General features: G+C 32.8%; 1 protein-coding gene across 1 annotated transcript; it reads left to right on the top strand.

The window, feature by feature from the left end:
• The first annotated feature begins 14,980 nt into the window (after window positions 1-14,980).
• LOC140443980 (UMP-CMP kinase 2, mitochondrial-like) lies at window positions 14,981-43,896 on the top strand. The gene is made up of 6 exons (XM_072535530.1): window positions 14,981-15,169; window positions 20,425-20,498; window positions 29,199-29,331; window positions 32,917-33,115; window positions 40,041-40,298; window positions 43,456-43,896. The coding sequence occupies exons 1-6, from the start codon at window positions 15,052-15,054 to the stop codon at window positions 43,583-43,585; spliced, it is 912 nt and encodes a 303-aa protein (XP_072391631.1). The 5' UTR covers window positions 14,981-15,051; the 3' UTR covers window positions 43,586-43,896.
• The last annotated feature ends 28,193 nt before the right edge of the window (window positions 43,897-72,089 follow it).

Below are 72,089 nucleotides of genomic sequence, written 5' to 3' on the forward strand. Positions count from 1 at the left end.
GTTAGATGTATTTTTATGTCATTTTCATAAATAAATAGTTTTAATCCAAAAAAACCCAAAATAATTGAATTTATTTTGAAATTTTACATTAGGATACCGAATGCCCCTAATATAGGGTAGAAAATCTTTTTTTTTAAATACTGCCTATTTCCTTTTGTATTTTGTTAAGCTGTGTCTTTTTACTAAACGCTTAAAAAGTGTCCAAAAAATCGAAAATTTAAAAATAGTTCCTAAAATTAATTATATTATTTTTTAATAGTATTTTTAAGAAAAGTACCCCATATTAGGTGACTTTGCTCTATGCATAAATTTTTTTCGCATAAATTATAATTAATACATCATATAAAATATAACTATTACGCCGCTATATTGCGCTAGTATATTTTTTAGATTACATATCGATAGCCTAATGCTGACAGATCGTAACCCACAAAAAATTGAAAATTCATATTTTTGTGTCAAAGGCAACCAACTGTGCATCCCTCTATGCTGTTAAATTTTCGTAACCTAAATAAAATAGTAAGGTGGCCATTCCCGCGATTTCTAACAAGTCCTAACCCGCTCGCGTTGTTTGTTTACTTCCAACTCATCTTATCCCACAGTGTAGCTTGAATGGCAAAGCGTGTTGGTAGTAATTCGTTTGACGTTTTGGGATAAAAACAAGACAAAACAGTCAAGAATGTTAGGAAGGGAATATACTGGTTATAGAAGGCTACAAAACATTGTGAAACATGATATTCTACGCCCTGAACGTAAAATGAAGCCAGCCTGTGTCTCGAAGTTTTGCGCTACCGCGCCGACTCGCTTTTGCCAAACAATATCAGAAAATTTAAGAAAATAAATATTTTTAAAATTTTGGGAAATTTCCTGGGAACAAAAAAGGATTTTCTTCGCTCATATGGTTACATACAAGGAGAAAAAAAGATGTTATGTAGATGGACTGTATGGATGGATGGATGGATGGATGTACCTACGAATACTTTCTGACAGTAAAAGGCGATAAATTACAAGTCTGCAAATTGATGTTTCTTAACACACTAGGAGTAGGAGAAAAGATTGTACAGAACTGGGTAAGTGCGGCACAAAAAGATGGATTTCTAGAAAGTTGTGACATGATGCAAACAAGGATCAAAGAAAAAAGAGAGTCTACACCAAAAGCAAAACAGGACATTTTGCGAGTACAGAATTTACAAGAGTTTCTGAACAGCCTGCCTAAAATAGAGAGCCACCATTGCCGCAGGTCTACTGGAAAGTTATACCTGGAACATAATTTTAAATCGAAAACTGAAGTATATAATCTTTATAAAGAACAATGTAAAGACAGGGAGGTACCATTATCAAATTGTAAATGCTCTACAGAATTTGACGAAATGAATTTAGCCTTGTTCAAACCACGCAAGGACCAATGTGATATATGTTCATCTTACAAGATGAAACAGGTTACAGATGAACAATACGCATCCCACATTAGAGCAAAAGACCTAGCACGCGTCGAAAAAGAAACCGATAAAACCAGAGCCATCCATAAAGAAATTTACTGTTTTGTCGTTGACGTGCAGGCAGTCAAATTGTGTCCAGTGTTACAGGCTAGTTCTTTGTACTATAAAACAAAGCTACAAGTAAATAACTTTACAGTATATAACTTGTAAAACCATCGCAGCATGAATTTCGTTTGGAATGAGACTGAGGCAGACCTTGATTCATCTGTATTCACTACGTGTTTAATAAAACATCTAGAACAATATTTGACCTTTGAAAAGAAAAATGTTATAATATTCTCGGACGGCTGTGGTTATCAGAATAGGAATGTCGTCCTTGCGAATGGTTTATCTAGAATTTCTAGAAAGAGGCCACACTCAGATGGAGTGTGACTCTACCCACAGTCTAATTGAACGAAGACTAAAAAATTGGCAAATATTCCTACCCTCAGACTATATTTCGGTAATATCAGAAGCCAGGAAGAATCCTGCACCTTTGGAAGTATCCTATCTCACCCACACTTTTTTTTTAAACTACAATGACTCTAAAAACTTTCGCTACAGCTCAATTCGTCCAGGTAAATCAAAAGGAGATTTGAAGGTAACAGATCTTAGAGGCTTAAAATACCTACCAAATGGGGATATATTATACAAAGTGGCCCATGATCAAAAATATGAACTCCTTCCTCAGAGAAAGAACACCGTCAATCACGATTTGGTTTACGATCAACTTTATTCGAATAGATTAAAAATAACCACAAAAAAATGGAAGGACCTTCAAGATCTAAAGTCTGTATTACCTGCTGATGTGCACTACTTCTATGATACGCTGCCTCACGAAGACTTAATCACCAAAGACAATAACAAAAATCAAAAAAAGAAAGCCAAGATTTAAACTTATTATTTAGTTATTTTATTTTAATTATTCCTAAAAATGTTAACTGTAACCTTGTTTAAATGGTATTCGCTTAGTTTGCTACATTTTATTTAAAGTTGAGAGTTCGATAAGATACTCTAAGAGTTCGATATACTCGTAAGCCGCCATGACGTTGGTTACAATATGTCGTATCCCTTAGTACCCTGATCAAAATTAAACAAATTTATATTTTTACAATAAACTCACTTAGTAGCCATTACATAATTATTTATTTAAGAAAACATTACACAAGCAATCTTTTATAATTATGCTATACAGTTTTTTGTGCCTCTTGTAAAATTTTCTAAAATTGGGTTACGACCTATCAGCATTAGGGTATCGATATATTGGATTTAAACAATCGAATTACCTGTTATTTCTAAAGCATTTCATTTTCAACTTAGAAATATTTCACCCAGTCTACTAGTTTATTTGTTTATTCTGTTTATGCATCATAATGCCAATGTCTTGAAACTTTAATAAAATATAGACATTTTCCATTTCCAAACTGCCAACAAACTAAAACTAAAAGTTTGTTTGCGACTGTCCAAATTCCTAATCTAGTTTTACATGAAGTCATCCCATAAACCTTTAATCCACGTCATTTATTATATACAATTTGGAAAGCACACCGCTTGAAATATGTTCCCAAAGTTTTGCCGCCCTCACACATTGCGAATTATATCTCCTCTAATTTATCAAATAAATTGAAAAATTTTTCTCTAGGATTTGGCGGCCGAAAAGCGGCTGACGAGGAGAGCACGATCCTATGAAAAAATGGTCATTAGTTCGATTCTGCACGAGGGATTTATGTGACACTTCTATCTTTAGATTTGATCAAGCGATATTATCGGGAAATTATACAAGGCCTGCACAAGAAGTTAAATAAAATATTCAGGTTCAAACCGTATTAATCACGTAGATCAGTCAGATTTAGTATTTCCTAAAAGTTTAATTATTAGTTTAAGTTAATTTAAATTAATAACAAACAATAATAAAAAATGTTGTTAGTAATAAAAGAGCGCAAAAACATGGATTTATATACCGTATACAAACTCATACCATTAACAGTAAAATATAATTTAAAATTGATAATAGTAAAATGTTAGGCATATAACAGTGTATTCCAGTTTATGGAGTAACTAACGTCTATTAAAAAGAAAATAACACCATAGTATTTGCGGACAACTTAGAAGACCTACAAGTTCTTATGAACAATATCACGTATTACAGTCACCAATATGGACTCAATATAAACGTTAAGAAGACAAAGCTTATGATAATTAGCAAGAAAAGGATAACAGAAGCTCACCTTTACGTCAACCAATCCCCTGTAAAAAGAGTGATGCACTACAACTACCTCGGCACCATAATAAATGAAGAATGAACCATGAACCAGGAGATTAGAGCACGCATCGGAAAAGCTAGATCCACCTTTAATCAGATGGGGGCCTTCTTCAAGAGTCACAACCTCTGTCTTGATACAAAAGTAAGAATGCTGCGATGCTACGTCTTCTCTGTCATTTTTATGGTGTTGAATTGTGGACCTTAAACGAAGATTTCTGCAGAAAACTGGAAGCATTTGAGATATGGCTATATCGGAGAATGCTTAAGATCCCGTAGACTGACCGAGTCACAAATGAGGAGGTCCTCAGAAGAATGAATAAGAACCGTGATGTACTGATCACCATCAAATCTCGAAAGTTACAGTTCTTCGGACATATTATGTGAAATGAATCCAGATATGCTCTGCTTCAAGCCATCCTGCAAGGAAAAATATTTGGAAAAGGACGTCCAGGAAGAAGAAGATTCTATCACAAGAAGATATGTTAGATTTTCATAACCAAACACATAATTTTGGCAGATATCAACTCATATACATGTCAAGTGTACCAATATATCATTTTCTCGTCCATATCATTTTTTGTTCTTTGTCTAATATTTATTTATATAAATTATAATATAAAGATCAGATCTTTACTCTAAGACAGCTGCTTGAAAAAGGATGGTAATTCAATAGAAATATCCATAATCTCTTTATAGATTTCCGGCAAGCGTACAATAGCATAGAAAAAAATCTAGTCCGTAAATTTTTTTGCAACGAAAAATAAAAAAGTATGCAATGTAGGATTAATATAATTGGCTTGTAAATAATAATAAATAATAATAAAGAATAATAAATAATGTGGTTCTTCCAGTCTTATTTTACCTCGGAATTAATTTTTATGCCTACGCCATTGAATTTATATAAAATTCTTGGTGGTTTATGTCCAACAATACCGTGGTCCCGAGAGGTGACGTTTAGATACGAAACAAGCATGAAATTGCTAATGAAATTCGCGAGAATTTTTGATGGCATGCATCCATCCGTCACATCTCTGCCTCCTGTTATAACTCTAACTCTAACTTGAACCAAAATATTCAAATTTAATGAAACCCTCGCTAGTAATTTGGTAACCTTCGCCAACCCTCATTATTCATCAAAGTTTGTTATAGTTTTGATTAACCGGTTAAGTACGCGGAACGGGGAAAGAGGAAAGACGAGAGCGTTACTTTGAAAATTACTTTCTACATATCATTCCGCTTTAGTAAACACTTTTTTCACAATTTTTTTAAACGGATGTTTTTAAAAATATTATTATTTATTTTAAAATAAAAAAGTAGTATTCTTCTAAGAACGTTAAAGGTATTACGACTGCAAAATAGGGAATAGATGAAACAGAATAAAATATATAATTAAAAACATATTATGTGTAATATGAAGATGAAAATGAAATAATCCTGAAGATATAAAAAATATTGCAAAAGATGGAATAGAAAGGTAAACAATGAAATTAACACGTTCGCGGACACCTAGTTTTTATAGGGGGTCGCAAAAAACACACTTGTAAAAATCTTAAAATTTGTTATTTTTCTGTCATAAAAAAGTAGTTTCATAATATTTTAGAATGTTTATGTTGTTTTTTTATAAAAAAAACAAGGTGCGGTAAATGCCGCTATGTCCATATATGTCACAAAAGTTGTGCAACTGGACAAAGCGGTACATGCCGCTCTCGGTTAGTAAATGCAACTAAATCTTTATTTCTGTAAAAAATAATAAAGAAATATCCTTATAACGAAAATATAATACAGAGATACGCTTATATTAAAAAATTTAATTTTTTTGGTCAGTTCAAAACCACGGTACAATGCAAAGTGCTGGTTTATCGGCACACGTTTTACACAAGTATCTGGTTTCCTTGCGTTTTTTGTTTCGTAAACACCACTTGCACCTCACATGGTGAGTTTTGCGGGGGTCTGTAGGGTGTGGAATTATATCTGGAAAGTGTTGTTCATTGTTAGGGTTGACAACTATATTCGCTTCCATTCGAGGTCGTTTTCCACCGTGCAAAGCTCCCTTATGCATCAGTTTTCTCCCATCATTCATATCTTCTGGAATGTTCAATAATTCTCTTACCAAATTTTCTCTGTATTCCAAAAGGGTCAGTTTTACATTTTTGTGCTTCTTCATTGCATAGTAGGAATTCCATATAGCTACATCCAGTAAGTGAAACATCATTTTTTGTACCACCTGATAGTTTTCCGTGGAGAAGAATAATAACTCACCATTTGATCGCTCCTATCTATTCCTGACATGCACTCATTGTAACTGGCAACTTCTTCAGGTTTTATTACTGTCTTTCCAAACCTGTTCTGTACATTTATAAGTTTTGGGTGATATTTGGTTGTTACGCAGAGTACTTCCCTTTTATCTTTTCACTTTGAAATATAGATGCTACCGTCTCTTCGCCATTTGTGTTCTCCTTTCTTTAGATTTGTGTTTACAAGAGCTTTTGGATTTCCTTTTCTGTTTCGTCTAAGAGTTCCTGTAGAATGAGTTTTTCTTTCCAAAAGGGATTTTGACAGCAAAATGCTGTTGTAGAAGTTATCAAGAAATAAATGATGGCCTTTATCCAAATAAGGTACCATAAGTTGCAGTACTATCGACTAAATTTTAGATAATCCTTCTACATCTTCGGATTTTCCTTTATAAATTTTTATATTCAATACGTATCCGTCTGCTGTACATAGCTCGTAGAACTTAATGCCATATTTCGCTTTTTTTCCTTTGATATACACACGAAAACTCAGACGGCCACGAAAGAGACGCAATGATTCATCTAGTGACATTTCTTCTGCAGGGTAATAACCTTTTTGAAAATTGAGTAATAGTTTATCGAGCAGAGGATTGACTTTTTTCAGTGGATCAGTTCCTGTTGTTTCCTCTGTACAAGCACAGCTAAAACACCACAGCATTTCTTCAAATCTTCTACCAGATAGGGTGTAATAAAAAACTGGTGCATAATAAAGTGGATTTATTGAAAACAACTTCCTTACAGAGGGGTATTTTATTTGACCCTGTAATATGCATATAGCTAAAAATGATTGAAGTTCCTCCATAGTAAATGCTTAATGGATGCTTGTCTGCTGTATTTTTGCTTGGGCCTATTTACATTAGTCAATATTTCAATGTATTTGTTCATTGAATCAAGAATTAGCTGCATAATTTGTTGATCCCAAAATTTAAAAAAAATAGTCTGTAGCTTTAGGAGTATCTGTGTCAAAATTAAGATGAAGGCCACTTTGGGAATCGTCAACCAAAAAATCTGGAATATCTGCGGCAATATCATCCCACTCGTTATCAGTTCCAATATCGCCCACCTCTAGCAAATTTTGTATATCATTACCGGTTTCGTCATTTTATGGCTCAACTCTGTCTTCGTGATTTTCGTTTGAAAACAGATTCTCGTTTGCCAACGAATCTTCATCACTACTGGGTTGATATGATGGATCTTGTAAATCATCATCAGAGCTATAAGGTTCTGATTCAAAACTTTAAAATTCATCTGTGCTCACTTCATCCATAAGTACAAAAAGCTTTGCTTCTTCTCTAGAATCCATTTTCTGTAAAAACAAAAAATAGTATATTTACTAAACTGACCGACACGGACAGTTCACAATATTTTATGTTATTTGCTGGGACACCTAAGGTGCTTGAATAGTATTTCATGTACAAAAATGTGCGTGGTAAGCCGCTTTGCGTTTTGGCCGTTCTCAACATTAGATGGGATATCGCGCTTTGTCCCAGAAAGTAGAGCGGCATATGCCGCTTTGTCCGCGAACGTGTTAAAATACGACAAAGTTTAGTATACCTAGAAACTAAATGAAAAAGATTAATGAGCAAATGAGAATTTTATTAAGAAAGATACTGCGGAACCATCGATAAATCTGAATCCTTTGAGCCCACCAACAAAAGTTAGATTAACCAATAACTTCAACAATCGATATCTTCTAGCAAGATTAAGGGAACCGGATATTTTAAAAGCCTTTAAGCGACATCTTGCTTTTCTACCCGATCAACCTGCTTCAGTATGTGACGAAGGATTTACCAACACAACCGTTAAACTCTTTTTGGCTTTCGAAGGGTTTCCCACTAAGACTGAAAATCTACGAAAAATCCTTCTACAATTTAACGATGCCTATGGAACTGATTCAACTGAGGTGGATGCTGATCTTGCTGCTTTTAAGTCCTTTCTCACTTCGGAAAGGATTATGCACCTGCAAAAATCAAGGAAGTGTCACCGAAATTCCTATTTCGTTGTCTATTTAAAACGAAATTTTTAAACAATACGGCGTGTTCTGTGTGAATGTAAATCTCAATGATTTCTCTCCGGTAACAAAATATGACTTTCTGTTAAATAAAGCCTTCTTTGAATTTTCCTAAGTTTATAATCTTAATCTATACATGCTTTGCATTTATAGATTACCTGATTCTTCCACGAAACTATTTTTTCAGAACCTTCTAAATTTGTTATGTCCTGCCCAATAAAAGCAGAAAAATTTTATGCGGTGACTTATATATTATTAATTATGCTACTGTTTGTGCTAACCAACTGTCCTTGGTCAATATAATCGAATCGTATGGTCTCACAATGCACGTTAATATTCCTACAAGAATTACGAAAACAACATCTACCATAATCGATTACATCCTGTCTAATTTTTCACCCCTTAACGTATGCTCTACAATTATTAGTGCAGGACTATCTAACCAGGAAGCAGTAGATACCAAGTTTAATGTATGTATGTATGTACAGCGTTAACAGGCCTTTTAGGCCCATTGCTGGATGGATCTGACATCTGACATCTTCTATCACTACATCTTTCCATTTCTTTCTTGGTCTTCCTCTCTTTTTTTTTTGTCCTCAGGTACTCTCTAAGCAATATTCTTGACTAGTCTATTACCTTGCATTCTTTCTAGATGACCGAGCCATTCTAGTCTACGTTTTTTCACCACTTTTGTTATTGTAGGGTTAGCATACAAATTGTCTTTTTCTGCATTAGTTCGTCTTCTTCTTCTCCCTCTACTACTTTTCCACCAAACATTCTGCGAAGTATCTTTCTTTCCCATGCTTCCAATGTGTTCTGTATGGTTTTGTTCATAGTCCATGTCTCGGCAGCGTATAGCATTGTGGGTCTAATTATAGTATTGTATACTTTGATTTTTGTTTTACGAGATACATCTTTGGCCTTAATTATTTTGCTCATGGCTCCAGCTCACCTGTTGCTCTTGGTCAGTCTTAGGTTGATTTCAGTTTCTTCCTTACATGGCTGATCAATAAGAGTACTTAAGTACATATATTCATCCACCTTCTCGAATTCTACAACTGATTCATCCTCCACCTTCAATTTAAAGGATCCCCTGGTGTTTATTCCTTTTTTCCGAATCAGTCTTTTTGTTATATTTGATAGTTCTTTTTCATTTCGTGCAATGAGAACCACATCATCAGCGTATGCTAAGTATTGGTGCTCCTTATATAAAATAGTTCCAGACCTATCTATCCCACTAAACCTTACAATTTTTTCTACAACTATATTGAACAGCAATGTACACAACGGGTCTCCTTGGCGAACACCTTTTTTTACTTCGAATTCTTCTGAGACTGTACCGTTGCATCTCACAGCACAAATGGTTTGTCTAATTGTCATTTTTACCAATCTGATTATTTTTTCTGGCACTTGGAATTCTTTTAGTGTTTCTATTAATTTGTTTTTGTCTATTGTATCGTAAGCGTCTTTGTAATCAGTGAAAAGTACTTGTGCTAAAATGTTGTATTCATAGCAATTGATCAGGATTTGTTTTAGCATAAAAATTTGATCGGTTGTTGATCTTCCTTTCCGAAATCCTCCCTGGTATTCTCCTAGGTTCTTCTCTATATATATTTCGAATCGTTTTTTAATTAGTATGGCGAGTACTTTATTATATAATATTACCTCTAATAAGGATATTCTTCTATAGTTTGCGCATTCAGTTCTATCTCCCTTTTTGTGTATAGGCATTATAATCGACTTACTTAATTCTTGAGGCATTTCTTCGGCATCCCATACTTCTAGTATTAGCTCACCAAGTTGGTTTATTAAGGCCTCTCCTTCATATTTTAAGTTCTCTGCCACAATGCCGCTCTCCCCGGGGCTTTTTTGATTTTTCATATCTTTTATTATTTCTTCAATTTCTTCTCTTGTGGGCTTTGGTATTTCTTCTTTTACTATTGAAGGTTTAGGAACATTATAATTTTCTTCAGTAGTCACTTTTTTTTTTTACATTTAGTATCTCTTCGAAATATTCTTTCCACCTTTCACATATTTGGTCTTCGTCCACTATCAGGTTTCCTTGCTTATCTTTTACATTCATCGTTATTCCTTGGTACCCAGTTTTAATGTATTTTACCTCTTTGTAAAAAATTTTTATTTCATTTTTCTTGTAATTTTCTTCAATGCGCTTTATTTTATCATTCTTTCTTCTGTCATCCACTGTTTTTTAGCGTCTGACCTCTGTTGTATCAAACTTTTTTGAGCTGGTTTCAGTAATGTGTTTTTTATATTATACAACTTTTTATTTACGTCCATAATTTGTTTGTTGTCAATTAGTGTTTTTTGCATATTAAAATTCACACATTTTTTAATTCGTTTTTTATTTCTTCGTTTTTTAGAAGTCTTACATTAATTTTTGGTTGTTGTTTTCTGAGTTCAATTCTTTTTAATTTTATTTTCACGTCAGCAACTAACGGATTGTGGTCTGAGTTAACATCTGCTTCAGGATAAGTTTAAGCTGAGGTTATAGAGTAGTTATATCTGCTATTTATATGAGTATAAAGTCTATCTGGTTTCTGTTTTCTGTATGTGAAGGAGACGTCCATGTATGTAGTCTTCTCTTAGGAAGCTGAAACCAAGTATTGGCAATTACCATTACCATCCGAAGTCCCAATAAAGTTTAAAAGAGCAAAAATAAGTAACACGAGAAATACTAATAGGATATACAGAATATCCTCTGTGACAGTGTGTACAGACCTTGAGAATATCAAGTTGCAAGGTCAAGGCACCATTGAAAGCTATGAAACGTCCAATGGATGTTCGAGATTGTCGTGGTCACAGTGGAGGTCATAATAAAATTAACGAACATTTTATTCAACAAGTAATTAAGCACATAATGAAATTCCCTGAGTACAAGTCACATTACAGAAAAGATAACACAGAAAGAGAATACCTAACAGAAGACACAACAGGAAGTAAAATGTGTGAGATGTATATTGAAGAAGCACAGAATGATCCTGTCAAATTTTCATTACAAAATAATATTTTCACCATGATTTAATCTTCAAAGAAAAAAGTTGAAAAAAGATATCTGTAATAGATGTGATTGTTTAGAATTAGAAATTAAATCTAGAAGAAAGCTAGGCATAAAGATGAGCAACGTTAAACCAGAAGTGGAAACCGTTTGTTTTGATTTAGCAAAAACTCTTCCCATTCCGAGAATCCCAGAAAATATCGTATATTATAAGCGTTAATAATGTATTTACATCCTTCGTATCCATAGCGGCAAGGATAACAAAGGTCATTGTTATGTTTGGATAGAAGAAGACGCTGGTCGGGAAGCCCAGGAAGTTAGCAGTTGTCTTAAGAAACATATTCTTGTGGCGGCCAAAACCGCAACACCAAAATAGTTTTATTTCTGAAAACGATTTTAGAAACTCATCCCACCATTGAAAAAATTACATCAAGTTATCTCTTCCTTGGTCATAGCTTTTTATCCAATGATAGTGATTTTGGAGATATTGAAAGTTCCCATAAAATTTCAACAACGTTTATATATGGTTGATGATGACCTAAACGTGATGAAGAAGTCCCGCAAGAAAAACCCATTAAAAGTTCGCAAAATCAAAAAATGAGAATTCGTTAAAACAAAGCAGTTGAAAACTATGATTACAAACCGTAAGTCAGACGTAGAAAACAGTAAGGTAAGCTTAAAGGGCTTAAAACAAGACAAATTGAAATAAGAAATGATAAACTACTGAGTATTTTTATGAAAACCGATTTTAATACTAGTGAAGTTCAAAACAACGACTTTTATTGTCATACCCAAAAACAAAAAATAGCTTGTGGTCTACTGATCATTCACTAAAAGTGATATTTTTGTTACGCATCACTAGACCAAACGACTTCCATATCGCTTGGTCTACTGATGTATAACGCAATGACAGAATGTACCGAAAATCGTCGACCAAAAGCCTTTTTATTTTTTTTTTCCTTTTTCTTAAACATTACCAATATTGCGCAATTGGAAAAAACATAAAAAACTGTTTTCGAAAACAAAACATTACGACAATTGTAACATATACTGAATTTTAATAGAGTGAAAACTTTGAGGTCAAATATCTAAAAATCAAGTTTTGGCGCTTGGTCTAGTGTGACGCATAACGCCGTCCACGTTATAAATCATCTTTACTTTAAGAGAGTAGTATTGCTTTGTCTACATCATCATCATCATCAGTGGCATTACAACTCGTTATGAGCCAAAGCCTTCTTCAGAACAATCTTCCATTCGCCCCTGTCTCTAGCAACTCTTCTCCATGCTTTAACTCCGATAGATTTTAGATCATCCTCTATGTTATTTTGATACCTAAGTTTTGGTCTTCCTCTGGCTCGTCTTCCCACTGGTCCTCTTCGGTCGAAAATTTTTCTGATCATTGCATCTTCATCTAGCCTAATTACATGTCCTACACATCAAAGGCGTAATAATTTAATATATTTTACAACGTCAGGTTTCCCAAAACATCTATATAACTCAAAGTTGTAGCGCCTACGCCACAAACCCTGTTCTTGGATTCCTCCATATATTTTTCTTAGAATTTTTCTCTCGAAAAGTTTAAGCAATTCTTGGTCGTTCTGTGTAAGTGACCACGTTTTAGACCCGTATATTAACACTGGTCTTATTAGTGTTTTATATATGGTAACTTTAATTTTTCTGGGTAGTTTTGGGCCATATGTTTCCTCAAGCCACTTGAGCCACAGTCATAATAGCACTTATTGGCAAGCACTATTCTTCTTTTAATTTCTTCGCTGACATTGTTTTCTTTGGTCAGCAGCGAGCCCAGGTAGACAAAGGTCTCCACACCTTCCAGTTCCAGATCATCTGGTTGCCTGATCTAGTACAATACATATACTCGGTTTTCTGTGCGTTTATTTTTAATCCCATTCTAAGTGCAGACGCCCTTAGTGATCGAAATGCTTCGATGAGAGATTCTGTGGACCTAGCAATAATGTCTATGTCATCTGCATATCCGACCACTTGTACAGATTTATTAAAGATGGTGCCATTCTCATTAATATGACACTCTCGAATTACTTTTTCTAGTGCAAGGTTAAATAAGAGACACGACAGTCCATCTCCCTGTCTCAGTCTGGAAGGGTCTGGAAAAGTCGTTTTGGATTCTGACTACACTCTCTACGCCTGTGAGTGTAAGTTCCGTTAGTTGAACAAGATGAAGCGGCATTTGAAATTCCACCATAGCCTGTAGAAGTTTTTGTCTGTTGACCAAGTTGTATGCGGCTTTGAAATCCACGAATATGTGGTGGGTGTTAACTCCGACCTTAAGCGTTTTCTCAAGAATCTACCTGACTGTGACAATTTGATCCGTTGTTGATTTATTGGGTCGGAAATCGCACTGGTAGTTCCCAACTATTTGTTCAGCATATGGGATCAATATTCTGTACAATACGATGAACAATACTTTATATGCCACGTTAAGTAGGGTGATGCCCCTATAATTATCACACACCATCATATCTCCCTTTTTGTATTACATTGAAAGAGGTGAAGAGGGTGCATTACACCAAATTTCCAGTCCGCGGACGTTTCCTTCCGTTGCCAGATTTTGGTTACTAATTTATACATGTGTTTAAAAAGGGTGTCACCACCATTCTTAAAGAGTTCGGCAGGAAGATTGTCCAAACCAGGAGCTTTGTTATTTTTCAGTTTCAAAACGGCTTCTCTAATTTTTCTTCGGTGGGGGGCGGCTCTTGAGTGTTTTCATCCATTTCAGGCAAAGTAATTTCTATTTGGTCTTCTTCACGACTATCGCTAAGCAGTTTTTTAAAATGATTCGCCCATCTGTTTAGTATCTGTTCTTTGTCACTAATTATGGAACCATCTCTGTCTTTACATGCTGTTATTCTGGGTTTGAATTTTTTTCTGCAGCTGTTTATCTTCTGGTAGAATTTTCGCGAGTCTTTTCTATTGTGGCGGTTAACAATCTCGTTTAGAGCATTTTCGTATGACTTTTTCTTTTTCCTTCTAAACGTCCTTTTTTTTTTCTCGTCTAAGATTTTCATAGTCTTCCAGGTTTGATCTCGTTCTGCGCTGCTGAAGTCTCTTATATGCTTCATTTTTCTGTTGGTTAATGTATCTACATTCTTCGTCAAACCAATCTACGTTTATTTTAGGCTAGTTAGGTTTTAAAACGCCTTTAGCCGCTGTATGAATAGCTTCCTTGCATTTGATCCAGTGTTCTTCTATACTTAAATTTTCGTCAATTCTTGTCAGCTCTTCATTTAAAATTTTCCTGTAGTTATCCCTAGCATCTTCAGATTTTAGCACATCAGTATTATATTTAGTAGATTTTGTGCTCTGGCCCTTCTTAGCGTTTGATATACGAGCCCTGAGTTTTGTTCTTACAAGGTAGTGATCGGAGTCTATATTAGCACCTCTACATGCTCTTACATCTAATACGTTCGAGAAATGTCAATTATCAATTAGTACATGGTCAATTTGGTTTTTTGTTTGACCATTTGGTGATTGCCGTGTGTATATGTATATGTAACATATACTGAATTTTAATAGAGTGAAAACTTTGAAGTCAAATATCTAAAAATCAATTTTTGGCGCTTGGTCTAGTGACGCATAACGTGCACGTTGTAAATCATCTTTACTTTGATAGAGTCGTATTGCGTCGTCTGCATAGCAGATTACTTTAAGTTGTCTTTCTCCCATTCATAATAAAATGAACTTTTCTATTACTTATATGATATAAGACAACGGAAGTATTCGTTATTAATACAATATACTCGAGGATGTTATTATTGCTAAATTAATAACCATTAAAACATAATTCATTAAATCGATTGTAAACATAATCGATAATAACTTTTTGGGAAATATATCTCGTATAAATATTACAAAACTTTTTTGACCTCATTAACAGTCTCGCTATCTTCGATGCCTCAATATTTCACAGTAGCCTATATAAAAGCAATTAGTATAAACATTTAGTTATTTCTAAAATGTTGAAGTGTACGGTTCTTGTGGCGTTTCTTGTGTTGTTAGAACACACGTGTAGTGGTCGGTATTTGCAAACGTGCGGGCCGAATGACAACGAAAAAATTATTTTTAATCAAACTGGTAAGTGTATTTGCTTTGATGTTTTTAATAACTTAACACCTGAGGAAACTCTTCCAATGTCAAATTTGCTCTTTCAATATCAGTTTAAAATGATTCAGGATTGTGAATGATTCAGATGATCCTTGTCAGGATTGTGAAAAGATTCTCTAAATGTAACATAATTTATATTTTAACATTTAAAGGAACCATTTTCCTTGGTACAAAATCTATGTAATATCGCAAAAAAACCTTTTTAAATATTTTGTCAGATTTAATTTTCGACATCCCTTTAATGCCAGGCACAGAAACTAAACTAAAAGATTCTCTATGGATTTCTTATTACTTCAACAATACATTACTTCAAATTTATTTGTCAGTTTAAGTACTTATGTGATGGTTCAATGCCTTAAACGAAAATAGAGCATTAGTTTTTTATGCTTATTTGAAACAAGATTTTCGTTTGACTTTTGAAATTAATTTCTACTAATATTTTAAAATTTTGTGATATTTTTGTATAACAAGTAAAAAAGTCACACAGTTTTTTTATTACAAGTTTTTATTGGTCTTTGATATAGTTAATAATAATTCCTCTGTAAAAAATTTCTTTTTTACTTTGATTAGATTAATTTAAAAGTGATTACTAATTATCAGATTAAGGTAAAAATGCACAGAGAGTATTTTGCATATTTGTGTATATCACTATCAAAATTTTTGCAAATTATTATAGAAATCGAAATAAAATGCGAAAAACGCTAAAGTAATGCTTGTAGTTGGATACAATTTATTTAATTGTTCTTGGTATTTTCCAATAGATAAAAATCGCTTTATTAATAGACAGAAAAACCCATTATTAGTAATATAAATGGAAATAACGATTTTTTCCGCTCAGAACTTTTGTAAATTCCAAAATTTGTGCTTGACTTCTGGGTGGCACTTTCCTTCTGTAGCTGTGGACCATCATTTCGGTGATTTTTTAGATAGGCTTGTCTGTATTTTCAATAAGGCAATATTTTTAATTACAATTAAGTCAAAACATCACAAACCCTGGATTACCAAAGCTATCCGCATATCAGCCAAGAATATGCGTTCACTACTGTACACCAAGAAATTTAATACCAACGTCTTTGTCACTGAATATATCTCCAAGTACAGAGAAACCTATCTATAACTTGTCAAAACAGCTTAAAAAAATGTACTAACAAAATCATTTGGGAAGCTCTAAAAATATTGCAAAAGAAACTTGGTCCTACAATAAACGATCTTCGAAATATAACTAACACAGCTCAAAAATTTTCTCTTCCAAACCCTGAAAATCTATATGAGTAGTTCGTTAATGTGAGTAAAAATATAACATCAACTATTTTGCTACAACAAGATCCTATTTCCTATCTCCTAAATTTAAAAAAGGTCTCGAATTCATTCTTTAATTGATAAATTTTATAATAGTTAATATATTTAATAATCAATAAATTTGAACTGATCCAAACAATAAGTAATATCAAAAGCAAATTTTCCTGTAGTACTGATGAACTTTCCATAAAAAATCATGAATGTGTTGCTTGTGTGAATCCATTTCAGAAGATAAAAGAAATAATAAATTTGACTTAGTCACAATCAATTTAATTTAACTATCCAGACGACCGGTTTCTCTTTCTACAATATGCAAAGCATCTTCAGGTCTCGATACAAAGTTAAATAAATGCTGAAATAATAAACCCATATTAGGGTGTTGTCTAATAAAGATAAACAAAGATAGATGATATAAATTACAGTAATTATGCCAATATTACATGTCTGTGGTTTTTCAAAATGAATAAAATGTTTAAGCAGACAAGGTAAGACCCACAAATTGCTAAAATAGTCTATTAAATTGTAATAAATTAATAAATGAACAAATAAATAAAACATTACTTACATGTCGGTACTCTATTAATTGATGGTTGAAAGAACATGGTTCAAACTATCCTGTATTGTTAAATGGAGAACTTAAGTCTGCTATTGTAATTGTTTGACAGTAAACGGGGAAGTTCTTGAGGAGACAGTTTTTGTCCAATGAAGTAGAGATAGGTGTAATGTGATTGTTTGTTAGATGAAAGTAATGTTCCATACCATTGAGTTATTTAAAAGTTATTTATATTTATTCTAGAGATATATTTATGAAATGTGTGTTATTTATTGAGATTTTATTTTATGAAGGTGACAGTTGTAAGACAATGAATGAGATTAGATGTACAAATTGTGTGGGTGTGCAATTCTTTCAACTTTCTAATTATCAAATTTCTTTGATAAAGTTCTATTGAAATATATGGCAAATGATTGCAAAGTCAAGTATTTAAAGTTAAAAATTAAGGACAATTTAAGACACACAGAAGACACTTAAAAGGGGAACGAAACAAACATTAAATTTAAAAAAGGGGGAAGGACTTGAATGCACTACATCTCTTACTTGGAGACAATGAGTTTTTATGTTATCTATTAGATTTTAGAGGTAAATTTCCATAAAAAATTTTCTTAAATTTACCCAAATGTATATTTCCAGAGTACCTAAAGACAGCCATTATAAGGGTGTGAAAATTGCCTTTATAAGTGTGGTAAAAAATTGAATGTCTGCAACTATAGACTTATTGCCTTACTACCGGTCCTATTCAAAATTATTAAGAGACTTATAAAAGCCCGACTTATGGCCTTTCTCGTTGAAAACAACATTTATCACAGTTAGTTCGGCTTTTTATCTAATAAATGTAATAGCGATGCTATGTTTTTGTAAATCGGAACATTTTGATAAAAAAACTAAATTTCTATGGAATTTGAGTTATTTCTTTGAATTGGTTTCAATCTTACTTAAGAAATAGGAAACAGCTAGTTAAAGCAGATGATACTGAGTCCAAAAGCATCGCTTGTGGAGTACCACAAGGTTCAGTATTGGGTCTCCTACTTTTCCTTATCTTTATAAATGACATCACTAACTTAAAAATCGATGGAATTTTTTTTCTTTTTGCTGATGATACCAGTATCACCTAGAGGAACTCTACTATTGCAACTCTTCATGCAACTATAACTTGTGATCTACCTAAAATAAAAACCTGGTCCGACTCTAATTTACTCTCTTTTAATGTGGATAAGACAGTAGCATTATCCTACAAAAGAGCTCTTCAACCCTTGCTTCTTAATAACAGCCAGATCAGATTCATCAATTCTGTAAAATTTCTTGGTATTTTTATAGACAGCAACCTTAAATGGCCCTTTATATCGCTTTGATAAGTAAGAAACTAGCCTCAGCCTGCTATGCAATAAGATCTGTTTCGAAGAAATCAAGTTAGTATCTTCCAAAATAACATATTTTATCTTTGTTCGAGTCTAATCTTCGATATGGTCTTCTTTTTTGGGGTTCTAGTACAGCTGCCCAATCTGGTGCTTTTTTTAAATAAAAAAAAAGAACAATACGTTATCTTTTTGGCCTCAGTAGAATAACATATTGCAGAAGCTACTTAAAAAATCACGGGATTTTAACTCTTAACTTTTTTGTATATTTTAGAAATTGTTTGCTTAATTGGTAGACATCTACATGTTTTTCCAGCAAGACCTAATCATGGCTACTCCACCAGAAATTCAACCTTTGATGTGTATTTACCGATCCCGTCCGCTGAGTTAGTAAAGAAATCTATATTATATTCGGCAAAAAAATTAAACAACCATCTCTCTTTGCAACTTAAATCTGCAACTTCTTTCCTTCGTTTCCGTGAAATGACAAAAGCCTATCTATCTGAAAGAACAAATTATTCAGTGGAAGATTTTCTTAACGAATAACTAAGAAATTACAGTACGTTTAGATACAAGCAACTAAAGCATTTATATATCATATATATATATATATATATATATATATATATATATATATATATATATATATATATATATATATATATATGTTTGTTTTGAGGTTTCCGCGGGAGCTATATGTGCTGTCACTATTTTTCCGGGTTTGACTCCGCGTTGTAAAATGCTGGTTTTCTTGAAAACCATTGTTTTGGCGACGTTTCGGCAAGGTCTCACTTGCCATTCTCAAGCCTGGTGGAACTACTTCTCGTCGTTACTCGATTAGTACAGTACTAATCGAGTAACGACGAGAAGTAGTTCCACCAGGCTTGAGAATGGCAAGTGAGACCTTGCCGAAACGTCGCCAAAACAATGGTTTTCAAGAAAACCAGCATTTTACAACGCGGAGTCAAACCCGGAAAAATAGTGACAGCATATATATATATATATATATATATATATATATATATATATATATATATATATATATATATATATATATATTGGATATCACATGCATTAGTTCGTAAGGTTTTATTATGCAATTTGCAATTTATTTAAATTTTGCAATGGGTCGTATATTTCATTATCTTTTATTTTGTGATCTTGACGATTTATGTAATTTTAGAAAATTTTAAATTGTTATTGTTATTTTTTTGATCCTTTGTAAGCTTTGTCCATAAAATTGTACAATTTTCAGTGACAACGAAGCACATTTCTATTTTATTCTATTCTATATTATTCGTCTTGTCGTCGTTACTGCCCAAACAACCTCGTCGTCCTTGTCCCAACAGCCTCGTCGTCACTGTTTCAAGACAGCTTCCATTAGAGTTATAACTTCCATTAGCCAGATTTTTAAAGTTAATAGCTTATTTTTTTTTAAAATCTCTTATCTATCTAAGCAAATTACCAATTTTTTAGTGAAATTTTTATAACTTTTTTTATTAACAAAGGTAAAGTAATGTTAATGTATATGTAAAATAAAGTTTTTTAAAGCTGACTTGTTTTTCACAAAATTTGTTATAACACCGGTTCTAATAATCGCCAAAGTTAACCAAACGCCATTTTGTTCACTTTCAAAAAGGAACAATTTTTAATTTGGTAAAATTAAATATCTTTAATAGTTTAGAAGATTCAATTATTTAAACAATAAAATTGTTGATAACAAATCATCTGACGAGATTTTAACCTGGTACCCTTGAAAACTGGAATCTAGGCACCAAAAAAACATAAAAACTTCAAGGTACCGAGGACACATAAAAGTACATACTCAACCCCTCTGACTCCTAGAATACTAAGAAATGTAGTTTAATTAATGTATTTAATACTAATTGGTATTTGTGATAACTAGAGGAACAATTTAAAAATCTTATACATTATTCTAACCATTATTAAAACTACATATTGATCAAAAATATTGCAGTTCATAAAATAATAATGTTATTTACAACTTTTTGCAGATTACAATGTGATCGGTCCTCCCCTTTTATATCATGATGTGGAATCTGTCCTTGAACTTCTAAGAAAACCTGAGGTAAATATTTTTCTTTATTACTAGCTACAGTACGATCAGCGAGAAGTTAACTGCGTTAACTGGTTAACTGCGCGTAAATAGAAAAGGGTGTCTTCATGAGAGAGATATAATAGCCCTGTAGTAATCCCTATTCATGTTCATGCTCATTCAATATTCACTTGTGGTGTTAATTTTAAATTTAAACTTATTATTTTAAAAGGAATAAAAAATTAAAACTTTTATACCGAGAAATTGTTATTCTTGGTTGCTACATAATCCATCCGAGCTATAAATGTCATATTCAGAATCACTGTTTGCTATGTCATCACTCAAGTCAATTATAGTTTCATAGAAAACTGACATCTCCAATTGAAGCCACTTTATCACAATTTTGACGTGACAACGTCTTAAATTAGGTTGTGGCTCGGAGTCACTCATGAAAAACTGTAACGCCCGCTTACGTCTGTTACGATGAGTCACCGAACGAGAGAGAGGCCCGCCGGACCGGCGAATGCCTTGCGTCTCTCTCCCACTCAAACATGATCGGTCCGCTGGTGCGATGCTATTTCTTCTATCATCGTCCTATCCTCAACAAAATCACTCAAATAGAAATTAGTTAAGTTTAAGTTTACATGTACAATGTTTTAGTAAACAAAATATATTTCTATAGTTAAAATTTGTGCAATTCTTATTTTCATTCAATTCCTTGTTCCTATTGTGCAATTTAATAATATTCATATCAATAAATATTCTACCGAGAAAAAGACGTTGTCACGTAAAATCTTCGCCCGTAAAACCGACTTTACAGGCAACCGATTTTTTTTTTTCTGTCTTCAACAGCAAATATATCAAAGAACTTATCAGATAATTTCATAATATCAACTTATTTGAAGCTGACATTTATTGCGCCAACGAAATTTTTAAGTGCAGCCCAAAATATCTCATGTTTAAAACTTCTTATAATACATCACCAAAGTAGAAATGCGAAGATTTTTATCGACGAAACCAAATTTAAGATTTTGGCTTTAATCTGTACCTTCTATGAATTGCAATGCAAAACAGACAATGCTAAAGGTATAAGAGAGATATGGAGAATCTATAGTGTCAATATTAAAGCCATTTTGTTGTTGTTTTTTTTGACGGAAAATATTTGATTTTACGATAATCTGCAATGCAGATGACGCAACACTACTCTCTCAAAGTGAAGATGAGTTACAGCGTATGCTGCACCAATTTAATATAACCGCCAGAAAATTTAACATGTTAATTTCACCAAAAAAGCCAAATGCATGGTTACAACAGCAAATTTACTAAGATCTAAATTGAAGCTGGAAGGTCAATTAATAGAACAAGTGCTGGAGTTTAAATATCTAGGCATCACATTATCTAGCTACGAAAATCTCGAAACTAAAGTGGAAGATCAAGTGAATAGAGCAAACAGAGCCGCAGGCTGCCTGAATGAAAAAAAAAAATAAAATATCGGGAAAGAAACGAAAGGCAGAATTTACAAAACAGTCATTAGACCAATAATGAGATACGCGACAGGAAAAAAACCTGACACAGAGAGGACAAAAAGGATGTTAGGAACTGCAGAGATGAAAACACTTAGAAAAATTGATGGTAAGACACTATGGGACAGAGCTAGAAGTACAGATATACGACGTAGATGCGTAGATCAAGGTGGAGAAGATCAAGAACTTGGTAAGAAATAGAAGAATAAAATGAACCAATCATATAAGCATATATACAACAAATAGAGTAGTAAAGACAGCAAGAGACGGATCCCCAATAGGAAGACAATCAGTAGGAAGACCACGAAAACGATGGAACGATAACTTACCAGAGGCACATTAAAAAACAGACATAGTTATGTCTATATAAAAAGAAGAAGAAGACGTTTAGAGCTTCTGTACTAGTCGCTCTGATGATTCCTGGTAAAAAAAATACTTATAAGCGAATATACAGAGGCACTATACGTAAAATTAAATCTTAACTGTCTTTTCTTCTAATAATACGGTCAATTGAATACTTAACAGATTGAAGCTTAAGTACTTTAATCAAGTTATATATATTTGAACGAAGCATTTTATCATTGTGTGCTATTTCTTTCCTTAAACCATAGTTGTATATTTGCTTTATTAGATATTGGAGTTTGGTATCAATCCACTTGTTTATTGAGGTATGGTGCATTGTTTATTCCTATCATGCCGTTTGGAGGTAAATTTATTAGAAGTTTCTCCCTAAACCACTTCTAGTAATTTTTAATGTTTGTATCATCGTGATATTCACCTGATTTTAATTGGGATTTTTGCTTCAAATACGAATCCATTCTTACTACCAGCAGCAACAATAATTAACCTTTTCCATTTCTAAGCTGGTATTCTCAGACCGCTACAACTGTTATCACTCCAATTTTATTCCTTTACGCCATCCGAATGCAAGTCTCATCTTTGAAAACAGTTGTTCGGATTTTGTGTGTCTATTAGTTTTGGTTTTATCCCAACGAAATACTATATTATGAATCAGTTCTCATAGAGTTTCTCTTTTTTAGGGTAACCTGTTTCTTGTACAGACTTTGTATATCATCGGTTAACTATCGGAAACATATTTTCTTTAAGATTGATGACAGATCGAGGTAGCAAACCTTCGATCTATTTTTAGTTTGGATACTCTTTAATTCTTTTTTTTTTAAACGGAGAACAGAACTTAATATTAATTGGGCTACCATTTTCTATTTTTTAGCCATACTTAATTATTCTTTAACCTGATTTTAAGCTCTTCATCATTATACTGCCTTTACAACCCTGCGTCGGTCCTAGCCTCCACAAGCACTTCTCTCCAGTCGTTCCTAGTCGCAAGTTTTGTGGTTGCGTGCTTATTTTTATATACTTCGTTTTGTTGGTGTTCAATATTTAACCCATTTTTGTAGCTGATTTTTTTAATGCTACATACGCTTCTCGTAGAACGTTTTCCGTTCTCCCAACAATCTTAATATCATTAGCATAGACCAGGATTTGCAGTGATTTATTATATAATACACCAGTGGTTATGATTTGTGACATACGTATTACTTTTTTTAAAACCAGATTGAACAGTATACAGGAGAGAGGGTCTCCCTGGTTCAGTCCGTTATTTGTTTTAAAAGGTTCAGACAGTTCCCCCGAATTGGTACTCTATATTCAACTTTTTCAAGAGTTAGTTTTGTTTAATTTACCAACTGATTTGGTACTTATAGCTCTTTTATTGCTTGGAACATTTCTCTTCTATTCACAGTCGTAGGCTCCTTTGTAGTCTATAAATATGTGATGAGTATCAATCCCATATTCCAGTGTTTTTTCTAAAATTTGTTTTAGGGTTGCAATCTGATAAATTGTCGATTTACCATCTCTAAAATCAGCATGGTATTTTCCTACTATCCGTTCTGCATATGGTGCCATACGGTGACATAGTACTTTGGAAAATATTTTATACACTGCATTTAAAAGCGTAATTCCTCTGTGTTTAGAGCATTCAAAGATATCTCCTTTTTTGTGTATGGTGTAAAGTATTCTAATATTCCAATCATTAGGGAGGTATTTCTGTATCTATATTTCTTTTAAAAACTGCTGTAATGCCATTATGGTATCATGTCCACCTTCTTGATATAGTTCAGCTGGGAGATTACCTATTTCAAGCGATTTGTTCCTGGCTAGTTTTTAGCTGAATCTTTAACTTCAAGAATCGTTGATGGTTCCTCTTCCCTCTCGTCTGTTCTCCTTACCTCATCTTTTTCGTTTTCCAGGTTTTCTTCTTCTTCCTCTATATTAAGTGCTTGGTTAAAGTATTCCACACATCTAATCAATACATCTTTACTTGTTGCCATTATGTCTTCCGCATTGTCTTGTGGTTGCCTCGAATTCTTTTCTATTGATGTTAACTTTCTTATAGATGAATTCTTTCTTTCTGTTAAGGTTTTCTTAAAGTTTCTTATTTAGGTGGTTTCGTTTTTTTTTCTTTTTTATGTCATTTGTTCTTTTCTTTTATTTGTCTGGTAATTATCTCCAGTAGTTGTTCTAGTTAGTCTAGTAAGCATCTTTTTGTAGGCTTCATCTTGTCATTTGTTGACAACCAACCAATCAAACCAATAATTTTTACGGCTACAAATTTCTGTTTCTATTTCATCTTTCGCTGCTGCTTCAATTTCTTTCTTTATTCTGGTCCAGTAGCAGTCTATATCTGCTTGGCCTTCGTCATTTTACATTTTAAGCTCACGACGGTAAATATTGTGTAAATTTTGATTCTATTAAGTTGGAAAATAATTTTTTATTTGTTTAAATATTTAAAATCTGTTTTATATTTATGTTTAAATTATCATTAAATTAGTTACTTGTTACATTAGCTTTACGCTTTTGTAGTTTATTTGGTTCTTATAAAAGTCTACCTCAATTAACTTTTTCTGTAGTAAACTTGAAACATATTAAAAATAATTGCTTGGCCCTGAGATCCTAAATATTAGTTTTGACCTTTTAATTTTGAATTCCAAAATGTATCCTTTCAGAGAAATATTTAAATACTTGACAACACTGCAATGGATTTAATGTTAGGAGCTCAATGTCTTCCGCTTCAAGATCAGAGAACAAATAAATTATGCGATAATATAAAATTTGGTCAACACTCAACAAGCCACTTCTTGTTTGATAAACTGTATTTAACAAATGTATTTACTCCTGTTTATTTTTTTAATTGAGCTTTTAAACAAAAAGAAAAATATGGTGGTGAACTGGTTTGAACTATACTGTAATCTATTTTAATAAAATATAATGATCTTAATATCTATCACAGACAAAAGCGCAAACAATAGAAAAAGTTTCATCTCCTTTTGTTTTTTTTTAATATTGTTCTGCTAATAAAACCACTAAATGAAACTTTTATAAAATTAAACACTACATCTGGTAAAAGTCTGTGGTAAATGGATTAAGTGGAAGCCCTTCCGCTTTATCTCGCGATACACACAGTATGGGGTGGCAGTATGAAATTAAAAATAAAATCGTTCCATGTCAGATATTGCATCGTAACATAATCTTACTTATTTCTTTTCTAAAAACAAATTAAACGGTATTCTCAAGGGAGAAAGAGTGATAATATATATAAGAGAGTATAATATATTTTAATATTGTTCCCAGTTTTTTAAATATTTTTTAAATTAGCCCAATTACTTTTATATTATGCGTATGTCAACCACAAAATAACATTGTTTCTTCTTCTTATTGGTTTTCATTGTGACATTTTCTTTATTATTTTTATGTCTTTCTTGTGCCATTAAAGATCTTCGATGGTATCGGCCTTTATCGCTATGTTATCGGTGTATTTCTTAGACAACGAAAGAGACGGGGTGCGTAATCGTATGGAATTAAGTGAAGCCAAAACCGGCACCAGAAAGGTTGCCAGGTCATATTTTATTTCTTTAGTAGATTGATAATAATGGATATATAGCAATAAATAATTTTTTTTAAAAGTTATAATTGAACACTGATATAATGATCACTTTTTGAATATGATTTTATCATTACATAGTTTTTAGTAGATCGATGTGTTTCAGTAAATCAGTCAATTGAAGTTGAAATCGGTAAACCTGCGAGAGATAGTAATGGGGCAACGTACAGGCACCAAAACATGGCGGTCACCTCGAAACTGGAAACTTTGCGTAGTTTTATTAAATCAGCGTTACCTGTCCTCTCTCTTTCCTTGTCTAAGGTATACTTAATGTAGTTAATAATTATACCGATTACTTTATTACCCTTTTTAGAATCTGTCACTGCATCTGCGAATATAGCAGTGATAGGAAAATTGGACCAGTTTGACAATTGGCATGAGTATATGAAATACATTTTAAAACAAGAATGATCTAGAGATCATATTTAAACCATTTAAATTACAAAGGGTAAGCAAGGAAAAATAAATTACCGGAAAAGAATAAAAATAACTTAAGGTGAAAGTTATACCAAACAGAAGATACCTACGGTAATAAAAATATTAAAAAAAGGGAACAGGAAACCCCTACTAGTAGATGTGATAGAAATAATTTTATTAAAAATATTGTTATTAGAGAACAATTAATACAATGGAGTCAAGCTCAATAACCTGTCGCATCAGATAATACAATAGTGTTTTCCAATACCATAGAAGGGCTTCAAAACTTATGAACAAAATAACGGAAGCAAGTAGAATATATGTACTTGATAAAAACACCAGCAAAACCAAGCTAATGATCATCAGCAAGGAAAATATAACCGGAGCAAATCTGTATGTGAAGAGATTAAATGTCGCATCGGAAAGGTAAAAAGTTCTTGACTATGAGCTCTGCGTTCAAGAGCTATTACTTCATCCTAGAAACAAAAATAAGGCTTTTTAAATGTAACGTTTAGTCAATGCTTCTGTACGGAGTAGAAACGTGGACATTGAAGGCGGAAACTTTATCAAAACTTCAGGCCTTTGGTTATACAGAATGATCCTGAAGATAACATAGACATAGACAGACAAAATCACCAATGAAGAAGTACAACGGAGGTTGAACACAACCGCGGATTTGGTCAACATCGTGAAGGGCCGTAAGCTGCAGTACTTGAGATATATATTGAGAAATCAAGGCAGATATGAGCTACTCCAATGTATTTTGCAAGGTAAAATTGAAGGAAAAGGACCCCAGGAAGAAGAAGAATATCCTGGCTTGCTAACCTGAGAGCATGGTATAGAAAGACCTCAACACAGCTATTCCGTATAGCAACCAACAAAGTCATCATAGAATGATCGTCAACGTTCAGAACGGACAGGCACCCTAAGAAGAAGAACAATTTTCTAATATTTTTAAATAAAATATTTGTATTTACTTTAACAAGCGTATTGGAAAAAAGTATTTATGAGTATTTAATTAAGTTTTCAATGAGTCTTTTTCCAGAAGTTTTCACTTACAGATGCTCAACATGATCTTATTCGTCTTTGTTAAGACGATTGGTATTGAGCAAGTAATTAACTTCTTACTAAATATAAATACTTTTGCAAGGCGAAAGTAATACTGTTCCCGTGTGCTATTCCAGTTTTTAATTCGTACTTAATATAAGCTACTTAAAATATCTGCAAACCTATGACTTTTTTCTTTTTACACTTTGTTTTCTTTTTTTTATGGGCGAATACAAGTACCAATACTGACGTTTATTGATGGTTCGTTTATTCTAATTTCATTGATAACAGATTGAAAATATATCTCTTATAGGATTTTTTATTAAAAGTGGGTAGCTAAAAACAGTTTATCCTAATATTTGGCAATATTACTCTGACGTTATGCCAATATAGTGACACAGATAATTGTCATTTGCCAACTCTTTTCCTTCCAGTTCCACGATGCATCCATAAGTGTTCATTCAATATTAATTCAATTTTTATGAAAAAGTATTAATTGATTGAAAATGATAAACCTCGTACAAATTAAATGCAACGCCTATATTTTAGTAATGTGTTATTTTTTTCCATTACATTAAAATGTACATTTAAACAAATTTTCCAAAAGCAAAAGGAAACTTTATTAGATTTAAACTAAATAAAATGAACCAAATTAATAGAATTTGCAATACACAAACAAATTACTCGTTAGGCATAATTAATAAAGTAGATATTGAAGTCCCAACCACAATTATAAAGAGGTTTCTTTTTATTAAAAAAAAATATGAAAATAATCTAACTTTTGTATTCAACAAATATCTATTGTGATTAACGCCCTCAATGACCCATTACAAAGTTTTTGAAAAATTCATTTTAATCTGATTTTCGATTTTTACTGTAGAAAAAAATTACACATTAGCTTAACATGTGTGTTTCATGTAATTTTAAAAAGATACAAGACTTTTAATCGTCTTCTTCTTAGCCTTCTGTCGTCCATGTTGGGACATAGGCCTCTCCCAACTCCTTCCATCGGTCTCTATCCTGAGCAACATATTTATAATTTGTTCCGGCTATTCTTTTAATGTCATCAACCCATCTCATCTGTGGTCTTCCTCTTGGTCGTTTACTTTCGTAAGGGCTCCAATGTTGTATTGTAGTATTCCAACGTTGGTCTTTTGGATCTTACCCAGTCATTCCTCTTTTTATCTGACATAGTCTTTTTATACCCAACATTGCTCTTTCCATTGTTCTTTTTATTGTGGCTAGTTTATTCATGTTTGCATTGGATATGATCCAGGTTTGACATCCATCTGTCATGATAGGAAGGATGCATTGGTTGAACACTTTGCTCAAGTATTGGAGTATTTTGCGGTTCTTAAGTATCCAACTAAGTTTTCCAAATCCTGCCCATGCTAGTCTTGCTCTTTGTCAAGTCTCAGGATTTAGCCTAGGTAGATATATTCCTGAATTTGTTCTATCTCACTGCCATTTATTGTTATACGTCTGAGGTCATCTGTGTTTGTCATTATTTTTGTTTTTTATAGACTTTTAATAAATTAATAATATTTAATAAAATTCAAACCAATACGAACATTAAAATTTTGGCTTTATGAAACTAAAAAAGAAGGCACTGACAAATGGCGAATGTTTGCATCCCCGTTGATATAAAAATCGATCTTTTCTGCATTTCTTAAAAATTTAATTAGTATAAATTTTAACTTTAAGTTTCGCATATTCAAATAGTTTATTACTATATCCCGTATTTTAGCAGGTTTAATATAAATTTTGTTTTATTAATTTTTTTAGTACAAAACCAACATCTATGTTCAACAGCTACTTGAACAATACCATCAAGCTAAAGAAAGAGAACAACAAATAGAAGTTCTAGGAAATTCAAAGAAGTATCCATTGATTGTTATAGAGGGAATGTCTGGAACAGGTAATAACATGATTTTATATTATTAAAGCTTATTATTACTATATATAGATGATACAGGTGTCATTTAAACGCGGCAAAAATCCTTCGTGAACTGGTTTTTAATACTCGAGAACATGTGTAAATAAATAAAGCAAAAATACGTTTGAAATTTCCGCTTATACGTATTTCGAATGTATGTCTCCTCAGAGCGATTTATGGAGATGCTCTGGATTGAAGATCTGATCATTATGGACGTATTATGTTATAACCATGCATTTTGTCCTTTTTGGGGAAACTAACATGTAAAATCTTCTGGTGGTTATATTAAATTGGTCCAGCATACGTTGTTAATCATCTTCACATTGGGAGAGTAGTATTGCGTCGTCTGCATAGCAGATTATTTTGAGTTGTTTTTCTCCCATTTGGTATCATTTTTTGGTTCTTACTTTTTTTAATATTTCGTTTATAATTAGGTTGAAAAATAGAGGACTTACGTAATATGTCTGTCTTATCCCATTGCCAGCTCTAATAGGGTCAGTTAGTTCTTCTTCTACTTTACTTTTATTGTGTTGTTTTGGTAGATATTTTCGATCGTAAGATCGCAAGATCGAAGATATATACATTCCTTGAAGTATCTCTCTTTTTTACAATAAGTGGATACCGTCCTTTAATTTGACTTGGCCAAATGCCTTCTTAAGTTCCACGAAACATAGATATACCGGTTCGTTGTATTTTAATAATTTCTTTTGCACTCACCTCATTATAAATATAGGGTCGTTGCATGATCTTCCCGACCTAAAACTTTTGTTGTTCTTCTGCTAGTGTTATTTCATTCAGTTTATTTGTTATCAGTTTGGTTGTTAATTTTAGTGTCGTGTTTAATAAATTAATTCCTCTTTAATTTTCCCGGTCCGATTTAGTTTTAGCAGGTGTTTGGTCAAGTTCCTAATTCCTGGGTACATATATGGAGTGTGACATAGTACCATGCGCTAATAGAAAAACAAAAGAAAAAAAGTGCAATTTCAATATACCTCCCACATGACTGGCTACAGTTTATTCAATTCACGAAGAAAAAGAACAAATTTGAGTTTTTAAGCAGAATAAACAAATGAAGTAAGAAAACTTTTATGGCTTTTTTAAACTCTTCAATGATCAGCTAGTTTTGAAGAAAAGGAATGAAAATGGTTTGTTATTCAAATGGCATAATGTAAAGTGGTTAAACTATGATGGTAACGAGACAAGGAAAATCAAATAATATAAGAAAAACCTGACTGATGATAACTTTGATGGACTAACTTTGTGGAAAATTTTTTACTTTCACAGATATGATTCACAGCTCCGTACATCTAAAGACAAAAGAAGAGATTTAATTTCAATTCTTAATTTGATACCGCCTATTTTCCATGAATTTTATAATAATATATTGACATGAGACAATATTGCAGATGAAAATTCTGATCTTCAGGATGAAACATATGAACTTTAGTGACGTATGTGTTTGATTTTTCTTATTACTTATTTCAACGATGCCAATAAAAAAAATTTATTTAAAAATCCTTTATAAAAGGTATAAAACTAAAATACTAAATCGGGCTATATCACAAAACGTAGTCCGAATCCATATTCCATCCAGGTGTACATATTTTGAGCCACTAAATATTTGGGTAAAAACCTGTTAAATGTTAAAAATTTGAATTTAGGTTACATTATTTTATCATATATTTAATGATTTTAAAGTTACAATTGGAATTGATAATATGGCAACGTAAGACTCTACAGGAGGTTGCTGGTCCTGAGACAAAGTGTCTACGAGGACTTGTTGATACCAACTAATTGAAATGACAATATTGACATGTTAGGATGGAAGTTGGAACAAAGCAGTCAATGTAACTTAGGAATTTGTCTAAATATGACAGTAGAAAAGCAATATGACAGTATTTAGACAAATACTTCAAGTTACACTGACTGGTTTGTTCCGACTTGTTCTCAACCCAAATATTTAGTGACTCAAAACATGTACACCTAGTAAGTATTAATCAAATTTTTTATTAACCTTGGTCAAAGTTTTAAATTTCATGTTTTCTTTAATTAAAGTGGTTATATACTTTTAGGACACACTGATGAAGGAATATGGATTCCGAAAACGTTTTGTGATATAGCCCCATTGTGTATTTTAATTTCATACCTTTCATAAAGGATTTTTAAATAAATTTTTTGTGATACATGGTATACAGCCAGCTACAGGAACTTAGTTTCCTTGTGGATGTCAATAAAAATTTAACATTTTTATATTTACAGGAACTTAGTTTCCTTGTGGATTTTTATAATGTTTTGCTTCTAAAATACTTTTAATAAATAAATATGTATTTCTTGACTTAGTGTCGTATTACCAAGCTATGCAATACAATTTTGACTGGTAGAAAAGCCGCAAGTCACAAAAATACCTAAAATATACTAGAGTTTTACAAACATATACAAATTAATAACAATCCGCATAATTTAAAGATCATAGACAAAAAGCTCCATTTGGAAAAAAATTAATAAACTTTAAAGGTCTCTCTTGTAAAAGTCGCTCTGAGGTGACCTAATAAGGTCAAAATATGTATAAGCAGACGGCAAGAGCCCTGAATTAAAATTAAATCTCAAACGCTTTTCTGCAATTTATTTTATAATTATTTATAGAATAAGTCTTATTTGATGTTGGTGAAACAATGTGTGTCAGTTTTATTGGTCGAATAACTTTATTTCTTGGTGAAATTGGCCATTAGACATTTAGAAACAATAAACTCGTTAATATCTAATTTCTGTTTATGTTCTGATTTTGGTGCTGAAATTTAATGGCTTATATTTATCAATTTGGGTGTATTCTGAACTTTTTTAAATTTGTTATATATTCGCTTATGTACTACCTTTGGAATGCCTTTAATGAGTGGACTCCGAGTGGATAGGACTTGTCCTATCCGAACTCTGAAACTACGATTGCTCAAGTACGAAGAGATCAGTCTTGTCATTGCTCCACTGTCATCGTATCTTCTCATTTTGTAGATCAGTCCTTTATGCCAGACTCTATCTAAAGTTTTGCTTACATCTAGGAAGGCAGCTCTTGTGAATTCTTTATCATTAAATTCAGCTGCTATATACTCTTTTAATCTGAGTACTTGTAGCTCACTGGGGTGTTCTAATCTAAAACCGAATTGGGCTTTGGGTATTATGTCTAGTCTGTCTGTTTCAGCTTGGAGTCTGCTGAGTATTACTCTCTCTACAATCTTTCTGATTGCAGCAAGCTTGCTTTGACCCGGTCGCTGCAGCTCCTCGGCGGTGTCCTCGCTTCACTTCGCACGTCTGAACTGTCCAGCGGTTAACGCTGAACTAATTGGCATTGCGTCTCTTTGGTATTGTGCCGCAAAAATGTTTGAACTATTCAACAGTTCATGGTGTCAGATTTCGTTTTTGAGAATAAGTGACCGTCTTCAATATATTTAAATTCCTATTATTCTCCGTTTTTGTAAATCAATTATACCAACTCCTTTAACTGATGGAATTATTACAGAAATACAGTCAAACGAGCTTTAGGGTATGTTTTCTCATAAATTGTTTGTATTTTAGGTAAAACCACTGTTGTAACTGCTTTAATAAATAAATTAAATGCAAAACAAATCCATTCTCCACCTGAACAAGTAAAAGCATTGCGGTGGGCATTTCGCAATAGTACGGACTTAGACATGGCTTACCAAGCTATTGGAAACTACATCGGAGGATTAGAAGTACAAAGCATGCTTAAAGACTCACCCGTTGTAATGGACAGGTAAGATAGTTCATTTTATAGACATGAAAGTTTTCTTCTATGAAGAAGAAAACCATCTATGAAAGTCCTATTTAAATAATAAAACTGTTAACAACAGTTTTTTCTACATTTGTAAAATTTTATATTTCGTAATTTTTATTTTTATTTTAAATTCTAAGTGAGATTTTCTTAAAAGAAGTCGACAAAAAAATGCAGGATATTCGATTATCTATTATGTTATGATATGCTATGTTTCTTCTATTACTTTTACCATGTTTGCCTCTAATTTTGAATTAAAATTTGTCAAAATATTGTTTATATTTTGTATTTTTTATAACAATTACCTTTTTACCACCCATTGAGTGATAACCTGACGATATTCCTCTGTTGACCTTAGCCCTCGTTGCCATTATATCTTTATCATTACCACGAAACACCAATATTAGATATTCCTTTGCTAAAAAACGACAACAAATAATAATTATACCACTTTAACTAACCTCTATTATGTTAAATCTTGTGGTAGAAAAGCAGTTTTTAAAAAATGTATAGTTTTCGTGATCTCTGTAGGTCTCTTGAACATTTTCTCAAAAGTAGGTCTCACGTCCTATGCTTTATACATATTGGTTAATTGTTTTTAGTCGATAAGCATGTATTTTATGGTCAGGTAAACATTGCAATGGTGACAAGTTAGATGAATTCCTAAGGACATTAAGAAACCATGAGTAAGTTTCGTGCGGTTAATTCGGAGTCTTCTAATGATCGAGGCTTCTCTTCCAGTTATGAAGTCTAGGGAGACAGAACCAATAAACGGTTGGAGTTCATGAAGAGTTGTTTTGCTCTTTTGCCAGTTATCTGCTACTGACTTTTCGAAAACAAATCTGAGATTGTTTCTTTAGTAAAGTTTTGGTTATTCCAGTACTTTGTTTGGTAGCTTCTTTGGCAGAATAATCTGCTGTTTCATTTCCAGTAATTACAGTATGAAAGTGCAGCGATATAAGAGAGACTGTTACATCGTGAGCAGAGAAATTTTGGTAGATGCCATAAATGTTTTGAACCAATAGGTGGTTAGACCAAAATTGTATTGATTGAATGGATAGATGAAAGGGAATCTGGAATTGCATCAGATATCTGGGAATTTATGTATGTTCCAGATAATGTTATAGATTTTGAGGAGTTTGGGGAGGCATATATCGAAGAGATTTTATAAAAAGATATAAGGGATATCACCGGGGCCAGCAGCAAGCAAGGCAAATTTTAGTTTATTTAGGGTAAAGGGGGCGTTGATAAAAGTGACATCATGAGGACATTCAAGGTGAAGAAATATTGAATGTGTAAATAACTGGGGGGAAGCTGTATTAATTTTATTAAATTTATCTTTCACTTTCACAAGCAATCCTTATTATGTTTTATGTCTAACGTAAGAATATTGTTTTGGTTTGATAAGTTTTTGGTAGTAGATTCTTGTCTATTTACATGTTGTTTACTGCTACTTTTTGATATCTGTATGATATCTGTGAGAAAAAGTCTTCCTAATACACCATACACCCATACATAGGTACTCCCCTACATACACATTCATACATACTATAGTTTTTTTCTGTTGTTCACAGGACAGCATATGGTAGTTTTAGTATTCTTATATTGCATATACACTCCGTTTTTAATTAATTTTATTAATATAATTATCTGTCAATTTCAATTTACAATTATTTACAATTATACTTTTTGTCCGGTCCTGATTTCTCAAAATTAAAATTTTTATTTTTTATCATTTTCACTTGAAACTAATCAAACTATCAGTTCTAGGCAAGGTTATCAAGTCAAGACATTTATGTTGAAGATTTTGATGCAAAATATTACGAAATGGAAAACTGTTTTCAAGGTTCAACAATAATAATAAGATTCTTCGTCCTTAAATTATTAATACGACGTAGTATTTTAAGTTTTGATACCAAATAATATACATATAATAATAATTTTTGGAATGATTTGATAATACGAAAAAATGAGAATATATACATATAAAATAATTGCTTATCCCTTTTTTAAATATTCCGTTTCTTCTTCTGGGTATTTTTACACCTGAATAATTTTCTTGGATAATGCGCTAAATTAGTTTATTTTTTTTACCTTTTTATTAACCGCACCAACCACTGAGATTTTATTACCACTAACTACTTCTTAAAAAATCATCAATTTTGGCTTATTTTTATTTTAAACTTTATTTTTCACAATTTCTGACTCAACATTTGGAATAACATCAGATTTTTTGACTTACTCTTGCATCATCTTTATATATAAAAAATAATTTTCCTACTACTACTAAGGATTTCCACAGTTTTCACTGTCCTCCTTCACTCAACCGTTTTCTCCAATTTTCCCTGTCATTTCAGTCTCCATCTCGCAGGGTTCTTTTCTCCATAGCCTCGTCGATTTCATCTCTGAATGACCTTCGGGGTCTTCCTCTCTTTCTTCTTCCAATCGGGCTCCATTCTGTGGTTTTGTTTATCCAGCGTCCTCTGTCCGCTCTTCTGACGTGGCCGTACCAGGATAGTCTCTTCTCCTCTATATAGTCGATTATGTCTGATTGCACTCCCATTCTCCGCTTAATCTCTGCGTTTTCAATTCTGTCTCTTTTTGTAAGTCTACAGCTTCTCCTCAGGAACTCCATTTCTACTGCTCTTATTCTACCTCTATTTCTCTTGTTTATTGTCCAGTTTTCGGAACCATATGTCAGGATACTTCTTGTCAGGGTATTATATATTCTCTTTTTTGTCTTTATCGTAATGTTCTTATCCCACAACACTGAGTTTAGTTGTCTTATACAGTTTCTTGTTTGCCTCAGTCTGTTGTTTATATCTTCTTCTGTTATTCCCTGGTTCGATATTATGGTTCCTAAATACTTGAATTTATCTGTTCCATTTATTTGTCTTCCCTCGTCTATCTCTAGGTTTCTCATATCCTTGTTTTCTGTTGTTAGGTATTCGGTTTTCTCTAAGTTTATTTTCATTCCGTTGTTTTTATATTCTTCTTCTAGTTTTCTGAGCATAAAGCTGAGATCTTCTTCATCTTGTGCGATGACTACTTGATCGTCGGCAAAACTTAAGGTGTATAGGTATTCGTCTCTTACTGGTATGCCCATTCCTTCGCACTTTCTCCTCCATGGTTTGAGTGTCTTTTCCAAGAATATTTTAAACAGAGTAGGGGACGTAGCACAGCCTTGTAGAAGTCCTTTTGTCGTCTTAAATGGATTGTAGGCTTTATTTCCACATTTAATAGCTACTTTGTTTTCTTTGTATAGTGCTTTAACTGCTTTTATTAGTGTTTGTCGGATTCCGAGATCATTCATTGCTTCCCATAATTTAACTCTAGGTATTGAGTCATATGCTTTCTTTAGATCAACAAAGGCCAGATGGACCGGTCTACCTTTTGCCATTTTCTTCTCTATCAGTTGTTCTAATGTGTACGTATGATCTAGGCATGATTTTCCTACTGTGAACCCTGCTTGGTCTTCTCCAATTTTTCCTATTATTTCAGTTTCTAGTTTTTCCTTAATAATTTTCCCGTAAAGTCTACCTACCGACGATATTATACTAATTCCTCTATAGTTTTCACATTTTTTCCTGTTTAATTTCTTATGTATGGATGTGATGTATGCTTGTGTCCATTCCGCAGGTATTTCTTCTCCATTTAGTCCTCTTTCGAACATTCTATGTAGCATGCGGAATAACTTTTCCGTTCCGTTTTTAATTAGTTCGTTTGGTATTCCTCCGGGTCCTTTGGCTTTTTTGTTCTTCAATGTCTTGATTGCTCTCTTAACTTCTGCCAGGCTTATTTCTATCTAGTCGTATGCCCCATTTCCTGCATGTTCTATATTCTCTTCCTGAAATTGGGGACGGTTTTCTGTAAGTAGTTCTACGTAGTATTCTTGCCACTCATTTTCACTAATTTTGCCGATCTGGGTTTTCTCTGTCTTATTTCGTTGAAGTGCTTTTAATATTTGCCATGATTCTGAATTTCTCGTTCCTCCGATATGTCGTTCTATCTCTGTGCATGCTTGTTCCCATCGTTCGTTCTTTTCATTTGTTACTCTTTTCTTTACCTCTCTGTTTTTCGCTCTATATAGGTCTAAGTCTTCCTGTTTTTTGGTGTTTAGGTATTTTATGTGTAGTTTTTTCTTTTCTTTTATGCATTTCAATGTGTCTTCCCTTAATTTGATATTCTGATGGGTGTTCCTTTGGTCGTCTTCTCCAAGAACTTCTAAGGCCGTTGAAATCAGGCAGGTTTTTATGTGTTCATGCATTTCTTCTAACGTGTCATATCTGAGTTCTTCTAGTTTTTGGTCTAGTCTTCTTTTGTATAAACCTTTTATTGATTCTTCCTGCAATAGATGTAATTTGGGCCTCTTTTCGTTTATTGTCGTTCCCGTTGTAACAATCGATGTATGTTTTTGTTTTGTCCAGATATAGGGGAATTCCATCCATGCCACCACAAGTTTGTGATCTGTTCCACACTCTGCCCCTCTTTTCACTCTGGTGTCTTTCACTTTGATGGAGCTTTTGTGGTTCATGATAATGTAGTCAATAATGGATCTTAGTTTTCTTGTCTCTTGAGTCCATGTGTACTTAATAATTTTCCTAAGTCTCTTAATTTTACATAAGCATCATTTAAATTACTTACAGTTGTAGTAAGTTCTAGTTATAGGTATATGGGTATGTATAGGTACTGAATTGGTATTGAAACTACCTATTCAGTCATAATAATTTTGTTTGTGTTAAGGCTCAATTTGATGAATAATTTATATAAATACTAAAATTGTAGCTTCTCATTTAATTAATAAATATTTAACAACCAGTTCTTATAGTAAGTGTTCAAAATGTGCTCCAGCTACTTCCTGACAGTAATGCATCCTATTTATAACCTCTTGTCGTACTCGTTCAAATGTGTCGGGGGAAATTGCCCTACATTCCTCAACAATTCGTTGTTTCAAAATGTCAATATTGTCGGATAATGTAGCGTAAACTTTAGATTTCAAATATCCCCACAGAAAAAAGTCTAATGGTGTGAGGTCTGGTGACCGAGCTGGCCATTCTATCATACCTCGTCGTCCAATCCATCTACCACGATATTCCTCATCTAGATAACATCTTACTGCACCATAATGTCGTGCAGGAGCACAATCTTATTGAAACGTTATTTCCAATTTGCCGAATTAATCCGGATTATCCTTCAGAATTTCAATTATTAACGGTTCAATTGCATTTTGTAACATCTCCAGATAAACTTCACCGGTTAAGTTAGTATTGAGAAAAACTGGCCCAACTATGTGGTTTCCTAAAATACCTCCCCCAACATACTTTTCTTTGGAAATTGAGTATGTGTTTCACGAAAGACCTGAGGATTTGTGTCTCTCCAATATCTCACATTGTGTGTGTTAACATTTTCATTGAGAGAAAAAGAATTCTAGTCTTCGTTCGGAGCCATCATCTAAAAGTTGGTGCACAATTTTTAATTTGTATGGATGAAATTTGTTTTCAGACAACACTCGGTGTAGGTACCGTCTTTTGACTGATTCCATGGATAGATGCAACTTAGGCTTAGGCAGTAAAAGAAGTAAGGTTCACTACCATTTCTGAAATTATGTCAATTTCTTTGTCATCACTAATTGTTGGTCGACCAGATCGTTTGACATCTTGAATACTACATGTTTGTTTAAACTTCCGAAGAAGCTTCCTCAAATAAGCTCTCAATGTAGGGAGATCAGGGTACTTCTCATTAAAAATAGTTTCCGCTGCATGTAAATCATTTTCACATTCACCAATTATTAACACAGCTGCTACTTTGTCGGCTACAGTACGTACCATTTTGCCTTTGTAAAAATTTAAACGTCTCGTTAAACAATAACTAAACTAAATATTAATTAAAAACTAATTGAATTGAATTTACTAAACTAAGCAGAAACAGAAACTAAATATTCAGGTATAAACTCTTTTGCAAACTAAAAACAACTAAAGAATTGACAAACGTCAACTTTTTGACAAAACAAAGGCGGATGTTAGAATTTTTATTAATTAAATGCCAAAATAGAATTTTAGTATTTATTTAATTTATTCGTCAAAATCATCTTAAATCGAAACAAAATTAGTATAAGTAAATAGGTATATCAAAATAATTGTAGTTTCGCATTTAATTAATAAATATTCTAACGTTCGCTCCTGGTTAATTGTCAAAAAAGTTGACATTGACGTAAAATCAATTAGACAATAATTGCAAAACGTCAATACTTTTTGTAGTGTTTACTAACATAACCTATTAATTATTAATGAATTTTTTTTAAAATTATTTGGCACAAGTAAGTGGCTTCGAGTTGGTTTGGAGCCAGACTTTTTCGGGGTCACCACCAAATTGAGCTGGCGTATCACCATGACGTGGAAGCCACAGAAACAAAAGAAGGAGCAGAACTTTTTGAAAAGCATCCAGAGGCGGACATTTTAATAATCATTAATTAAATGCGAAACTACAATTTTATTATTTATTTAATTTATTCATCAAAATCATCTTAAACTCAAATAAAATTAGTATGGTTGAATAGGTATTTTCAATACCTTTCAAACGAGGTATCACTTGCCATAAGGTCCTATTTAAAATTATCTGTCACAGTGGCGGTGTAACATCATCTGTCACTATTACATCACTTGTTATGATTAGTTAAGAAGCCTACCTCGTTTTAAATTTCACTATTATAAGTAAAACCGTTCAAAAGATACGAGGGGGGAAAGGACTTTTGACTAGCACTGTATATGTTGAATGTTAATTATTTTATTGTTTATTTAATTAATCTACTTTTCCTAAAAATGAAATGTAGGTATACAAAAGTATTAAAATATTAAGTAAAAACAAGGATTTAATATTTATTAAGTTAATATAATTTTTTATTACTTAGGTACTGGCATTCGTATGCTGCTCTTGCTATTTCCACTGCAGTTAACAATTATCCAGAAAAGTACCAGTTTCCACCAAAGGGTGATAAAGTGTTCAATTGGCCAGAGGACTTACTTAAACCAGATATTGTTTTACTACTAAGTGTAGATGAAGATATCCGACAGCAGAGATTGAACAAACGAAGAAAAGCAACTGGAGGTATAGAGAAACCAGATAGTTTTACCAAGTTTTTGAAAAAATGTCCTCTCTTCCTCTCACAGTAAGTAATATTTTGTTAATATTATTTAATTGTATAGTGTCTTTTTTTTCATCGTATTTAGGCCTTACGGCCTGTTGTTTCTGGTCTTATTTAGCAGTCTTTGCCAGCTATTTTTCCATTTTAAGGGGGTCTGTCTTGTGATCTTTTACCTTCTGGTTTTCCATTTGTTCTTTCCCATTCTTCCCATTCTGTTAATGTGTCGGTTCCATTCTCGTCTTCTTAAAGGCGCGTTTTCACGGGTCGATCTAGGTTGAACGATTTAGATCGTTCGAGCATAATTCGAACTGTGTGGAAAGCAAAAAGGTTTACACGACAGGCGACGAATGTTAAATTAATTGTGGTACAAAATGGCGTCACGTGAAATGATTAATGTAGGTGTGCAATTAATTTGTTGTGCAATTTTGGAAGAAATCGCTTAATCAAACAAAAAGAAAAAAAAAACGAACGTGGTGGACCCGACCGTGGATTGTGAGACGAAATACACATGGTGCATCACAAATCCTGCTTCAAATGGTTGTGGAAGATCCAGAGGCTTATAGAAATCATTTAAGAATGGATAATGCTCATTTTAGAGAACTTTTAGAAAAAAACTGCTAAGACAAGTCAAAAAACGATACAAATATGCGTGAAGCATTACCAGCAGGGCTGAAATTGCAAATAGTTCGTCGATTTCTAGCCACTGGAGACAGCTGTGTGTAAATGATTTATTAAGAACAAGTACAACAAAATGAATGTTTTTAAAAATAAAAAGCCAAATTAGAACCGGTACATATAAGTCATCAGGTCCAGAGCCACTCTTTAGTGATTTCAATACTTTGCTCAATTCACGATTGTATGTTGTTCTAATATATTTTATTTTAGTTTTCAAGTCATTTTCAGACATATTGAGTTTATTCATATGTTGTAGAATTGCTTGCAATGCCTCTCGCCTCGCTTGTAGATTGCGATAAAGCTCGGTTTGTGGATTCCATAATACATTATAGTTTTGATAAGCATCCAAAAATCTTGCCATGTCTGCATCTGATCATTTTTCAGTCATTTTTTCCGAAAATTACAGCTTTTCGTACTAAAAACAACAACTTTATACACGCTAGAAGTACTCTATGTGTTTACACATTCGATTCCAGTAGTTCGACATCGATTCGGCGGCAATCGCCCGTCAAAAGTAGACAGTCTTTCTACTTCCGTCGAATCGACTCACTCCGCCGAACGGCCAAGTCGATTTAAGGTTTACATATTCAATTTGCTTTCGATTTTATAATCGTCCTAAATCGTTCAATCCAGATCGACCCGTGAAAACGCGCCTTTAGTGTAGTAAGCAAAATTGCCATTAACGTCAATTGGTGATTTGAGATAATAGATCAAAAGGTTAAGAAAAGTAAGTATATAAAACTATGCAATAGTTGCTATGCTCTGATTTTTGCAACTATTTATTGTATCGTATTTGATCCATAAGCTCAATCGTATTTGACGTAAAAATAAACGTCCTAGAGCTTTTGTCGTATCTCGGATTTCAATCGCCACATACGAAAGCGTTATTGTAATCTATAAAACAGACGTACATATCTTGGTTCACATCCAAGCATCTCTGGATTAGTACGTGGAATAAATAGAGAGCTTCTCTGGTACCTACGCCTCTACAGAATCCAAATTGGGTTTCTTCAATATCCATATCAAGTGTTTGGTAAATGCGTTTATGGATGATCTTTAAAAACAGTTTAAGTGTATGAGACATCAGGTTTAAGGTGTGGTGGTCGGTGCATTCTCTGGCATTTTTCTTTTTTGGGAGGCAAATAAATGCTGAGGTCAACCATTCATTGGGTATGTCACCCGACTAATAAATTTCATTAAAGAGCCTTAAGAGGACATCCATGTACTCATTTTCTATTATTTTAAGGATATCAATAGGCAGTTCATCTATTTCCGGGCTTTTTCCGTTTCTGGTGTTCTTTAGTGCATACAATATTTCTTCCTTTGTAATTTCTATACTTGTTTCTCTGTCCTCGAAAGATATGTCTTGTAGGATTTTTCTCTAAAATCGTCGAGGAGTTCTTCCATATATTATTTCCATTGTTTTAGCTTTTCGTCAATCGTTATCATAGTATTTCCATTTTTATCTAAAGGAGTTCTTTGGGGTTTTTTATTACGTTTAAGCTTAAGCGTTACATTAGCAAATAGTGGGTTATGGTCTGATGTCACATATGCTCCTGGATATGTTTTAACTGATTTTATGGTGTTACGACATCTCTCTTTAATCATTATATAATCGATTTGGTTTCTTACCACTTTTTCCGGTTTATCTGCTGTTGAGCGCCATGTATATAACCGTCTCATAGGTAATTTAAAGAACGTGTTTGTGATTATTAGACTTTGTTCCTGGCAGAATTGTGTAAGACGATCTCCTCTATCGTTTAGTTTCCCTAGTTCTTGATCTCCCATTATTGTTCCAGCTCTTCCCTTGCCGACTTTTGCATTGAAATCGCCCATAACTACCGTGATTTCCCTGTTATTCATTATATATTTTCAATGCATCTTCAATTTGTTGGTAGAATGTTTCTACTTCATCTTCTGTTGCATCTGTCGACGTCGCTGGCGCATATACTTGGATCAAATTTAGTTTTGTCTGTGATGTCCATATTTGTAGTAGCATCACTCTTTCTAAGATTGGGACAAAACCCTCTATTGACTTGTTGAGCTCTGTATCGACAATAATTGCTACTCCACGTCTATGCTGGTTGTCAATGTTTCCCGAGTAATATAAGGTACCGGTTTCTGTCGAAAGGTATCCTGAGAAAAAAATACTTGTACATATAAATACATTGAAAACAATCAAGTGTACAGAAAAACTACAACAGGCCTATTTTTTTCAAAATCCAAAAAAACTAAAATCTCATGGAAATATTTTTCCGGACGAATCCGGGCTTTTCGCCTTGTCTATTCGACATTTTTGATGCATGTATTAACTAAATTACGAGTGGTTTTTAACAGAGGGTTTCTGTTTAAAAAAAAACAAAAAAAAAAGTATTTTGTGATTCGTCCAGATAAAACCAAATAGGCAGTTTTTTTGTTAGTACTAAAAGTTTCTCATCGCCCGTTTCCATATATTCTACAACTGCCTTATTATTGTTTCATATTTTTAAACTATGTTTTGTTTCAGCATGCTTACCGCCTACAAAAGGATGCATAATCCAGGAGTTGTTGTGATAGACGGAAACCCAACGGTTGAAGAAGTTTTAAACAGTATTTATTTAACAGTTAAGCCGCTAATTAAGAAAAGTCAGGCATAAATAAATTATTTTTATTGTTTAAATATTTAAAAACCAACAACTTGTGTTCTTCAACATAACCATCTTATTTAATAAAAAAAATAGGAATAACTTTAAAATTAAAATAGTTTTAGCTATGGTAAGCTTTAATTAAAGATAAAGAAATTTGGACGAAGATCTAACACGGATAGGTGATTTAATATTTAAATAAATAAAGTTTTCTTTGTATTTGTTTTTGACTATGTAGAAGTAATTCATAGGCAAATTTTTATTTATTATACTTTTATGTATGTTGTTATTTGTTTTCAAAAAATAAACATAGTTTTGTATAATATTGCTTTATTACTAGGCGAAAGCCTACACCCATTAGTCAATACTCAGGACGGACTCATTTGAACTGCGAAGAGATGATTTGAGAGATACTTCAAGAAGACAGAAAAGGCAAATAAAACGGGTGTGGCAGTCCAGTGGGACTGCCGGTAGAAGTTATACTTCTATACACGCGTTCGCCGTTAAAAATTTATATAGGAGTCAATCTGCACAATCATCATATATGTAATGCTAAAGGTAAAAGAGAGCAGAAAGAGAAAAATAATGAGTTATATAGGTATATGGTGCATCGTTTGCTGTATATAAACATTTGACCTGTAATAGGAGTATAGTAAGTATATAGTGTATTGCGATGTAGGACAAAATACCCGGAAAGTTATATGAATGTCACTAAAAGCGCAGTATCTCTAATGTTCGCAGCATTATGCAATAAAAGAACCCCTATTTCTGTATGTTGTTTATAGAACTGAAAGATTATATGATAGATGAATAACGGGTGGCCCCTTCGTACATTGTGCAACACAACAAAATTTGGATGATTTGATGCAACAACTTTCCAAGACTGGTTTTTTAAAGTTGTTTTACCGTGGTCAAAACGGGATAACAGCACCAATGTTTTGATTGGGAACAACTTGTCCTCACATTTGAATATTGAGATAATAAGGTTTGTATTTCTGCCACCTGATTCTCCAGGGCTTACACAAATGGATTTTTTTTGCCTTTTGGAAAAATTGGATAAAAGACTGGAACAAGATCTTTACTGATTTAAAAACTATTCAACTTAAATTAAATTCAGTTAAAAAAACCATCTTTCCTCAATTACTAAATAATAGACGCAATTGAACCAAACTTTCAAAAAAATCTTCAAAATTCATTTAGGGCAACTGGAATTTGCGAAGTTTAAACTATATAAATACCCTGTATAACATAACAAAACCTTATATTGTTGTGATAAAGGAAGTGAAGAAAATTTCGAAAATAAAGTAAAATGTAGGGTGTTCCATTTTAAAACAATTTAAGTTTTTAATATATGGTATACAGCCAACTACAGGAACTTAGTTTCCTTGTGGAATTTAAGTTTGATCTGCTTCTATATTATATTATAACCTCCTGTAATATTATAACTACTTTTGTAATGTGAACCTTAAAACTACGATGTTATATCTTTCCTATATTGCTGTACGGAGTTAAGTCGTGGACTCTCACAAACGCTACCTGCAAGAAAATTGAGGCTTTCGAAACGTGGCTTTATTATTGAATCCTGAAGATATCCTATACCGACCGTTACTAATCCGGACGTTATATTAATAATGCAAAAAGGGAGAGTTGTGAACCACAATAAAAACAGCCAAAAACGAATACCTCCGTCACATAATGAGGAACAGCTAAAGATATGGGTTGCTGCATTTAACTACAAGGAAAAGTAGAAGGAAAACGAGGACCAGGAAGGCGAAGGATTTCCTGGCTGAAAATACTGGCTGAAGAAGTACGACCGTCAATCCAATATAAATTAAGGATCACTCGGAAGAGTGGTGGGTGTGTACTACACATCGTAGTGACATCAATTTATCTAAACATACTTGTGCTCTTGCCCAGCATGCTATCAATACCAAGCATAAGATAGACTTTAATGAAGTTGAGATTCTTGGCACAGAACGCAATCTCGTCAAAAGACAGTTTTTGGAAATGTGTTCAATACTTAAACACCCTAATGCTCTTAATAAAAGAACAGACATCAGTAACTTGAGCCAAATATATCATGCTTTAATATTGCAGAATTAGGCTTAATAAGCTATTTACTTTATCATTGTCCTTTAAGGTGTACAGGTTTACCATATTTTCTTATTAAATAATTTAAATACATATAAACATATTAAAATAAATTTAAATAAAATAAAAAACAAAGAAATATTTCTTACTTATATTAACTTACACTTATGTAACTTTTGACATAGTCACTCGTTGCATATACACACATACATATAAACATATAAAATAAATTTAAATATAAAATAGAATATAAGAAATATTTCTCACTTATATTAACTTACACTTATGCAACTTGTATTATTTTTGACCTAGTCACGTGTTGCATATACACAGATTTGTATTAATTGTTTTTAATCAAATAGTTTAATAAAGTTATATAATTGATGTGATTCATAGAATCCTTTATCATTTGCAGCTCCAAGTGTATGAACCTTGGACCGTTGGAAATTATAATTGATCTTCACCTGTGGCTGATTAACCAGCCACAACGTTGACGATTTATATATGAGTTTTTGGATTGGCCTCACTTGTTTGTTTGTTTTTCTTAACCGATCACTGGGGGAAATTTGGTGTTATTAACCACCTTTCCTTCATTTATTGGTTCCTTACAAGCAGGTTGTCACCCAAACTCATCTTATCAGTTAAATAAACCGCTCTATTATTAGGGTTGGTATTTCACCTTGTTGTTCTGTCATAATTAATGACCTCAAGGTTTACTGTCTTTTCGCGTTGTTGGCGCGTTTGTTTTAATATAACACCATTTTACCGGCAGCATTCAAGAAGCCAGGAGTGGTAATTTCATTATACATTAAATTATTTAATTTCAATATTAATTACTATAATAATGCTACCTAAAGTTAAAATTAAATCATAACTATTGCTATATTGTTGTAAGTGCATCTATGATTTTCTTAGTTCTTCATTCTCTTTTTCAATGTTTTTTTTTACTTATACATGTATAAAAAAACCACATGTTCTTTTTGCTGTGCTTAGTTTGAACAAATTGTTAACTTTATTTAGTTCAATTTATTGTTTATACATCGTAATCGTATAATGTCCATTTACTTAAGCGTCTTTACAATTTTAATATCACTGACTGCTACATATCTTTTTAAGGTAACACATGTAACAACTTTTCCATGCTTGTGTGGTTTTTTATATTGTTCTTTTTAGATGAACTGATGATGCTTTCTGAGTAAGAAAGCGAAATGTCTTCAATAAATAGATGAAGTAGCCATCATCTTTGTCTTTTTTCTCCACCTTTTGACCGAAAAAACCCACCACTCTTCTGAGTGATCCTTAATTTTTATATATATATATATATATATATATATATATATATATATATATATATATATATATATATATATATATATATATATATATAAACAAAAGATCAGAAATTCAAGCAAAATTTATAATTATATTCTTTCTTTATGATTTATATATAAAACTTGTAAAATGTCATATTTAATTCTCCATATATCTGTTACATTCTTTCAGACATCTGTCAACGGTGAATAAATCTTCTTCTTTTTGTTACTAAACAAAAAAGAATGTTTAAACGAAATTTTACTTTTGGCAATATAATTGTTATGTTTATAAATGTTATGTATTCCCGGTTTTGTTATATGGAATGGAGGCGTGGACAATGACCGCAACAATGATGAAAAAAGTAGAGGCCTTCGAAATGTGGGCTTACCGACGTATATTACGTATATCCTGGACTGAGCACGTGACCAACGAAGAGGTACTACGCCGGATAGGTAAAGAGAGAGAGGTAGGAATAAGTATAAAGAAAAGAAAGTTGGAATACTTGGGTCACGTTATGAGACATAATAAATATAGAGTACTACAACTGATCATTCAAGGGAAAATAGACAGCAGAAGGGGTCCAGGGAGGAGAAGACACTCGTGGCTCCAAAACTTGCGGCAATGGTTCGGATTGTCATCTGCTGAACTATTCAGATCTGCCGTAAACAAAGTCAGAATAGCCATGTTGATTGCCAACGTTCGGAACGGACAAGGCACATGAAGAAGAATATAATTGTCAAAAATAAAAATTTTATGTTGGCATTTATGACATTGAGGCTATTTGTAATTGGTTGCTATTTGAACTTATTTATAAATTCAATTATTTTTGTATTAAAAAAAATGTTTTCAAAATTATAAAAATTTTCGGAGAAACATTTATTAGATTAAAGCATTTTTGTAATAAATATTTTGAAGATGTAAGCAGTAATTTTTTACTTACTAAACTAATTTTTATTTGGTAAGTTAACAAAAATTGTTTTTTCTTTTTAGTTCAACCTTGTAAGTATTTTGTCTTTTTTAGCTCTTGATAATAATTGTAAACACAATTGAAAGCTCGAGAATAAAAAAATAGTTAACCAATAGCCCTTTTATTGACTCCAACCCATCCAAGTTATATATATATATATATATATATATATATATATATATATATATATATATATATATATATATATATATATATATTGCATGCATGTTGCTATAATAGAAAAATAATTAGGTGTGGGTGCCGCTGGTACTAATAAATAATATTTTAAGGGAAGCAATGAGGACGCTCGAAAGTTCACCTTGGTAATTAAATTTTGAAGTGTGAAGAGGCGGGGTAGTTTTGCGCTTCTAGCGACCAAACATTGTGCAAACTCGACTCAAGCGGGTGAATTTTCAGTAGTTAGGAATTAAAAATGGCAACAAGCGAATATGTATTCCACAGTTTTGATGATTATTTTCTCTTTTTCAAATTGTGTGTTTAAATATTAAAGAATAGATACACTGCGCTCCAAAATTAACGCATAATTTTAAAATTCTTATTTTGAGTTGTAATGAAAATATTTTTGTTTGTTCTTTTCTGCTTTATGGTTATTTTAGAACATCTTAAACAAAAAACTTTTCTTTTTTTACAACAAATGTATTGAAATTAAAAATATAACATCATAAATCTAAACATCTAAACAAACAACTGATCTAAACAAACTAACATTATAAATTAACGACGAAATTGAAATTTTTAAAGTTGAAGAAAATACTAGTACCGTGTACTAGTATCGAGTATTGCCTCCTCTGGTATTTATTAGTGCTTGACAACGATCTCTCATACTGAGAATAATCGTTCTGATTTCTTCTTGATCCATTTAATCCCAAATTTCAACCAGCCGCAAAAACAGTTCATCTAATGTGTTTGGTGCATTAGGTAGTTGTCGTAGTCGTCTGCCTATGATGTCCCAAACATGTTCTATTGGGTTGAGGTCAGGACTTCTACTCGCAGGCCAATCCATGGCAGGAATTCCAACCTCCTGACGATACTGCTGCACAATTCTTGCTGTGTGTGGCCTGGCATTATCTTGCATAAGCATGAAATTATCCCCAATAAATGGTGCAAATGGTACGACATGCTTTTCTAAAATGTCTGTTATATACCTCTGCGATGTAAGCCGACCGCGATCTATTCTAACTAATTCCGTACGAGCCTCTAAATTAATCCCACCCAACACCATTATTGAGCCGCTGCCATACTGTGCAGTCTCTACGGTGTTGCACTGTGCGTCGCGTTCCCCAGGCCTTCTATACACTCGGTTTCTCCTGTCATCAGAAAAATGACAGTATCTGAATTCATCGGTGAACAATATTCTTCCCCAATCGTCATTAGTCCAATCAGCATATTCACGAGCAAAATGCAATCTTTGCTTTCTATGGTCTGTGGTCAATAATGGGCCAATTGGTGCCCTTCCAGGGTGTAGGTCGTTTTCGGCAAGTCTTCTTCTAATCGTATTTTGACTGATTCTAAAGTTATAACGATCCAAAAATTGATTTTGTAGAGAAGTACTGGTAACAAACCTTTGTCTCAGTGTACGAAGTGTCAAAAACCGGTCTTGATTATGAGTTGTAACCCTTCTACGGCCTTTACCAGGTCTTCTCGAGTTACTTCCAGTAACAGAAAAACGTGTTAACACTCTTGAACTGGTTAACTGGGTGACGTTAAAACGTTCAGCGAGTTCTACTTGAGTGTATCCTTCTTCGCGAAGAGTAATGATTCTAAAACAGTCACTTTCTGACAAATTTAGATTTTCTTGCTGCTGGTGGTTCATTTTAAAGAAAAAACACTTAATAAACTTAAAAAACCCCTTTAAACGTTCAGCACAACGTACTCCAACCCAATTAAATTCAAAATAAAATGAAGCACAATTAGCATGTTTTTAATTTTTTTGCAAAAAATGGTAAAAACATCAGCGTTTTTTACCGTTTTTTTTGATAAATTTTTCAATATACCGGGGACAACAATAAAATATTAGCACAAAAATCAAAACATTAAAACTATTTAATTTACCAGGGTTCTTAAAATTATGCGTTAATTTTGGAGCGCAGTGTATATGCGTCATATTCATATCAGAAAAAAAATGTGAAAATAACTAAATATTATTAAGGATAAATATATAACGAGTTATATTTAATGGCATTAAACAACTAGAGGAAAAAGTGCAAAGGGGCGGACACAGAACTTGGGAACACTTATATAACAAATCTTTTCTTCACATACGATTCAAGTAATTATGAAAAACGATGAGGACGACATGGTTTGTTAATTCGTTAATTTTGTTAATCTAAAGTTAACCGAAGAATGAGAAAATTGGGGACTCAATATTGGAATTAACAAAACGGAATACCTTACAATAAAGTCGAAGAATGAGGTCTACAACTCTCGATTATAGGTATAAAAACATGAATACCTAGAGACAGTGATAGCGAAGAAAGAAAGATCGAAACGGGAGATTCTGCAGAAAATAGGGACAATAGGGTTCAAATGTGGTACGACCACTAAACTCATTACTTTAGTTTTCTTAAATTAGCTTACGAACAAAATTATCAATTTATAAGTCGATTGTAGATCCAATTTTGACGTACGGATCTGAATCTTGGTAGATGACGACGACAGAGAAGAAAAAACTGGAAGTGGTAGAATGGACTATCTAAGAAGATCGTGTCGGTGTGGTATTATCCCTAAAATATTACAATTAATATAAAGAATAAGTTAAAGAAACGTGTAACACATTTCACATTTGTTTATATAAAATACGTTTTTAATAAATCAAATCGAGGACAAATTTGTTGTCGTTGCTGACAAAACAAACTTGACCATTAATGAACGACTGCTGATATAGCAAGGACTATTATAAAACAGACAACAATTATTATCTCTGAACAGCAGAACTAAATTAACGTCAATATAGCAAGTCGATATACCACGTATTGGCGCAACTTCAACTAAGTACTAATTACATTTAGGATAAGTAATATTGTAAGAGTGTACAGTAGTGTTTTAAATAAATGTACCATACGATACCATAAGCGAAGCTTTATTTATTACATCGGATATATAGACTTGATCATATCCCAAACAAAGAAATAAGAAAAATAATAGGAAAGATTTACCATACCATAGATTCAATAGAATTCAAACAACGTTTATGGGCATGTAAAGCGAATGAAAGACGAACGAGGGCCACAACAGGCGATAAAATGTGGGATACAGCAGAGGCTGTAGGACCCCCTATATATATATATATATATATATATAATTAATAGAATATACCGATACAAGGACTTGATAAAAAATAAAATAAACAATTTAAACATGAACCGGAACGGATATGTAGTTTATTTTAGTTATCTGTAACTTTGGTAACCCTTGGCGTAATAACTCTAAATTCTTTAGTCTTCGTTAAAGCAAGAGTTCTGTAACAACTTAAGAGTCTAAGAGTTTTCTTAGACTCTTAAGTTGTTACTTTACTTTACTTTACTTGTTACTTCTTACTAGTTCAGGTCAAGAGAAAATGATGAATGATTTCAAATGGAATCTCCGACATTCTTAATAAAAACACTAATATTTATTCAGCTTATCCAATGAACTGATGAAACAATACTATTATAAATAAAAATATTAAAATATGCAAAAGAAATAATCATTTTTATATATAACAAAAAGAAAATATACAAATATGAGAAAACAGACAAAAATAAGAAGAAATAAGTAAAGACTGGAATGGAAAAGTGTGAATGGGTAAACAAGGAATGTGCAAAACCACTATATAAAAAACCGCGAAAGAAATCTTGGCTGAAAATACCAATAACTGCTGCATCCACAAGAGCTTAAAAAAACTAAATGCAAAGACCACAAATAGTGATCTATCAAATACACTGAACCGCAAAAGTAACTAGACAATAGGTTTATTTTAAGTAAAATAAAAAGTATTCCAATTTCAATAAATTATTTTTATTATAAATGTTGAATAACAAACCTTAATATACAAAACAAATTCCAAAATATTGACGATGAAACAATTAGTAAAAATTTACATTTTTTTATTATTTTTTTCAAATTAAAATCATAACATATTTTTAAAATGTGTGGGTGGATACTAAAATCGAGTATTTCCTCTCCGAGCTCGAATAACAGCTCTCATCCTATCTGACAGAGACTAGATCAAAGCAGCAATCTCGTTTTGCGATATTTGTTTCCACTAGATTATGAGCGTCTGTTCTAACGCTACCATTATCTATGTACGGCCGACTATTATTCTGCATTAGAAGAAAATTTTTACAAACAAAATGGATATAAGGTAAAACCTGTTCTTCCAGGCATTTCCTAATATACCTATCAGCATTAAGATCCTCTTCTTTCCCTAATATTACAACATCTGTATGTGCTTCCAAAGAAATGCCGGCCCATACCATTATACCTCGACCAAGGAACCGTACTCTAGGAGTTAAGCAACATTGGGCACAGCGTTATATAGGCTTTATTCACACTCTTTGGCGGTCATCAGGTAAATATCTCGTAAAACGGAATTCATCTGTAACCATAATGTTTCTCCTATCTTCTATATCCCAATCTGCATGAGCGCGACAGAATGCCAAGCATTGTTTTCGATGAGCTGCGTCCAATAAAGAGTCTATAGCAGGAACATTAAAAAGTTTCTTTGTTGTTATAAGGTTAGAACTACGCCTGAAAATGCTTCGATGTTACGTGTTCTCTACTCTTCTTTATGGCTTGGAAGCGTGGACACTAAAACAAGTCCATCTGAATAAGTTGGCCGCCTTTGAATTTTGGTGTTACAGAAAAATTATACAAATATCATGGATTCAAAGAATGTCAAACGTGGAAGTAACTAGAGGGATAGGAAATGAGGCGGAAATAATATATTAGCTATCAAAAGACGAAAACTTGAGTACTTAGGACATGTGATGAGAGGTCAAAAATACGCATTATTACAACTTATTATGCAAGGCAAAATCCGAGGAAAGCGAAATGTGGGAAGACGAAGAATATTCTGGCTTAAGAAGTTAAAGAAATGGTTTGAATGCAGTAGTGCAGAACTTTTTAGAGCGGCAGTCAACAGAGTCCGTATAGCCATGATGATTTCCAACCTTCGATAGAAGATGGAACTTAAAGAAGAAAAAGCAGGAACATAAGTCGCCAAACTTTGTTCTCCGTACAGTGTCAGGTGAAACTAAGCTATCATGAACATCTACACCTAGTGAAAGCTGTAGCAGTAACTGTCCGCTCTCGAAGTACTTGAAGTCTAAGAAACGTATCTTTCACGGCGTTTGTTGACCGTGATTTTCCCTGTACAGGTCTTTTTCAGTAAAAACCAGTTTCTAGAAATCTTTGTAAAGCACTGGACATTATTCAATTAGCTGCATTTTCTGGAATGATTGCTTTTTAGAATGCTATTTTAAATGATTTCACATTATAAACGCTAAATATTTTTGCTCGATTAGAGACATTCCTGGAAACCACAGCAGCATCGTAATAAGCCTTTAGAGCTGTGAAAATATATAGATGTCGCGGTTGAGTTTTGTGACTGATGTGCTAAAATATTACTAAATTTTGCAGAACTTACGACTTTTAGAATCGTGTGGAATACATAATTACCAAACATCAGAAACATTGGTTTCAAATACCCAACAACCCATCAAATCTTCACTGATGCTTCCAAATGTGATGAAGGACTTGCTGCAGCCTACATCTACGAAAACGTCAAGTCTACCATACGAATCCCATCAAATTATTATATATATAACTGAGACCTTACGACAACTCACCAGGCCATGAAAAAATGTGGTTCTATCAATGAAAGCAAATTTGTTATCATCACCGATTGAATGAGCGCATTACTTAAGATAAAACAGCTATATACAAGTCACGCCATACTTTTTAAGACCAAAGAAGAGTTATATTATCTACAGACTCAACAAAAAGATATTTCTTTCATCTGGGTACCTTCCCATATAGGAATAAGTGATAATGAGGAAGTGGACTCTCTGGCAAGCAATGCAACAACCGACCAAAGTATCGCTATCATGAATCAAATGCCTTGGACTGATCACAAAGTAAATATCAAAGCCCACTTGTACAAAGCGTGGCAAACTACTTGGGATCACAATCCCAACAAACTCAAGGAATGTCTAAGTCAAGTAGGAACCAAACTCATCTTACCAAGTAATAGAAAAGACCAAGTCATCATCAACCTACTCCAAATAGGACATACTTTCCTTACCCATAAGCATATCTTCAACCAAGAGGTTGCTCCGATGTGTACCAAGTGCAACACTCAGTTGTCAGTGAAACATACAATTGTCGAGTGTTCAGTGTACCAGAACTAAAGAATCGCGGCAATTTAAAAAGTGTACTAACATCAAACTTACAGTCCTTATTAAGTTACCTTAAAATGACTAAACTATATACCAGATTGTAAAAAAATTTGTTTTTTTATCTAACAATCTGTATCTTACTGTTTGTGTATGTCTCCACGCTAATAACCCTTAGTGGTTGATGCGGGTATATTTGTTTAAATAAAAAAAAGAAACATCGATTTCTCTTTCAGTTTTCTCTTTCAGTCGTTTTCAAAATAATAAAGACATTTATAAATAAAAGATGTATTAAAAAAACGTAAGAATAATTATAAAAATTATCGTTTCGGTAAATTTGAAATATTTAAGTGTTTCAATTGCAACTGAATAATTAAATGAATTCGAATTTATTTTTATTTGAACTTATTTGCTGTAAAAGTTGTACTTTTAAATATTAAAGATCTACTGAGGCGTAAAACATATATATGGAAAGAAGAATCACTGAATATCAGTGTTACAGGTTTTTACCTCTGAAAGGGGGATTAAAAAATCCACCTCAATTTTTGGACCCGACATAACTTTTAAATAAATAAAGGTAAATTAACGAAACACAGGTCAAAATAATTGTTGATCTATGCGGTATCCGAGTTTACTGTAAGTTTACGCCCTATCAACCCCTAAAAATGGCAAAACTACTTCTACTCCAGCTATTACATGACCAAAATTGTAGCTAATGTATTTTTTAATCCGACTCGAATCGATGCAGAAAAATAAGAGCAACAGAGTAATATCCCAGAACAAATACCACAGAATATTAAAATATTTGTTGCATTTGCAAATTACTACGAAAAACTTAATTTTTCCAGAAACATTTTCCAGACTTTTCAGAAAATGACAAATTTACTTCAATCATAAATATATCTCTTTTAATACCAAACCAATAAAATCGCGAAATTCAATTAGAAATCTGGTGGATTATTTCATTAAAATACAAATTACAATCAAGTAAGTACGTACAATATTGTTACTGTGCGGATTAGAAATTCTAATTTAGGCCAACCGGAGATTTGTAAATTTTAATTGCCTTGTAGCAATTTAGATACCATAAGCTCACTATATTCAACATACGCATCTTATTTATGAAAGCTGAATCATTCAACCGCAACTGTTTCCTTCATTTGCTTTGTTGTGGTCCCTTCGCCCCGTAATAGATTCCGGAGCACCACAAGCTTTGTAACTTCGTGGCCACGCGGCACGAGGTTCATAGAATATGCAACTCCAATATGCCAATTCCTTCGGAACATTGGAGTGTGAGAGATGCCAATGCAAATGAACCTCATTAAATTCAGCAACATGCCGAATAAATGTGTTGTACAGTTCATGCACACATACGCCACTGTTAGCATATAAATCATTTTTGGAGAGTTCTAGTGAGAGAAATGTATGCGTACGGAGTGAATATGAAATTTCGAACTACTGGGAATACAGATGTTTGTGTATCGTATTTACTTCCTAAATAACAAATAACTGCTGTCTGTTTATACACAGACACCGAAAATATGTTTAGTCACTTCGAGGGTAATATTTAAAGGATTACAAGGACATGATATACAGGTTGTATCGGTTTTTTGGTACAAGAGTTTTTTAACTAACCACTTAATATATTTATACTTTTTATCAAAAATAACATAAGATAAAATAGATAAAAACTACACAAAAGCCATGCTATTGAGATTATGAAACTAAAAAGGTCACTGAAGGTAAAAGGAAAAATATCAGCTGCACTACATGGTCTGATAAGTAAAAAACGTTGTTTTGAAGAACTTCCGAAGTTTTTTTATTGTATAATGGCGTTGGCATAGCCAATTAGACCGACTACTAGCTGACCAACTCGACATCGAGTTTTTTAAATGAAATTTTTATTTTGCGAGAAAAATTGAGATCAATACAAACAATATAAGCAAGAATATACATAACATTCATCAATAATAATGCAAGTAAAAAGTGTATTAAATATCACGAAATATTTCGTCGAAAACAATCTTTTTTCTTACAATGTCTCCATTTTCTGAAAACTTTTGCTTGGCACCGGGAGTTATGTAAACTTTTGCGCCATCAAATGAGCGGGATCGAGACATTGCCACATATAGCTGTCCATGGGAAAAACAGGATTTGGAAGATAAATCCCAACCTTCTTCAGACTTTGTCCTTGTGCTCTGTTGATGGTCATCGCAAAAGCTAATTGGACTGGAAACTGAAGTCGTTGCATGGAAAAACTGAAGGTTCCTTCAGTTGGCGAAAGTTTGATCCGAGGTAGAAGAATGATTTGTCCTGTTGATTGTCCCGTTAAGACCTCGCATTCCAAACAATTGGTATGCAATGATTTTATTTTGAGACGTGTTCCATTTATAAGACCTTTAGCAGTGTTCATGTTTCTCATTAGAAGAATAACTGCATTAACCTTTAGAGGAAGACGATGTCTTGGTAAGCCTGATCCTTCAATTTTGTTCAAAAACTCTGTATGTAATATGGAAGTACATATTTAGATTCGTTTTGACGAGACCTTTCGATCCATATATACATTGTATGGTCTAAAACTTAAAGTAAATTTTAACTTCCGGTCATCTCAAAACCGGAAGTGAATTTTTGTACCAAAAGTATATCTTGACAATCTCATACGTAATACTAATAATATTCCAAAAAAATATTTTAATTAGAAAGGAAAGGATAAATTCAAATACCTGGGGTTCATAATCACGAAAAAGTCAACAACAGAGGAAGAAATTACACAAAGATTAGGACAAACAAGAACAGCAATCCGACAACTTAACTCAGTATGGTGGGATAGACACCTAAATATGAAGACAAAAACGCAGATTTATAAAACATTAGTGCGAAGTATTATGACATATGGGGCCGAAAATTGGATCATAAACAAGAAAAACAGCAGTAAGATAATAGCAACAGAGATGGAATGCCTGCGAAGATGCTGCAGAGTAACAAGAATGGATAGGAGAAGTAATGACGAAATAAAGCAAAGAACATCAATAGAAACAGACATACTAATATATATAGAACAAAAAAGACTAAAGTGGTATGGACATGTAAGAAGAGCTAGCGACAGCAGATGGATAAAAAGAATAACCGAATGGAGCCCCATAGGAAGGAGGAAGAGAGGACGACCCCGAAAATCCTGGAGGAACGAAGTAGACGACGCCATGAGTAAGAGAGGACTAAACGATGGAGAATGGAACAACAGAGAGAGATGGAAACGGTTGAGCGAGGGAAGGCAGTGAATACTGTAGAATCCCTAAATATATATATATATTTTAATTATCTAATATGGTTTTTGAGTAAAGTGGTGGACAAGAAAAGGGCTTAGCGTTTTAGTATATAAGATTTGTGGTAGTTACAATTTTTGATTTTATTTAATTTTTTTTTATTTAAAGAAACAAAGTCGCATCCACCCAAAGGTTATTAGCGACATTCCTGTAACATTTGTAATAATATTAAATTTAACATTTGTAACAATCAATCATTGTAACAATTAACTACAATTTGTGAACAATTGAACATTTGTAACAAATAATTAAGTTAAATTTTGTGTAACATATTAATACATTTTAAGTAACCTAATAAATTGTTCGGAACTAAACTTTTGTTGAGGAGTGCTTTCGGGTTATTTGGCAAACTGTAAGACTGTCTTTGATTTACATATTTAGGACAGTCTATCAAGAAGTGATTTATACTGTCTACTGTATTGCATGTTTTGCATTTTGGAGGTTCACTATTTGAGAAGAGATAGGCATGAGTATACCTACAGTGTCCAAGTCGTAGACGTGTAATAATAGTTTGGCATCTTCTACTTCTGGCTGTGGACTTCCATGAAAAAATATCACTTTTGATGGTTCTGAGTTTCGAACTAGAGTCATTCCACTCCCGATTCCACGCACTTAACACCATATTTTTGAAATAAACTTTTAGATCGCCTGCGATACTCCGGCACTCTGATGCGTCACTGGTGATAGCGTTACGCGCACTAGTATCTGCTTCTTCGTTCCCTTCTATGCCTATATGAGATGGTATCAATAGGAAGTGGACTCTTCTGAAATTTGCTTGAGCTTTCATTAATTCGGCCCTGATAATTTTCTCAATGGGATGTTTAGGGTATACACCAATTAGATGATGGAGCATAGCAAGGCGATGGAAAAAACCATCAATATTCCACTGAAGTAGAGACTTAAATTTAATGTTGGCTTAACTGAGATGTGTCACGTTCCGCTTACGATGCCTCACTGTTAAGATAATTATGGATTTTTTACCTTATGGACATGAATTTACGTTTTATGGATCTTTCCTTTAAATGGGGATAAACTTGACTGAGCATATGGGACAAAGCTGGTAGGTCTGTGGTATATTCTTGAATTGTGGTTATAGGATCTGTTGACCCCGTGACCTGTAGGTTTTTTGTGATTTTGATAGAAGTGAGTTTGTCCACAATGCTTCTACGGTCGGTCAGAATGATATAATTATCCATATCAATAGAAGCTATATATTTTAACGCAAATAATAAAGCTGATAGTTCGGCAGTATATATTACAGAGAATTACAAAGAATCTACATGATTCTTTGTAATCAGAATTCCAGTGATACATTGCACAACCCGTTTTATTTTCAATTTTAGAGCCGCCAGTAAAAATATATTGAAATGCAGGCCACTTATCTTTAATTATTTTGTTAATCATACTTCCTGGAAGGTTTGAATCCATATAATATGTTTCTATTATCTTGGAGAAAAGAGTTTTAGGAGGTTGAGTATAAATTGGTGGTATTTTATTTTGATACAATTGATCTTCAAATATTGTCAATTTTCTATAACTTTTAACGTATATGGGAGTTTTTTTGTTATGCTAATATTTGTGGCTTAAGTCTAATATGTTCAAGTTACGAATATTTTTTAAATAGCTGAAGTTTTTTGAGACAGCTCTCGCTACAAATTTATCTGTAAAAAACTGTCTGCGTAGTGTAAGGGGTGGTTCTATTGCTTCAATTTCAATAATAGTAATAGGAGTAGATTTTAAGCCACCAAGACACAGCCTCAAACATTTATTCTTTTGGGTTTCAATTTTATTAAGATGTTCTGTTGACGCTGACCCATATAAATGACAATTATAGTCGAAAATTGGTCGAATCATTGAGCGATAGAATAGCAATGCAATATTCGGGTCAGCACCCCAACTGGTTTTACAAAATGCTCTAAGGATATTCATGAAGTTTTTAGATTTTTTTTTATAATAGAATGAATTTGATCTTTCCATAACAGTTTACGATCCAAATATGTGCCTAGATATTTTACATAATTTTTGATTGGAAATTCTTTTTATCCTAATTTTGAGGAGTTTGGCGTTTAAAAAAAAACATGTTTCAGTCTTTGTAGTTAATATTGATAAGCTTAGAGAATGGTAATAATTTTTTATACAATCTAGGCATCAAAGTTGAAGCCTACAAATGTCTTGGGTAGCATGGGAGGTATACAACACAACGTCATCTGCAAACTTTAATATATTAGAGTGTGGAGGTACTATCTGTTTTAAATCTGTTTTGTACAATGAAAAGAGAAGTGGACTTAAAATACTACCTTGTGGTATACCTTAATTCGTTAGCCTTGGCGCTAAAAATTTCTCATTTATTTTTAAGTATGTCCATCTATTCTTGTACAAGGATATAATGAAATTTGAAATTTTAACTGACATTCCAAGATATAACAATTTCTTATGTAGAATATATAAATTTATGCTATCAAATGCAGAGGTTACATCTATAAATGCTGCAGCTGTTGATTCTTGATTTATGACATTGACCTGAACCGAGGAAATTAGTAAAGTAAGAACATCTTGTGTAGACCTGTATCTCCGGAAGCCATATTGAGATTTGGGAAGGATATCTTCGGATTCAAGCCAATTTTTGATCTTCTAGAGTTCTCTCTAGAGTTTTTAGTATACAAGAGCTTATAGATATAGGTCTGTAAGACTTAAGTTTGTTATCTGGCTTTCCTGGCTCCTTTATAGGCAATACAATATAGTCCATGTTTTGATTGTTTTCACGCATTCGATACAAAATATTACGAATTTCAAATTTTTCTCCAACAGGTAAGTCAATGCCCCTAGAATGTTTACGAGCTGTTTTCTTGTCTTCGTGATACTCGTGATAGTCATAGTAAGATCTTCTTGAGAATCTCTGATAGTCTTCATTACAGTTTTTAGCTTACTTTTACTTATCCCGAGTGCGTCACAAACGCGTTGATTTAAACGTAATATTGACTTTAAAGGTCCACCATTATCTCTTTCCATGATAAAGTATTTATACACATTTGCAATTAATTCATCAATATTTAACTTACGTCTGGGCATGATGGTCACTTGAAGTTACACGTTTAAATAACAATATACTGAGCATAGATCAATATGACAGAAACTGTTGTGCTTGAGAGGTAAAATAAAATATAACCGCTTACAAAGATCCAAAACACATTAAGCTTAATAGTGATATTTTAGTGCTTTGTATATCTACTTTAAAAAGAAAAACATTATTAAACAAGTAGGTGAAAGAAATTTACGTTAAATAACATTATGCAAGAATACTATTTATTAAAAAAATGTAGTGTTAAATGAATAAAAGATGCCTTAATAATACCGTATGGCGAAACAGACACATTGACACTGAGATGAAGTCAATAATTTATAAAGCTAGTGTAAGACCAATAATGACATACGCCTCAGAAACAAGACCTGACACACCCACAACACAAATTCTACTGGAAACGGCAGAGATAAAAGTACTGAGAAGAATTACAGGAAATACGCTGAGAGATCGAGAAAAAAGTGAAGACAGTGGAAGAAAATGTAACGTACAGTGTTAAATGAATGGACACAAAATAGAAAAAAAATGGAATAACCACATAAGCAGAATGGAGGAGACCCGTGTCGTCAAAATAGCAAGAGATAAGTCACCAATTGGTAAAAGAAGTATCGGACGACCGCGCAAAAGATGGAGTGACAACCTTTCATAGAGGTATTAATCTGCCAATAAACAAGCAGAATTGCTTATAAAGAGGAAGAATAAGAAGAAGAAAAAAAATGTAACAAAATATGCAAAACTATAAACAACGGAGTAATGACAAATTAACAAAATAAAATAAATAAAATAAAATTAACAAAGTGCATTATGTTTAGAGGTGTAAGTTGGTTGAATATACTGTAGGTACCTTAGAAAAGCGCTGACTTGGGCAAGTTTTGGCTCGACTTCCGTCCTCTCCATTCAAACTCCCATTCCGTCGCCAGTGGGAAGTTGGACCTTTGAATCGTCTCTAGATTTGCAACAATCGAGCAACCCCACTCACGGTCCGATATCGGATCCAACTTCGAAAATTGGACCACAAGTCGGACTAAATATCGGAACGTGAATGCCCCGCATAATGTCTAGCTTACGACTGATTAGAAAGCTACTGAGAAGCGTACAGCGATCAGTCAATCGAAAGAGCTCGAAAACTAGTAAAAATATTTGACCGCCGTATGACGAAGAAATGATAAAAAACATTGAAATTCAATTAGAAAATTAATAGATGTTGCGCCAGTAATAAAACACTTAAAAAACGACCATTCCAAGTTTGGTGATGCCAAAAAAAACCCGGAAGAATTAAATTTTCTCTAAAAATCATTTTTAGTTCAGATTCCAAACCAACCTTCGAAAAAATACATTGCCGCCGACCTCGCGACCGTAACTCACCTGGTGCAATTATAAATGGTCGCTATGGGGTTACTGACCCTTGGAAACCATCTAAAAATAATAGTTTATCTCGTCCATCAATCTGACAACAGAAATTGCACCGAGACTCGTTTAAAAAATGGTAATAACTTAATTTACATTTACTCCCTCGCCCCCACACTTTGTTTCGTGAGACTTTATTTCAGTAAGGAACAAATTTTGAATAAATAAGACAGAGTAATGGGGAAACGAATGAAAGGGATTATTATAAAAAATACTTTCAGTTGTGGCTTTTCTTTTGTGTACGAAAAACTTCCGGATGTAATTATTTATATTTATTATATTTTGGATCATATTTTTCTTCTGAAAGAACCATAACAGCCAAATTAATAAATAAGATTAAGTTAGATTTATAGATTATTTAAAATAAAATGCGAAGAATTAGCATATATAAATACACACTCAAGTGAGATTATTCTGTAATGTTATTCTAATAAACGAAAAAAAAATAAATAAATCTGCAATGTTTAATAGTATTCTGTCACGACAACCAAAGATTACATAATGCTATGTAATCTATTTCAAAATAATACAACATTAAGAGAGTTAGTTTTGCAAAAAAAACAAGTAAATAATTCAAAAGAAGATCAAAATATACCAAGACCTACATACAATTTTTCTAGACTTGAAAAATGCTCACGAAGATCTACCCAAAATATAGTTTTGCACACCTTTAAGCAGAGATAATATGAATCACTTATTTGAGAAACTCCGTAAGTCACAAAACTAAAACTTTCGGAAAACGAGAAAAAATTATGTAAGGAAAACACCTAAGACCTAATTTAAAAAAAAAAGATTGAGAATAAGCTCAAACTTGATTGACTTATGGGGTTTCTCAAATAAAAATTGTTTAGCGTCGAAACTAAACTTTATAAGGAATTAAAATGAAACAAAATACACGTAGTAGGTACTGTAAGTTATATTAAAAAGTAAAAAAAATATTATTACAACTAAAAAAAAAAATGAATAGTGTGATCATTCATCTTTTTCAGGTATATTATTGGTATATATTGGATAATCCTGGATATTTTCTACATCCGGTATATAACTTTGTAGTTTCTGTATATCAACAATCTTCTTATAATTTATCGAAATCTTTCCACTGGGATATGCCAATGCTTCAGGCAACATTGGTGTATTTTTTTATTATTGTTAAGCCTGAAGGTGTGACTGACTAATGATTTAAAAAAAGTGTTACAACCAATTTGTAATTTGTAAAAGTGTTACAGTAGAGAAGGTATATAAAAACGTAGCGTTAGCGTTAAAAAAGCTGCAGAAGAAGCACTCGGCTCACACACTCAAAGACAAAGTGAAAAACTATGGTGGAACAAAGAAATAGAAGCACTCGTAGAAGAGAAAAAGCAAACGTATATCAGATGGCTAAGCAGTAAACAACAAAAAGATAGAGATGAATACCTGAAACTCAAAAGAATAACAAGAAGAACAAGAGTAAAAGCAAAAAGAGAAATGTGGGATAAGAAGTGCCAGGAAATTAATATCTACCTGGGGGGCAGAAAATGTAGAGAAACATGGAAGTTCCTCAGTAAAATAAGAACTAACGAAAGGAAGAGCACAAACATTAAAACATTAAATTAATTAAATTAATATCCACACAAAAATGGGAAAAGTACTATGGGGAACTACTGACAGAAAATAGGGACGAATACTTCACTCAATCACCAACAGAGGTTAATATTGAACGAGAAGATATAACAATACAAGTGACAGACATTAGAAAAGCTATAAAATAACTAAAAAACCGTAGGTCTCCAGGACCAGGGAATATCCCAGCCGAACTAGTAAAATGTGGATCAAAAAAATTATTTGAAACCGTCACTTGTTGCATAAATCAATTTATACATGGTTCTCCCGTACCCGACGAGTGGAAAATTGCTTATATTTCGCCGATCCATAAGAAAGGAGATAAGCTTAAACGTGAAAACTATAGAGGGATATCAGTCACTAGTACATTCAGCCGTTTGTATGGACGAATAATTAGAGACCGCATTGAGAAGGAATACAAAGACCAAAAGGAAGAAGAACAATCCGGTTTTTGAACAGGAAGAAGCTGTACTGATAATATCTTCTGCCTCAAACAACTAACAAAAAAAAATTAAGCACAAATCAAGAAACCCACCTCATGTTTATTGACTTGCAGAAGGCGTACGATACAGTTCCTATAAACAAACTCTGGAACGTGTTACGACAGACGAATATTAGTGTTACCTTAATAAAAGCCTTAAGAAATTTGTATGAAGGGTCAACATCACAAATAAAAAATGGAAACAGACTATCGCAAAGCTTCCTGGTTAATAAAGGTCTACGTCAAGGGTGTTGTGTATCACCGACCTTGTTTAAACTATATGTTGCAAAATCATTGAAAGACTGGAAACGAAAATGCAGAGGCATGGGCGAAGACTTTGGAGAGATTTGCTTGTATACATTGCAGTTTGCTGATGATCAGGTTATTATAGCAAACGATAAAGATGATCTGGAGTACATGGCAAGGAAATTAGAAGAAGAATATAGAAAGTGGGGACTAGAAATTGATACAGAAAAAACAAAATACCTACCAATAGGTACCGAACTATCGAACATCACATTAGAAAATAACGAAATCATCATGCCCTGCGACCATTACACATACCTAGGAATCGTTTTTGACACAACGAGGAAAGATGTTGAAGAAATAAAGAGAAGAATAACACAATCCAGAAAAACAATGGGTTGTCTAAACTTTGTAAAAACACAATATGTACAAATCTCTTATTAAAAGCAGTCTATTGTACGGAGCGGAAACTTGGCGAATAACCGAAAACAACAGAAGAAAACTGGAGGCAGTAGAAATGGACGATTTTAGAAGATCAGTAGGAGTGTCACGCAGAGAGAGAATACGTAATGATGAGATAAGACAGCGAATGAGGGTTGACAGCTCTCTCACAACAGACATAGAAAGAAAACAGCTGATATGGTACGGACACGTCCAGAGGATGGATAACTCAAGACTCCCAAAAATAATTATGCAATGGATACCACCAAACCGCAGAAAGAGAGGAAGACTCAAGAAATCTTGGAGAGAGGGAGTAACGAAGGTGATGAGCGCAAGAGATTTTAGGGAGGGCCAATACGAAGATAATCAAACAGTGAATAACCCTAAATATGGCAATTGACAAGTAATTGATTTGACTCCGTGCACGAGTTAAAAGAAAAGTGTGAAAAAAAAAAAGAAAATATGAGAAGATCTCGTAAAATATTATTATATTATTATTATGTATTTAGTTCTAACCATGTATTCTATGAGTTTTATGTTTTGTTTTCATTGTCTACCTTGTTGGATCATGCTAATGATGATACGTTGACTGGTAAATTTGAAAAGTTCGTTAATAAAAGATTTAATAAAAATATAAAACCTACGTTTATTAATAATAGGACAATGTGAAAACTTAGGACTTCTCAAAGTAATATTAATAAGAAGAAATATCCAATTTAATTATATGAATGTCAAAAAATCCCACATGTCTGGACCTAATCGGTAACTACATTCGGCTGGCGGCTTTAGCATGCCTCATAATTATCTCATCAGCCCTTTGACATTGAACGGATGAAACTGATATCATTTTCTTAAGCACCGCTTGACTGACTAATTAAATTTCCTTAACAAGAAAGTATCCAGGAGGAATTCTAATCTCATCACATATCCAAATAGAATTGCTGATCAGATAACAGGACCGTATTTCATTTAATTTTAATACGAATCATAAAAGTGACAACTTTATCCAATACATTTTTTACATATAATGTCAGGAGAAGTTTTTATTTTGTAGCATAAATTTTTAATCTTAATTATTAATACAAAGACAATACAAAGGGTTTTTTAGAAAACCTACTCAAACTGATGATGATATGATACATACATAATCATTCCTTTCAATTTAAGGTGGCATTCAAATGGAAGAAAATCAAACTTTGGACATCACATTAACTCTAATAATCATTTATTTTCTCCTTAAAAATAGTAAAATTTAACATAACATTCTAAATAAAATTTTTTGTCGAATGAACATTCTAGATATCTCGAAATATCGAAAGAAATAAAATTAAATCCCGATAAGCCTTTAACGGTACCTATTCTCTTTCACATCGGTTATTAAAAACCTCTGGAAAATTTAGTAGAAAGCTAATTATAGAGTACCATTGTTATTTTGTTTATCGAACACAAAAAAAGGGATAGTAGACAGTAAATTTTGAGAATTCGGACATTTGTTTCGTTTTTGAAGGACTTAAAGATCGTTGGTTGAAGAAATGAGGGTGAAAAGAAAAATTTTAATGTTTGATGGAATTTGAAAGAGAGGGTTAGTTATCTGTTAATGATCTTACACGAAGGAACATCGAATCCTGAGAGGTGATTTAGTCCTGGTAATTGTGAACGGTTGTAACAGTAATTTGCGAATAAGAGTTAAAAAATGGTAGCAATTATGGTCTATGTGTAATAATATTTCTAAGATAGTAAAATTCATAAATAATCCTGTAATCCCGAAGTAATACTTCTTGCAAATAATCCAAGCGTGACATTGTTTACCAGGCACTATTTTCACAACAAGAGCTGACTTACTGATCGACTGATATCGTCATAGGCAAGGATGATTACAAAAAGAGTAAACAATGAAATTAAAAGATAGTTGATAACTTAAAGACAAGATAGTCTATCGGTATACTTCTTGTATTAATAGATAAAATCTTGCAATGCCTAGTCATCATTACAATATGCTAATTATAGTAAATCTCGGTACAACGTCAACTATGTACTATTTAAATCATTAATGATTAATATGTAAATAAGTGTTAACAGTATGTGCTCATCAATAAAAATGTAAGTACAGAATGATATTTATACCTGTATACCATGATGGCGAGCCCTTCGAGATGGCGTAGCAGGATGGTAAGAAAGAATTCCTACGGTCTTTAAAGGGCAATAAAAATTAATTTACATATAGCGACCCTTATTTATTATGTGAATGCTGATTCATGCTTGAAATAAATGCTTGAAATCTTCAAGACCTAATTTAAAACAGTTATTGATTATATAAGCCAATGGTTTAGCAATTTGTTTAGCAACTTCTTTTAACATTCCTGATCTGAGGGTATCTATACCTGACGATTTTTTATTTTTCAGTGTATGTATAGTTTTTATGACTTCATATTCACTCGTTGGAAATAAATATATGCTATTTTTTACATACTCAATCTCTTCAACATAATTGAGAGGTGTATCAATTTTCTTGGCATATTTTTTTCACTGTTCACTTTTTTGTTCCTTTTTTTTCTATTTTATCATCCATCCTTTAAAGAAACGGATGGTAGAAAGAGAAAAATCAAAGAAGCGGCTCTAATTATGCTAAAAAAGACCAATTGTGTCCCAAATTCCTCGGCAGAATGTAGTACGCTCTGGTTACTCATTTAAAAGAGGAAGTTATTAAAAGGAAACTACCAGTACTAGTAAGTCAGTAACATATCGAGGAATAACAAACATATAAAATCAGACAATATATTAAATATATATATATATATATATATATATATATATATATATATATATATATATATATATATATATATACAAGCAAGACAATATATCAAACATATATTTTAACCTTTAATTATGACTTATTCTCATTTAAATAGTAATTACCCACTAGACTTATTTTTCACTTCTTTTTCTATATTCTTCTTGTTGTTGTTAGTCTTAATCGGATTTGATGGGTTTTTGGGCGTTCCTATTGGTTTTTCTTCAAATACTAGTATTTCTGCTTCAGTCGTCTTTTTGCTACTTGGTGTGTTTGGTTCCTATTTGTTTGGTATATATTTTCCTCTGTATCTTGTAAGTCTTCTAAAGAGTAAGAAGTTCCGTCTACAAAAAGTTGATTGCCTTTAATGTAGCTTCTAGTACTAGAATTCTGTCGGGCAATTTTGAGATGGTATTTTAATAATTTTTGCTCTTCTCTTTGTTTTTGGGTATAGTCGTGAGTTATGTTTATGGTCGTTCCTTTAAATCGATGGCAATTTTTAAGAACCTCTCTTTTCTTTATATTTGAAACTTATTCTATTTCAATCGGGTTATTTTGAGAATTTTTAAACCAGATAAAGTTGTTAATATCATAATTAAAACACTAAATTAATTGTTTTTTATGTATTGTTCTTATTACTATATATTATATTATTATCTTATATGTATGTACAATATATAAGAGTAAATGAATTTAAGCCAGTTTTCTCGACTCCAACCCTGTTGTTTGGGGAAGAAATATAATCTCTGGATTAAACGTTTAAACGCACGCAATGAAATCACATCACAAATATATGTAAGTTTCTAATTCCCTATTGGATTTTGGGGTACTGAATATTCATAAAGAAAAATAGACACCTGAGACTTCGACATTCAATATTTCTGTTCTGCGTCTGTGTCTCATTCTATACGCGTTTAAATTATTTCAGAAAATCGTAATTTCAAAGGTCTCTGTTGCTGTTCTTCTGACAGAAATTATTACAATTTGCATATTTGCCATTGTACATGCATAAAAAGAATTTTAAATAACGCAGACAATAAAGTAGAATCCGGTATCCTTTTTTAGTTTTAAAATACGTGCATTTATAATTAAACCTTTTTACATTTTCATGTCGCGGTGTAGGATTTCTGATATTCATTTATGCTGATTCGAAATGTTTTGTAGAATATTAAAATATACTTTTTGCGTTAGTTTTTTTCATACTTTGTTTTTCACATTATTTAAATATTAGATTTCTAGCAACTTTGACAAAATATACAAAAACTTGAATATATATAAGTAAGTAAGTAAACTTATTTCCATATATAAAATATTATGTAATGACGACTTTTAGATAACATATTACTTAGAAGGATATTAGGAAATCAGTGAATCATGTAAAGAAGTGGCAAGGTGTTGGATTTGCTCCTACTCAACCAAAAATTAAAAAAAAATGCATACCAACTAGCTGAGAAATTGGGCAAAAGACATACTTTCAATAAAAATAAAAAGATTGCTGGAAAGGTTTGGTTGTCTTCCTTTGTGAAAAGACATCCAGAGCTAAGTGTTCGAAAAGACCAAGGAATAAATAGAGCTAGAATCGAAGGAATGAATCGTGAGGAAGTAAAAAATTATTTTACTCTTTTGGCTGACATTTTAGGATCTAAAGGCATTAAAGATGGAATATGTTGTCACCAGTGCCGAGAAAGCTATTAGTATATTAGCATGTTGCAACGCCGATGGGCAATTTTTACCTTCTTACTGCATTTTTAAAGAAGTTTATAGCAAACCTTAATATGCAAAAGGTGCTTCATCTGGTACCGTAATTAGAATAAGGAAAGAGAGTGCGTACATCAGCAACGATTTATTTTTGGATTGGCCCACAACCCATTTTATACCTCGTAAACCCCCAGGTAAAAACCTACTCATACTTGATGGACATGCCTCGCACATGAGCAACGCCGACATACTTCAGACAATGATATAATTCTTCTGTGTTTTTCCAGCCAACACATTACCTTGAGCCTTTGGACCGAGTAGTATTTAAGCCTTTCAAAACTTATTTTAAAGACACCTGTCAGCAGTTAGTAACTAGACGAAGTGGGACTGGAAGAATTACAAGAGAGGACTTTGGTGAACTTTTACAGTCAGCTTGGTCTCGTTCTGCTACTTGCAACTACATCATTCCGGGCTACAGGTATCCATCCTTTAGACACAAATGCTATTCCAGAGCAAGTTTATCTATTGGGTTGTGACCAAAATACACATGAGAACGCTATTGAACCAACAGACTCATCCATTTCAGTAACTGAATTGTCTACTACGCTCGCTTCTTTAACTCCTTCGACCTCTAAAATTACTTCTCAAGTGGCTCAGTCTACTTTACCCGATTCTTTAGCTGCGTCAACTTCTAAAACTACTTCTCAAGTGGCCCAACCTTCAACTTCCAAGCTTACGACTCCAAAAACTGAAGACATAACACCAACAAACTTTTGACTGAAATATCACCAATTCCATGCAGTTTAACAGCATCACAAGTCAAAAGAAAAATAAGTGCAATGAATATCACTGATTCAAATTATATCGAATCTAAAAGAAATTAAACTGGCAATGGCACAAAAGAAAACAGTCACTGAGGATAAAAATAAAGAGATAACTAGCAAATACAATTAACTGAAAGGAAAAAGAAAAAAGATTGAATCTCCACCAACCTCGGAAGAAGACAACGGAGTTGAAATGGAACTTCTTTCTGATAACGTGTCCGAAAGCGACGATGAATTATGCCTAGAGTGTTTTGAAATTTATTCAAAAACCACATCCAAATCAGATTGAATAAAATGTATCATCTGCCAAAAATGGCTGCATGGATCATGCACACTATATCCACAAAAATGTATAAATTGTGGTCGTCAAGAAATGCGAACTAAAAATTCAAATGAAATGTCCATGACATGTCAAATGAAATAAATAACTTTTTTTTTATAAGCGCAAGCTCTCCTACCCTTGCGCGTAATCTCACCTACCTGGTTAGGAGAGATTGCGCAAAAACACTTTTTATTTTTAGATCTCATGATTTGTTTTTAATATAAGAGTTCTGCATTTGAGGTATTTTAATTAGTATATTTAACATCCCAAATAACCACACGTAACACATTTTCACAATAAACTTTGAAAAACTTAAAATTTGTGCTATTTTTTCGAAATCTGCAAACTACCCCAGCTTTACTTTATTGTTTTATATTTTGAGAACGATTTACAAAAACAGTAACTTGCATTTTCTTTCTTCCAAAACAGGTCTAAAGGAAGGTATAGTTTGTTTCACGAAAAATGGTTGAGTGCTTAATGGTTACCTGAGTTGATCCTATTGTGTATACAAGAGTCTCTCAATAAACTACCGAAGTACACAGGGTCGCACTTCAGAAAGTTTTTTATTTAATATATTTCATTGGTAGCTGTGTAATACACGATTATAAAAATTTATTAAATTATTTCATATGGTATTTTCAGGTTGTTCAAGTGAATATACTTGATAATTGAACAATTTTTAACATGAAGAAAGTAGTTTTTTTATTCTACGTGAATAATTGTAGTATATGGATCTAAATTCAGAAAGGTACTTTCCTTCACACTTTTTACAGGCTCAGGACTGTCAGCAAAAAACTGGCGTGTTTAAAAGTTTTTGCTCTTCCTAATCGGATATCGTTAAAAATGTACAGTAATAATAGTTCTATTTACAGTATATATATATACAAACGAATACGTAATGTACAAAAAATAGATGAATTGAACAAAAAATATATAGAAAAATATATACAAGTTACTATTTACAAAAAAAAATACCCAAAATAACCAAAATATATTTATGAATTCCTAAATACCTAATTCTGTTTCGCTGTCGCTATCTTCTTCAAGATTAATAACAATTGCTAATTATGTGATTCAAAGTAACATATGAATTTTCTACCTTCATTATATGGCGTACTGAATTTTTCCAACTTTCTGGGGAGATATGATCAACACATTTCCTTATTAATTCGACTACACTACCACTTAAAGTCGGAGAAACATTTTGTGACCTAACATTTGACTTTAGTTGGTGCCACATATGCTCTATGGGATTAAATAAACAATAGTAGGGCCGAAGCCGTAACACTGTATGTCCCATGTCCTCGGCCAATGCGTCACAAACAAATACTTTTTTAATAGAACACTTCTAACAGTTCATTTTTTAAATAACTTTCTTCAAAATATATATCGTTTTGTAACAGGTAGTTTTGAATTTCAATTTTTGTGTTATTTGAACTTGGAGACTTATGTAATTGACGACTGTGGTAACTTGCATTGTCCATTACTATCACACTATTTTGAGGAAGGTTAGGTATAAGACAATTCTTAAAACA

Source organism: Diabrotica undecimpunctata, chromosome 6, assembly GCF_040954645.1.
Source record: "Diabrotica undecimpunctata isolate CICGRU chromosome 6, icDiaUnde3, whole genome shotgun sequence".
Lineage (NCBI taxonomy): Eukaryota > Metazoa > Arthropoda > Insecta > Coleoptera > Chrysomelidae > Diabrotica > Diabrotica undecimpunctata.

What these genes read in the sequence shown, in the direction of transcription:
- LOC140443980 (XM_072535530.1), top strand. Translation starts at nt 15,052, where the DNA reads ATGTTGAAGTGTACGGTTCTTGTGGCGTTTCTTGTGTTGTTAGAACAC. An exon ending in AACTTCTAAGAAAACCTGAG is followed by an intron (nt 20,499 to 29,198) that starts GTAAATATTTTT and finishes TAATTTTTTTAG; the next exon opens with TACAAAACCAACATCTATGT. An exon ending in AGAGGGAATGTCTGGAACAG is followed by an intron (nt 29,332 to 32,916) that starts GTAATAACATGA and finishes TTTGTATTTTAG; the next exon opens with GTAAAACCACTGTTGTAACT.